At 36.9% G+C, this 72,089-nt stretch overlaps 2 pseudogenes; both read right to left on the reverse strand.

Moving 5' to 3' along the window:
* Positions 1 to 26,867: 26,867 nt before the first annotated feature.
* LOC149221359 (DEAD-box ATP-dependent RNA helicase 53-like) lies at positions 26,868 to 31,931 on the reverse strand (annotated as a pseudogene).
* A 36,687-nt stretch (positions 31,932 to 68,618) lies between these two features.
* LOC149221360 (vacuolar protein sorting-associated protein 26B pseudogene) lies at positions 68,619 to 69,158 on the reverse strand (annotated as a pseudogene).
* Between the last annotated feature and the right edge of the window lie 2,931 nt (positions 69,159 to 72,089).

Consider the following 72,089-nt stretch of genomic DNA (forward strand, 5'->3'; position numbering starts at 1 on the left):
ATAAATATTATAAACCGTAAAACAAACATAGTTAACCATGGTTTACCATGGTTGACCATGATTTATCAAGGTTGATACTGGTTTAATATTAATAACCTTAAGGATTATAAACCTAATGGAATAACATTAAACCCTAGGGTGAATATTAAACCATAGGAATATGAACCCTAAAATTAATAAACTCAAGGGATTAATATCGTAAACACCTGGTTTAATATTAAAGCCTAGGAACATTAACCCTATGATTAATATCATAAACCCAAGGAATTTATATTATAAACCTAATGGATTATAAACCCAAGGGATCTATATTAAACCCTATGATTAATATTATAAACCATATCAATAATATTATACCCTAGGAATATGAACCCTTAGATTAATAAACCTAAGGGATTGATATTATAAACCAAAGGTAATAATAAAAACAAGGAATTAATACTAAAAACCTAAAAAAACCAAAGGATTAATATTGTAAACTGAAGGTATATAAACCCTAAGATGAATATCATAAACCCTAAAACAAACATGGTTGACCATGGTTGACCATGATTGATTTTCATATTGAGACAATATTTGTCACAATGTGACATTGGACCATGGTTGACCATGATTGATTTTCATATTGAGACAATATTTGTCACAATGTGACATTGGACCATGGTTGACCATGATTGATTTTCATATTAAGAGAATATTTGTCACAATGTGAAGTTGGAGCATGGTTGACCATGGTTGACCATGATTGATCATGGTTGATTTTCATATTGACAATCTTTGTCACAATGCGACGTTTGACCACGATTGACCACAGTTGGCCATGGATGACAACGATTGTGAGAATGTGGCGTATATCAGACAATCTTCGTCACAATGTGATCATTGTTATTGACGATCTTTGACCATGATTTACTATGGATGAATTTTATATTGAGAAAAGCTTTATCACATGTGACATTGGAACGTGGTTTATAATGGTTGACGATGGATGATTTTGATATTGAGACAATTTTTGTCACAATGTGATGATCGACCATGGCTGACCATGGTTGATTTTCATATTGGTCATGTTTTACCATGATTGATTTTCATTTTGAGACAATATTTTTCACAATGTGATATTTGACCATGGTTGACTAGAGTTCACTATGATTGAATATAATTCACCATGGTTGATTTTCATAGTGAGAAAATATTTTTTATAATGTGATGTTCAACCATGGTTCACTGTGAATGATAATGGGTTTATTTTCTTATTGAGACAACCTTTGTCACAATGTGACACTCGACCATGCTTGACCATGGTTTACCATGACTATAAACCCAAGGGATTTATATTAAATCCTAGGATTAATATTATAAACCTTATGAAAAATATTATACCCTTCGAATATGGACCCTAGTAAATTAATAAAGCCAAGGGATTAATATTATACACCCAAAGGAATAATAAATGCAAGGGATTAATACTAAAAAATCAAAGGATTATAAACCCAAGAAAATAATATTAAATCTAAGGGCTTAATATTATATACCCAAGGTCTATAAACCCTAAAATAAACATGGTCGACCATTGTTGACAGTGGATGTTTTTTATATTGACACAATCTTTGTCACAATGCGACGTTTGACCATTGTTGGCCATGTTTGATTTTCATATTGAGAAAATATTTGTCAGAATGCAATGTTGGACAATGGTTGACCATGATTTATTTTCATATTGAGACAATCTTTGTCATAATTCGACATTGGACCATGGTCGACCATGGGTGACCATGCTTGACATATTGTCACGTTGGACCAAGAGACAATCTTTGTTATAATGTGACCATGATTATTGAGCATGGTTCACCATGGTTGACCATGATTGATTTGTTATGAAGTGACCCTGATTATTGACAATGGTTCAACCGTGGTTGACCACGATTGATCACAATTGATTTTCATTTTGACACAATGTTTTTCACAATGCGATGTTGGACCGTGGTTGACAATGATTGACAATGGTTGACGATCATTGACCATGGTCGATAATGGTTGAGCAGGGTTGACCATGGTCGATGATGCTTCACCATAATTTATTTTCATATTGTTGACAATCTTTGTCACAATGTGACATTGGACCATGATTGACCATGGTTGATTTTCATATTGAGACAATATTTGTCACAATATGATGTTTGAATGTATATTATAAACCCTAAAATAAACATGGTTGGCCATCATTGACCATGGTTGATTTTCATATTGACATAATCTTTGTCACAATGGGACAGTGGATCACGATTGGTTTTCATTTTGAGGCAATATTTGTCATAGTGCAACACTGTACTATGGTTGACTTTCATATTGAGAATATTTCTCACAATGCAATGTTGTACCATGGTTGACCATGGATAGCCATGGTTGTCATAATGTGACGTTAGACTCAAAGACAGTCTTTGTCACAATGTGACTATGCTTTTTGAGGCAATATTTGTCATAATGCAATGCTAGACCATGGTTGACAATTGAAATGTTGGACGATGGTTTACCATGGATATCCATGGTTGTCATAATGTGACATTAGACTAAAAGACAATCTTTGTCAAATGTGACTATGATTATTGACCATAATTGACCTGATAATATTATTTAATATTATTAATTATGTTAAAATTAATATTTATAAATATTAATGATATTAAAAATAATATTAATAATAGCATTCATATTACCTAATATTAATATTAATATTAAAAATTAATATTAATATTTTATAAATATTTAATGATATTAATGTTAATGATATTGATAAAAAAATTTATTTATTAATATTAATAAATTGAAATAACTTAAAACTAAAATAAGATTACCACATTAAATAAATAAAAATTAAAACAACTTAAATTTATATTAATGTTATAATCTATAATGAATTTTTAAATTATTATCAATATTCAAATTATTAATAATATTAAAATTAAAATTAATATTAATATTAGTAAGTCTATCTAGGGTGGGTCAAGTGGCGATGGTCATGGAATGAAGTCCATTTTGGTTCGAATCTTGTACTACCATCCACTAATGGACATGTAAAATCGAAAATGAGAGAGTCATACCAAGCTTAACAAAAAAAATATTAATATTAGTAGATAATATTAAAACTTAATGTTAATGATATTAGTACTAAAATGCATTAATTACATTTAATAATATAAAATGATAATAATAAAGAATATTGTAAATTAAAATTTACTAATATTATTCATAATATTATTTATAATAATATTTTTAATGTGATTAATAATATTAATTAAATGTTATTAATATCAATAATTAAAATTAAAATTAAGAATTATAAATATTAAAAATAATAGTCATATTCATATTGATTAATATTGTTATTAATAATGAATATTCAAATGAATATTAATTATTTATATTAAAATTAAAATTAATATAAAAATTTATTAATATTGTTGATAATATTATTTATTAATATTAATGTTAATATTATTTATAGTTATAATATTCATATTATTGAAGTTATAATGTTAATGTTATTAATATTGTTAATTCATGAGAATTTTTCGGAAAAAATCACATAGAGAGTATTTGGTCGACGCATTTCGAACCAGTGAGTGTGGTTCATCTTCACGAGAAGATGAAGAGATAGATCTTAGAGGAGGGTTAAATAAGAGCCTAGATTAACCTAATAGTCAGAAGAAAAATGACTACATTTGACTCGAGGGAAATTAATATTGAAAACCAACTAAATAGCTAAATAAGAGTAGTGAAGGGGATCACTTTAAGTTGTTTAAATAATAGATAATAATTTAATTTATTTAAATAATTATTTAATATATTAATAAACTTATTCATTCTTTATTTAATATTATATACTTTTTTTATTCGATTAGGAAGAAATGAGTAAAATAAAAATAAAAATATATCAATAACTAAATGAATAAACTAAACTAAATAAAATATAAAATAAATAAATAACATATAAAAATAAAAACAAAAAGTGAAGGTGAAAAAATGAATAAAATATATTTTTTAAATAAAAATAGAATGAAATGAAATAAAAAATATAACAAATGATTAAATCATATATATATATATAAGTAAAAATAAACAATAATACATTGAAAATTTATTTAAAAATAAATAAATAAATAAATAAATTTAATAATAATAATGAATAAAAATCAATAAATCATAACGATAATGTTAGTAGTGATAATAATAGTAATAAATGAAATTGATCATAGATACATAATATAACTAAAAAACAATAAAAATAAATAAAAAGAGGGGGAATCCTCTGTGAAAATAAAAATAAAAATGAAATAAATAAAGAAAGGGAAAAAAGCTCAGAAAAAGAGGAGAAAGATTAAGAGGAGAGGGCGAGAATCCAATAGCTATTGATTTTCCATCCATCATCCCTATTAATGTTATTAGAGGACCGCTCAATTTCAATGGCTTCCCTAAACTTGTGGTGATGAAAATGAGAAAGTTTTGCTACGACCTTAGCCTCCTCAATGCATATGTGATGCTTAGTCTTCACTGCATGTTCTGCTAAAGCCGAGGATTTGGTCCTCCCATGTTTGATATCAACAACATGTTCCTTAATCCTTTGGTTAATAGATCAACCCGTTTCTTTGATGTATGAGGTCCCACACGAACATGGGATGACATAAACACCTTTCAAATCCATTGGGTTCATCTGGTCTTTAACCGACTTTAGGGAGCTTCTAATGGCGTTGAGGGGTCTAAAGGTTGAGGGAACATTATGTTTCTTCAGGATTCTCGCAATCTTGTGTGTCGTCCCTTGGATGAAGGGGAGGTGAACTCCTGAAGTTAGATCAAATTAATATTGTTAATATCATCAATTAAATATTACTAATATTAATAATGAAAATTAAAATTAAGATTAAAATTTAATAGAAATTAATATTAATAATTAGATTTAAATGTTATTAATGTTATATATTCCTTAATATTATATTAATATCATACTTTAATACTAATAATATATTAAATATTAATTGTTTACTAAGTATTATCTTAATAAACAAACCATTATTAATCACATCTCTAGGATTCGGTCGACGTTTCTAACGAACTAATGTGGTTCATCTTCACGACAAGGTGAGAGGAACCATAGAATCGTCAAGAATAGATAATAAGGATTCATCATTGCCCAAGGTTAGCTAGATTCATCATTGTCCAAGGTTAGTTGATTAAAACTAGCGGTTGAAAACTAGCCATTGGAGACTAGTCAAACAAGTAAATAAACTTTTTGAAAATATAGATTTAATATTTCAAATTTATAAATTATTTAATATTTTTAAATTTTGAAAAGAGGTTCAATATTTTAAATTTAAAAAATATTTGACATTCTAAATTGGTTATAAAATATTTAATATTCTAAATTCGTTATAAAAAAGATGTTAGGAGTATGAATATTGTTAAGAAAATTAATAAGGGGGGTTAAGAATAAGTAATTAATAAAGTTATAAGATAAAATTAAATTAATAAGAGAGGTTAAGAAAAAGTAATTAATAGTTTTTATTATAATAAAGTTATAAGATAAACATAGTTGTTATTTAATGTTAAATAATAATCAGCTTATAATCACCAATGTAATGAATAATGAAAAGAAAGGTTAAGAGTAGGTTAATAACATTAGTTATACATTGGATTTTAGGAACAATATATCCTAACAAATACTCGTAAATTAACAAAGGGCAAAGAATAAAGTATAAATCTAAATAAAAAGGTTGCAAGGAGTTTTTTAAAACTAAAATGTTTAGATCTAAATACTATATATTGTAAAGTAAAGAGAAGAAATGTATTATGAGGTAATATTTAATTTTATCTTATAACTTTAGTAGTTACTTATTCTTAACCCTCATTAATTTTCTTAACAATATCCATACTCCTAACATCTATTTATAACTAATTTTAATTAATTAAATATTTTACAACTAATTTTAGAATATCAAATATTTTATAAATTTAAAATATTAAACCGCATTTTTTGAATTTAAAAATAGTAAATAATTTATAAATTTAAAATATTAAATCTAACTTTTCAAAGAGTTTATTTACTTGTTTGACTAGTCTCCAACCTAACCTTGGGCAATGATGCATCTTTACTATTTCTTCATGAAGATTCTATGATTTCTCTCACCTTGTCTTGAAGATGAACCACATTAGTTGGTTCTAAATGTCGGCCAAATCCTAATGATGTGATTAATGCTAAAGACTTCTATCTACTATATAGATCGCAAAAGTATGAGATCTAAAACCATTATTAAATTAGTGTTTTTAAATAATATATGAAATGTATTAATTAATATTTAAATTGATTATGTTATATTAATATTATTAACTTCGTAATTGTAAACAATAATTTTATAATATTATAAATATTAATAATATGAAAACTAATATTAATACTATAGCATTCATATTACTTAATATTAATATTAATATTAATATTAATAATTAATATTTTTTTTTTGTGTGTAAATCAGCTGATATATTAGATCACAAAAATGTTACATATAGTTACAAAAAGGGGCCTACCATTTTCAGAGGGAAAAGAGAAAATGCAGGCCTGCCAAACTAAAGACCACTTATATAAGCCTTGTAGCCGATCGCTGTATAGACAGGAAACATACTGCGTAATAACTAACACAAACTTAACCTGAGTCACACATAAACCGAAACAGAAAACGACCAACCACACAAGGTTTCCAGACAAAAAGAGAGCAACTGCTATCATAGAAGGCCACTTAAAGGCCCGCCGAATATTACGTTCATCAAACGTAGACAAAACCATAAGCAGAGGATAAACAGGAACCATTAGCAGAAGACAGCCTGTTAGGAATCCTACTGGTCGATATTGGCGACACCTAGAGAACTAGCAGCACTCGGACCAGTGCCATCATCTTCCTTCGGAACATTGCGGGGCTTGTGGCATCTGATGATGGTTGTTTTGGAATCATCTTTAGAGATTTCAATAGAGACATTTAGCCCATGGCACATGTATAGCTTGAAGAGCCAAATAAACCCTCCTAGACTCTGAGCAAGCATTTTAAGTTCTTTTGTGAGGGAGTTGATGGTAATCTCCAGCTTGTTTAGCCACACCAAATTCTTGGTAGAGGCAAGGGAGTTTTCTCAGTAAGCCTCTTTGAAAGCGGCAACTTGCATGGACATGGATTTTGCAAGCATCACTTTCATCTACCAAGCCACACTCTGCATTCTCAGGAACTAGTTAGCTCTGGTTGCTGGGGTGCCCGGGTCTGAGATCCAATCTACCTCCTCGCTGATGGATTTACTGTCCATCCCTTCACTGGCTTTGTCCACCTCAATTTCGAGGTATTCAATAATCTGTTTTCTTTTCTTGGAGACGGAAGCCTCATAATCCTTTCAGGCTCTCTTTAAAACTCTAGCAGCTTTGGAGATGCGGAGGTTGTGCTTGGCCATGGGAAGACTACAGGTGTAGACTATTGAAATGCGAATTCATATACATGAAACCATAAACACAGGGCTATGCTTTTAGGAATACCGTGAGCAGGTGAAATATTTCCCGATTGGCTCTGTATAAATAGTGGGCGAGAAAGGCACAGAGGGGTCAAGATCTCTACAGACTTCCCACGGAGGTGGGGTCGAGGAGGGGACTACTTACTTTAGATAGGCCCTGACGACCTACTATATAGAGGATAGGGAGGCCGAGTCTCGATCGATAGATCAAGGGAGACTATCTCTCTATAGTCAGCAGGGATGAAATGGTGCACAACGAATGTTACGGTTTAGAAGTGGCCGAACCATGTGAGGTATCCCAATGAACCGTGAATCGTGACCGAACAAAGAGAGGGATAAGAGGAATAGGTGCCTCTAATCCGACCAAAGGGAGGGATTGACTTTGACCAAACAAATAGAGGGAATAGTCTAGTTACACTCAGTTACCCGTACCTAGTACTGTTGTCTAATGGGTTACCCGAAGTAGAGTTGTCTAAGAAAACTGGCGAAGGAAAGATGCTGTGAGAATGGCTGCGATCATAACTGAAACTTTCATATTTTCCATGTTTCTAACAGCCTGGATCCCCAACAGGTGACTGACGACATTCCTATTATTACGGTTGAGTGTGTTTGGACTACCATGCTTATCACTTAAGAGAAGAGGCCATGCGTACCCAAAATTGTAAAAGGTATGGTCATCTTCCATATTTTCTGATGCTAGCCAAAGGACAACTGCTAGCAATGCCACCACCAGGAATTAAGGATTAGGGAATAAACATTAGGAGCAAACCACATTATTCATTGATGATCGGTACCTTGTAAGCCGTCCTCCTCTCCTGACACGCCTGTGAGGTCTTGCCTTGAGATTTGAAGGCATTTGTTCTGAAGATTAGCACATGTGACACTCTGCCAATAGGTGTCAATGTCATCATTTGAGTGGTCGATCGCATGGTTGGCTAGGCTATCCACCATTGCATTCTCACTGCACCTGATTGCCTACAGAACGACTCCATTGAGAGCAGAGAGATGTTTGGCGATGAGCGCGATGACCATGGCGAGGCGCCAGTGCTTTGTAACATTCTCATAACGCGAACCATTTTGCATTTTCCTCGCAACATTAATGGCTAAGAGTGAGTCTCCTTCCACTATTGCTGCCCCACTACCCAAGCGGATTAGGATTTGCAAACCCTGCTCCAGAGCTGCAAATTTTGCCTCGTTGTTAGTGGCTTCCCCTGGAGATTTGTTGTAGATATAAAGAATTTCCCCTTTATTGTTCGTATGACACCTCCAAGGTTGGTCGGGCTAGGGTTGCCTCAAGAGGCTCCATCAAAGTTTAATTTGTGGAACCCCAGGATAGGAGGTTGCCAGGAGAACAAGGAAGGAGCGGTGTGAGGTCTTTGCCCTGGAGAATTGAGGCTAATTACAATACTCATGCCAAATAGCTACAGAATTTGATTATCATTAGCGGAAAGCCTATTTGCCTGTTCTGCTTTACTACTAGTAAGGGCAGTTTCTCGCAGATTTTGCATGATGTTTGTTTTGATGGTATCTAGCTGCCTATATTCCCTTTGAAAAATTCTTCTATTTCTTTCTTTCCATGTGGACTAGACTATAAAATTGGGGCTTAGCCTCCATAGGATGTTTGCAGTGTTGCAGCTAGAATATTTGGTTCGCCAGTTGGCTATGCTGTCTTGTATGGACTCTCTGTTCTAGTCTATTTGTCTGAAGATCTCCTCCATCCACGCTGATAGTTTATTGGTCCATCCACAATTGTTGAGGAGATGATTCATAGACTCCTCTTCTTTTTCACAGAGGGGACATCGAGATGGACCAATGAAGCCTTTTCTGCACAGGTTCTCCCAAGTGAGGATCTTACGATGCATCAGGAGCCATAAGAAAGTCTTTATCTTCAGCTAGATGGTGGTATCCCAAACATTATTGTGCCAAATCCCTTTCTCTTCCAGATCCCTGTGTTCTAAGTAAAGTCTAGCTTCCTTTATGTTGAAGGTGCCTCCATCAAGTTTGCCCCATCTTATTTGATCTTCATCTTGAGAGTAGCGGATCTTCCTCTTATCCAGACAAGAGTGCAAGGATAAGAGAAGGTTTCCCATCACATCTATTAATAATTAATATTAAAATTTTATAAATATTTAATGATATTAATGTTAATGATATTGATCAGAAAATTATTTATTAATATTATTAATATTAATAAATTTAAATAACTTAAAAACTAAAATAAGATTACCACATTAAATAAATAAAAATTAAAACAACTTATATTTATATTATATGTTATAATCTATAATGAATTTTCAAATTACTATTAATATTCATATTATTAATAATATTCAAATTAAAATTAATATTAGTAAATAATATTAAAACTTAATATTAAAAATTTATTTATATTTAATGTTATATATGTTAATCATATTAATACTAAAATGTATTAATTACATTTAATAAAATAAAATGATAATAATAAAGAGTATTATAAATTAGATTTTACTAATATTATTCCTAATAGTAGTATTATTCATCCATATTAATGTTAATATATTTATAATAATAATTTTAATGTCATTAATAATATTAATTAAATGTTATTAATATCAATAATTAACATTAAAATTAATATTAATAATTAGATTTTAATGTTGTATATTCCTTAATATTATATTAATACCATACTTAAATATTAGAAATATATTAAATATTAATTATTTATTAGGTATTATCTTAATAAACAAACCATTATTAAATTAGTGTTTTTAAATAATATATTAATGTATTAATTAATATTTCAATTAATTATGTTATATTTATTTATTATATTAATATTATTAGCTATGTAACTGTGAATAATAATTTTATAAAATTATTACTATTTTTTATTATCAAATTTATGTCATCATTAACTTTTTATTGTTATTGATAATTGATTTAAATTTTAATGTTAAAATGAATATAAATAGTTATGGATTAAATCCAATATTAAAAACTCAATAAAACCCAGTATTATATGTTTTAATATTGAAAACATGCAATATTAAAATGATTAAAATGATTTGTAATATTGAAACAATTGTAATATTGAAAACCTGCAATATTTGTAAAGATTTGTAGTACTATTAATATTTATAACGATTTATCCTAATTATAAATTGCTGGTAAAGTTTTGTAGTATTATTAGTATTTATAATGCTTTATTAAACCTAATTATAAAAGGTTTTACAATTAAGCTAGAATAATAAATAATATGAATAGATATGAATAAATAAATGCCAGCTCTTCAGTTAATACACCAGCTGGTAATATTAATAATAGGCATTTTTAATCCCTATATATTCTAATAGGCATAAGTTCCACTTCACATGTACCAGCAAAGAGAATATGAACGGTCAACCATTGCATAAGAAGATTAGGTTTATGAGGATGATTGGGCAAGAAACCTTAATGGTATTTACTGAGGTTTGTTATTTATTCAGATTGTCATTATTTTTTCATGATTCAACAACCATACGTTTAAGAATGTAAATCGGCATACTTTCACCTATAGAGAGAATTTATAATTATTTTAAATTTAAGTTCTCTAATCACTGTACGTTGTCATAAACAAGAGGTACAACAAAAATTTAATAGAGATTTGGTAAAAAATTATTTTAAATAGGGTTTAAATACTTGATTTAGATATGCAAGGAAGTTATCATTTTTAATTTCATTCATTGATGGAGTGGAAACGACAAGAATATACCAGCATATTTAAACTTAGACCATCTTATCAATATAATTAAATAGAAAATGTATTAAAGTGGGTAATTCCAATAGGAGGGATTCCTATTGGCGTAATTAAATCATATTAGCGACAGGGAAATTTACCAACAATATAGATGAAGTAAAATATGTAATATCTACATTGGAATTTGTATTAGTGTACATAAGAACCATATGTGCCACGCCCCAAACTATTTTTTCACGCGTTGCACAACGTGCTACACTGGCTAAACACTTAAACATTTTCATTTCTATGTTATTTTCCAGACAATGCCTAACATTCACATATTCTTCCATTTTAACCTATTAGAGTGTGGAATACATTAATAACCATAAAACCACGTAGGAGATGAGATACACAATCTATGCAAGTAAGATATGTAATATTATTGTTTTTACAATTTTCCCACGAGCACAACTCGATGGAGTTTCAATAAAACTTACAAACGGAGGTTGTCGTGCAACTCCGCTGGTCCACTGACCCCACCGCTGCACTGTGCAAGCCTGCCCGAGTTACACACAACGCCGTGCTCCGTTTTTTTTCCCACTGAACACCTTAACCATGCCAGAAACACTTGCCACCAGCTCATGTCACCTTGTTGCGAGCACACCTGCCCTGACTTTCCATTCAGTTGTGGGCGCCCTTTTCCGGGGTTGCCCTACACACAGATCTGTCCACCCGATACCACCGTGTTGTTCGTTCAGCTATCATCACCACTATAACTCTATTACCTTGGCTGTGTGGCGACCTGTGGCTCGTCTGCTTGGTCCTCCCTACATGCAGTTAACTCTGTTTGCCCGACCTGCGAACTATGTTGATCGCCCTTCGCTGTTTTGTTCGTTCCACCCATCCAACGAGCTCATCCCCCACTTAGATTCTCGGGTGGTTCACCCATAACATATGAACACCTCTGCGATTGTGATGTGTGATTACTTCACTTGTTTTTGCCACCATCCCTCTTCCAGTATATACGGTGGTCTGATCTTGGGTAGGGACTTTGAATTTTGTCAAGACGACCTTCCATTCATCATTTCACCATTTTTATAACATCGACCATGGTGTAGGGTGCTCATGTGTGGGACTGCCCACCCATATAAACTCGCCAACCTCTCCAACACTTAGCCATTTTTGAAAATAACTTTCGTGTAGACGCTCTTTGACTCATTCGGTGAGCTTGTCTCATCGAGCGAGCGTGCCCTCGACTCGTCGGTTAAATGCGACCAACTCGTCTCGCCTCCATCCACCCACGCTAACTCATTCCAACTTGTCGATTAAATGTGCCCACTTAGCGGGCTCGACTCACCAACTCGTAACAACAACTTGTTGGCATTACATTCTCCCCCACCTAAAGTAATTGTCATCCTCGACAATCCGACTATCCTCCGTAGCTTCCTGTCATACTTCGCAGTCCTTTTCTTCCACCTCCACGACGAGTCCTCCGTCTCCTGGCGATCCTTCTCTAGTCCATCCTTCCATCTAATGAGAAATTCCGATCTCATGTTACTCCCAAGTCTTGTTATTCGAAGATCCAGGGTCTTCTTCGGAACAAGGTTTGGTCTGTCAACAATCATGGTTGGTCCCCTCGATAGCTCCACCCTATCTAGATGTTCTCCATCAAGTCGACACTTCTTCAACTGATTGATATGGAAAACATGATGTTTCAAATGCATGTGGCTCAGAAGTTCCAACTCATAGGAAAATTCTCCCACTCGCTTCTTAACCCAAAATGGCCCTTCATACTTCATCGTCAAAAATATCACAGTCCCCTTAGGTGACTGAAACTGATCTCTAGTAATCCTAAGAAAAACCATATCTTGCACACTGAAGTGTGCATCCTGCCTATCCTTATCTGCCCATTTCTTCATTCTGCTTGCAGCCTCTTACAAGCGCAACCATGCCAACTCTAAGGTCTCATCCCATGCCTTCATAAACTTCTTTGCATGAGGACTCCTTAAGAAACGTCTTGTCAATACGATATGAGGAGTAATTGGAAATCGTTCATTCACCAACTCAAATGGACTATACCTTGTTGTTGAACTCTTCTGCATGTTGTAGCTAAACTGAGCTATATCCAAGAGTTCAGGCCTATTCTTCTCATCAGTCATCACATAATGTCTCATGTAGTCCTCCAGTAATGCATTTATTCACTCAGTCTGCCCATCAGTTTGCGGATAGTAACTCAAACTCATTAACAACTCTATCCCAACTAGCTTAAACTATGTGGTCCAAAACCTATTTGTAAATCGCAGATCTCATTCCGACACAATTCTCAATAGCATTCCCCAATACTTCACTCTGTTCTTGAAGAAACATTCCGCAGTCCTCTTGGCTCCAGAAGGTATCTTTGTTGGAATGAAGACAACATAGTCTGAAAAAACAATCAACCATGACCATAATCCCATTGTACCCCTACACCTACGGTAACTGAGTGATGAATTCCATTGCGACACTCATCCATGGTCTCTCTGGAATCAGTAAAGGCTATAAGAATCCTCCCTACCTCTGGGTGTCTGATTTGTTCTCCTAAAAAATAATACATGTGTGCACATACTCCTCTACATCCTCCCTCATATTCTCCCAAAAGAATCCTCTCTCCAACAATGCCAAAGAAAAACACTGCCCTGGGTGGCCAGCCCATGGAGAATCATGGCACTCCTTCAAAAGGTGTCTCTTAAGTCCAGATGACTTTGGAACATACAGTCGGTTCCCAAAGAATAAGATTCCATCTCAGACAAAAACGTTTTGTGTCTTCCCCTCCTTTATCTGCTTCATAATATTTTGCACCTCAATATCAGTCTCAATACTCACCTTGAGCTTATTTTGCATCTCCTCGATCATCTGTACTTGACTCGTGATTCATGTATCTCGGTCTTCCTCCCCCTCCAATTTTGCTAACCATCCCTTCCTGCTAAGGGCATATGCAACTACATTGAGTTTAACTGATCTATACTCAATAGTCATGTCGAACTCTGCCAAGAAGTCCTACCAATGGGCTTGGTTCACTGAGAGCTTTGGTTGTGATGCAAAATAACTTGCTACAACGTTGTTAGTCTTGATAACAAAAGGCTTCCCAATCAAGTAATGTCTTCATACCTACAAACAGTGGATGATCGCAATCATCTCCTTCTCATGAATCGGATACCTCCATTCTCTATCCTACAACTTCCGACTCTCATACGCCATTGGATGCCCATCCTGCATAATAACTCCTCCTATCACAAAATCTGAAGCATCTGTGGGTACCTCGAACAGTCACTCAAGGTCAGGTAACTTCAGGAGCGGTGCCGAAACCATCCTCTCCTTCGAGCCTTCAAATGCCATCTGACATTTCTCCATCCAATTCGATTGCTTATACTTCTTCAAAAGGTCTATCAGTGAGGAGGTCACTTTGGAGTACCCCTCTACAAAATTTCGTTGGTAGTTGGTCATTCCCCAAAATACCCTCATATCATGGACATTCTTTGGTTCAACCCAATCCTCTACTGCCTTCACCGTGTTTAGCTCCATCCTTATGTACCCTTGACCCATAATGTGCCCAAGGAACAAAATCTCAGTTTGGGAAGACATACACTTCGACTTCTTCAAGAACAACTGACTTTTCTTTAGTGCCTCAAACACCAAAGCCAAGTGTTTATTATGATCCTCCATGTTATCATTGTACAGCACGATGTTGTCTAAGTATACTACTATGAACGAATCCAATTATGGACGTAGTACATCATTCATCAAAGTCAAAAACGTAGCAGGAGCATTAGAAAACCCGAATGACATGAAAAGGAATTCAAAGCTTCCATACCTTGTCACAATCACGGTCTTCCTCTCATCTCCTTTTGCTATTTTCACCTGATAGTACCCATGCCTCAAATCTAGCTTAGAAAACACTCGGGATTTCATAAGATTACCAAAGCAATCTATAGCTAATGGAAAAGGATACATGTTCTATATCGTTTGCCTGTTGAGTGCATGATAATCACAGCACATTCGTAGCTTTGTATCTTTATTTCGCTCGAATAATACTGGAGCTCCATAGGGGGGCCTTGAAGGTCTTAAGAAACCTACATCAGTTAACTCCTTTAACTTTCATTTCAATTCCTCCAACTCTAGTCTTGGCGATCGATAAGGATCTTTTTCCAGAGGTTTCTTCCCTAGCTTTAGCTCAATGCTATGGTCCACTGCATGCTTTGGTGGATGTTTCTTTGGTAGCTCACCAGGCATCAAATCTGTGTACTTGGCCAACACCTCGGAAATCTCAGCTGCAACAAGCGTCCCCACTCCATCATCGCTATCAACTTCTCTGATGACTCTAACATATGTCTCTACATCTCACTCCTGCATATCCTTCTCCAAACTCAGTGCAGAAACATGTAGCACCTTGACTTCCTTCCTTTGCTTATGAGTAGGCAAAGTACAAGTCTGTGACCCTCCAATGAGCATAATCTCATCGTAGAAGGGAACAATAACCACTCTATTTCCCTTCAAGAAATACTACCCCAATATAATGTCAAATTCGTTCGTCTCCATCACCGTGAAGTCCAACCAACCCTGCCAGTCTTTGATTCGAACTGGCACTTCGTGTGCCAATCCTACCACTTTAGCCCTTGAGGTGAATGCCTTGACCTCCACATCCGATGGCATAATCGGCAACCCAATTTACTTCACTAAACATGTAGTCATGAAGTTATGTGTGTCACCCATGTCCACCAATGCTTGGATGGTCTTGCCATGAACCACCAAGTCCAGGAACCCTAAACTATGAATCCAAGATCTCTTGTTCAAAACATCAAACTGCATACATACCTGGTCTCTACAATTAGCTCTGATACCATATGTCACACCCCTAACTCTTTTCTCACGAGTTTCACAATGTGCGGCACTGGCTAAACACTTGAATATTTTCATTTCTAAGTTATTTTCCAGACTACACCTAGCATTCACATATTTTTCCATTTTAACTTATTAATGTGTGGAATACATTAATAACCATAAAACCATGAAAGAGACAAGAAACATAACGTATGCAAGTAATGTATGTAATATTTTTGTTTTTACAATTCCCCCCAGGAGCACAGCTCGATTGAGTTTCAATCAATCTTACAAATGGAGGCTGTCATGCAGCTTGGCCAGTCCATTGACCTAATCACTGCACTGTGAAAAATTACTCAAGTTACACACAACAACATGCACTATTTTGTTGTTTCCACCGAATGCATTAACCATGCCAGGTGCACTTGCCACCAGCTCGTGTCGCCCTGTCGTGGGCACACCTTCCCTAACTCGTCATTCAGTTGTGGGCACCCTTGCCATGGGTTGCTCTACCCACAGGTTTGTCCACCTGATACCACTGTGTTGTTTGTTCAACTGTCGCCACAACTATAACTTTGTAACCCAAGCTGTGTGGCAACCTACGGCTTGTCCTCTTGGTCCACCTCACCTGTGGTTAACTCTGTTTTCCTGACCTGTGAACTATGTTGCCTGCCCTTTGCTATTTTGTTCGCTTCGCCCGTCTAGCGAGCACATCCCCCACTTCGTTGCTTGGGTAGTTTGCCCAGAACATATGAACACCTCTGTAGTTGTGAAGTGTGATGACTTTGCCTGTTTTTGCCACCATCGCTCTGCCTATATATACAATGGTCCGATATTAGGTAGGGGCTTCGACTTTTATCAAGCCAACCTTCCATCCATCGTTTCACCATTTTTATAACGTCGGCCATGGTGTGGGGTGCCCATGTGTGGGACTGCCAACGCATATAAACTCGCCAACCTCTCCAACACTTAGGAATTTTTGCAAACAAATTTCGTGTGGATGCTCCTTAGCTCCTTCAGTCAGCTCATTTCATCATGCGGGTGCACCCTCGACTCGCCAGTTAAATGTGACCAACTCATCTCACCTTCATGTGCCCACGTCGACTCGTGCCAACTCGTCAGTTAAGTGTGCCTAGTTGGCACGCCCGACTCATCAACTCATAATGATGACTCGTGGGCATTACAATATGGATAGCATAAGCATCAATAACATATTCTCTTTATCCATCACTAGTGCAATATCCTTTTATCTAATCATTCTTATAACTACTTCTTTCTTGATACCACACAAGAGGTATTTCAATGAAGTATTCTACGACGATTGTAAACAGAAGAATTTACCTCATCGTTATAGACATTTTTGGGCACTGCAACCCCAATCATATACGTCCATGAACCAAGGGCTCCTAAGTCCCTAAAAGTCTTGTTCCAACCCCTAAAAGAACAAGGTGAATTGATTACATCATCTCCCAGAAGTTCTTCATGAAAAACTATTCAGAACTGGTCAAAACTGGACCATCTCACCTGCTCCATGGTCAAAGTGCGCTCCATCCCACCTAAATGCACATGGGAGGTGCGATGCATACTAAAAAGCCCTTCTATGGGGTGCGATGGGCGAGAGTGGACAAATGGCAGAGTCAATTTGCGAGGTGGAGGATCATGGAATCTTCCAGAAACTTCTCCTGTAACACTTGCCTCTCTGCATTCGCCCAGGGATGAGTAAGAGATCATCAATCTCCAAGTGGAATCAAGAACTATCAGAGAGAGGACACTAATCAAATCTCAGAAGCTGACTCACCTCCCTCCAATCATCTATATATGGATCCCTCATCCCGGAGATCTAGAGGCTAGAATTTTGTATCTTGTAAGGAAGTGCTGCTGGTTTCTTGGTGTAACATCATAGTGTTGGGTGATCTAAGCTTTTCATGAGGTGAAGAAGGGCTTTCTTGCTGAGAGGATGACGCTGGGTCAGAACAATTGGTTGTAATCCTCTTTTCTATTCTTGATATTAATAAAGCTATTCAAGTTTTCCTCCACATTCTTGTATGATTGATGATATATGCATTTGTGTGGTCAATATATATCTGGTCCTATATTGTTTATGATAGTAGATCTCTGTTCTTGGATAGTGTTATGCTGCTTTGATTCCACAGGTGCTCTTTGAAGCTGGGTACATGAGGAAGCGAGTGGCAAAGATCTACCAAAAGGGAGAGGAATCAAGTAAGGAACCAAGCACAAGATAGAGGTTGGTCTCCTTTGTTCCCATCTTATCTACTTCTCATAAAGGAAAACAAAAGTAGTTTTAGTTTGTTTGTTTCTAAGATAGCTACCAATCTTAGTGGGACTAGCAGCTTTGCATAGACACTAGATTTCCCGATAACAAAATGGTGACTCCACTAGGGAATGAATAGATTGTTTGTTTGTCTATATTTGTTTTCTTTATAAACTTACAGACGGAGCCTGAAGTCAAGCCAGCTAGCCTTCGAACTGCATTTGCTATGCAAGTGAAAAGTAGATCAATGTTGCTTCAGTCTATCACCGGTTTTTGTTTATGAACTAAACAATCGATTTACAAACTCTCTAATTTCCCTTGTGGTGGCTCTAGTAACCTCCTTAGATATACCCCTGTGATTTATTTACTGATTATCACTTGCTAAGCCTAAATCCCTGAACTGTGCTGCAAACTATGATCAAGAACTGGATCAAAAGTCTCACACTGTACCATCGCACCCTCTCTTCAAGGATATCAGTATGCATCGCACTTCCCATGTGCTGTAGGTGGGATGCATACTGGAATCCTTGTGTAACAGGTGTGCTGATTGGAGAAGGCTAATTTTGCCTCCAGACTTTGGTTTTTCTTCACTCTTTTCAGCTCTATTCAGGAGTCTTGCTGTCTGTAGTCAATATACCTCTGTTGGAAACCCCCTTCCTTGACATTATTCCGCCTCCATTGTGCAAAGAACTGTAAATGTTTTTATGTATTGTGAGCCATTTTCAGTTCTCTTTTACAAAGAAGTAGCGTAATTGAACTGTCGTTTCTTGATTTGGAAGTGTCACAAGTGTCGTTTTCAGTCATAGAAGAGAATCCGATTATTTTTGATAGTCAATTACACTGTTACTCTTGTATTTGATTTGAATTAGTAGTTTTTCAAGTGTCGAAAGCAAGTTTTCAATTCCAAATCGCAAAGTGTTGCCATTGTCTCCATTTTGTCTTGAAAAGAAACTTGTTAGTAATGTCGCTTTGAAAAATAATTCAGATTTGCGCTTAGCTTTCTTTTTATCATTCACACATTAAGAAGGCTAAAAACAAATACATGCATGTGCATTTTCATTTAGACTGTTTGTTGGTTTGATTTAGGACAGTGCATATAGTGTGTTCTCTCTGCTCTATGTTGAAAGAATATCATCTCTCTTTCTTTAGTAGCTAGGATTTTCATTCCAAAAAGAAGATTAAACAATTTTTTATCATCTTAGATTGCATTTTAGGAATTGTATATCTACATCATGCGGTGAACCTGAAAGGCAAATTTCTTAAATAAGATCAACTGTAAAATAAATTTAATGAATCCAAAAACGCTTTGGAACCTAACGCACAACATTTATAAGTCTAGGCTAGAGACGTATTCCGGCGTCGTAAAGCCTGGTAACTGTTGTTTTCATTGCTGGTTGGGTGATTCCTCCACTTTGAGATGATAAGTGCTAGTACGGACTTGTGCTCCCACGTACCGTCGAGTATATATTGGGAGACTACAATAGGCTATATCCTTTATCCATAGGAAGCTGCGTCTGCCGCACTATCAATCACAATGCACTGAACATAGCATTCGGGAAGATTGACTGCCGTACCGTAAAAAGTATTCTGCAGTTTTGCGATTGGTTTGGTAATCCCTCTGTCTAGATTTCCAGAGTAGTCTCTTTCGTCCCTTTTCAGACTCTGTAAAGGAAAAGGTCCATCTGAGCACTTGTCACTTCAAGCTCATTAAAAATCGAAGGCGACTAAAGTCATCTTTTGTTTTTTCTCGACTCTTAAAAATTGAAAAAACAAGTTGCATCAAAGCGTCTAAAATTTATTTTAATAGGAATAACACCACCTTTCCTACGTTGGTCTTAGGTTGAGAAAGATGGAGTCCACCAACCAAGGAGTTCCCCTTGGGGGAAATCCTAGTCCTTTCTCCTCTTGGGGAGATGTTGGTGCACCTCATATGGTCACATTGTCGCTTCCAGGATTGACAATCGGCCTACCCGTTTGGCTCTTCTCGACCTCTGTCATTCAGAGAACCGTGATTCCTGAACAATCAGGTAAGCAATTAGACGATACCAAAGCTACCCCGCAACCTTCTACTTTGTCCGATTCTCCCTCTCCTCCTTACTCTTCACTTGATGGATCTGGTAAAGGCCAAAGTCAAGCAACTAAGAAGAAGAAGGAGAAGAAGAGGAAAGAGAAGAAGAAGGAGCCAAAGACGACAGGGGGCAACCAGGCATCATCTAGTGAAAATCCACACACTGCACTGTCAAAGCCTAAATCTCCACGTGTCATTTGCAAAGGAGATCACTATCATCGAGATTTTCCCTGCATCCCTCGGAACTTAAGGGACTGGTCTCCTCATTTGCACAATCCGGTGTCGACAACCTCTCATGATCATGTTGAAAGTACACCATCAACTAGTGAAAGCGAAACGTCGGGGTAGAAAAGGAAAAGTAAATTCCCTTGTAAACTGTGTGAAGGCGATCACGCCGTCCACTGTTGTCCCTTCCTAGATGAAGCTAAAAGAGTTTTGGACGACCGTCCGGTTTCACTGTTACGGCTCCCTCCTGGATATAAGAAACTCTTGCCAAGTCCATCGCTAGTTGAAAATCCGACTGACATGCCATTGTGGTCGGTCGAAGCATCTATCATTGAAGATAAACCATCTGAATTCACACTAGATGAAAGTCAAAAGGTCAAGGTGGCAGTTGACCCGGTCTTGCCTTCAGAAGGTCCATCTTCAAATGATATAGTCACCGGAGAAAACAAGAACGACACAGTTCAGATTCTCTTCGTAAACACAAACTCCGATGAACATGGGGACAGTCTACCCGTTCCTTTACTGTAGGAAGGAAGTTCGTCAGAGTCATATCCGGCCGTCTATTCGGTCCCATCTCCAAGCAACCTAGTTGTTTCCTTCCATTGGAATCTACTAGGCAGACCCCGTTTACTGGCTAGTGTACCATTTCGAATGATTGATCAAATATACAGAATGGTCATGGCTGGTACCATCATAGATGAAGGGGCTTCTGTGAGTATCCTTTCCTCAACTGCTTGGAAAGCGCTTGGTTTGCCATCACTTTTGCCTGAAATGAGAAATCTAACAAGCTTTGATAAAGGAACTAGTTGACCATTAGGGATCCTTCCCAATGTGCCGATAACATTGAGAAGGAAAACCGTTCACATGAACGTAATGGTAGTCCAAGTACCCCTAGATTATAATCTACTCCTTGGACGCGACTATATTTATTGCATGGGAGCCATTCTCTCCTCGCTCTTTAGAGTAATGTGTTTTCCACATGAAGGAAGAGTGGTCAAGCTCGTAGACCAGCTTTCATTCCCCAGCTCACACATAGAAAATAGTCAAATACCATCCCTGAATGGTATTTTCACGCAAGGAATGTCTCATCAATCCCTAGTCCGTCTACTTGATGAGTGCGAGTGATTCAGGAGGACATGACTGAAACCCAGGGGGCATGCACCCTGGTCTGTTTCGGTAGGAAAACCTTGGGTATAGGGTAGGTTTCCACGAAGGATATATGACTGGTTTATGAGATTAGACCAGAATAAGATACCTCTATCTGAAGGTAGGCCTTTCCTGATAGAACAAATGTTTTGTCTGCAAATTGAGGGGTAACCTGTAGAAGGTAGGCCTTTCTTGATAAAACAAACGTTTTGTCTGCAAATTGAGGGGTAACCTGGGAAGCTCTACTTCACTATACTTGAGGGCATGCAGTTTACCTTTTGGCATGCAAGCGAAGAGCGACCATTTATTTTTTAAATTTGTAGGTCCTCTAACCCTTTAAACTCGTAGGATTGGTCATTTTCTAACTTGCATAAAGAAAGGATGTGGGGCAAAGCTTTGAAAAAATGCCATCTTAGATGAGACATCCTTATTATATGACTGGATCGAGAAGTTTTTTTGTGGAGTTCAAGCTTGCTAAAAATTAAACATAAGCACTGAGCAAATGTTTCCCCCAGAGTTTAAGCTCATTCATTAAAAAATGAACCAATTTCCGGTAAATAACCATTGTGAATGCATTATCATCAGCCTTTGAAGCCTTGGTTGTGTTCTTATCATCACCTCCACTTTGTATTGGCCTATCATTCACCTCCATTTGATTGTTTACCCCTTTTGAGGGACAGCTGCAAAGAGTGAACCTGTTAGCCATCCTTGTGACACTGCCGTGATTGGAAAATTCCAAACCTTACCTGGAATTAGCTGCTACCCGAATTTATCACTTGTTCCTCGAAAAACGAGTCTCCTTTAAGATCTTTTCATCTGACTCGTAAAATATGAAAATATTTCTGAGTAATTGGCCTCTCCAGCTCGTTAAAGTGACTGGAAGTGCTATCCCTCCTTTAGATTTTAATCTTTTTGGACCCGAGGGATTATTACACAAAAAGATCGAGTGCTTGTTTTGTTCGGCTTGTTAAAATTACTGAAAATTCATCCCTTTTGTATTATTTTATACTTTTTCAGACTTAAGGGATTATATGAAGAAAACGGATTGTTGGAGTTTTCTTTACATCCCTTTCAAACTCTCTAAAATTGAAAAGGATCGAGTTATCTTTGTTGTTAAACTCGTTAAAACCAAATAGCGACAAACTTGTCCATACCGACAAGAACGAGTTTCACTATTGCTAGGCTCGTTAAAACATAGGGATGGGTTTGCCCGAAGGGAAAATTATAGAACAAGCATATGTTATCCTCCTCAAGCTTGACGAAAATAAAGAGGTACTGGTCAACAATGACTGGGGAAAAATTGGGAAGAAAACTTGAAGAAACTTTATTGGTAGCAAGTCGCTCTTGAACATGACACTTTCACTCTGCATCCGAGTCGGGTTGGGTTGTTCCGCTCACTAGTCATATCACCATTGGTCCATCACACCATCTACATTTGGGGTTAATGCTACCAATCCATCATGTCAGTGTCAGTGCTATGTTCAAGAGAAGTTGCTCAGAGAATTCACCTGTGTCTCATCCACTTCAATACATTCACGCTCCATTCTCTCATGACCGCCACCCTGAACCCTATATCATCAAACCATTTTCACCTCCAAAATCGTTTACTCCGTTCTGTGTCGTAGATGTGGGATTCATTAAGGCCCTCCTACGGCGGGTCACTTCTTGTCGACATCAGCTCATTATCCAAGAAGTCGACTTAGGGACAACCCTTTCAGTACTTTGAAGCTTGCATGCCTCAATGGCAAGTTTCTCACTTCCAGCGGTAGGTTTACATCAATGGCCTTCGACCAAAAGATTTTGTGTGGTGTTTGACGCCAAGTCCCTTATTCACAGCACGTGAATTATACTGTAGTACCTTGAGGGTCATCATCATTATCAGTGATTCCTCTCACACCTGTTAACAGCTCACATCATTGGCTGGTAATCAGGCAATGTCTTTCCATGTTCGACTCCAGAACATCTCTCACATGGATCGACTTGTACTTTGAGTGAATATCAAACGAGGTTGAAGACCCCGGATCTAGTTTCATCCATCCGGGCTGCAGTATATATTCAGGAAAATAAAGACATCAAATGTACATCATTGCTGCACAGATAATCATCTAATCTAAGGGATGATGGCTCTACTAGAATCATCAGTCTGCACACAGACGATTGTCTGTCTTATGTACATGAAAATGAATTTATAAAGCTGAGCATGGGAATGCCTGCCTTAGCTAGATCATGATATTATTAAGAAGATAATGTATTTTATTGTATCTTATTACAGGTCGCCTTCCAGCTCGAAAAAACTTCGGATCCTCATGATAAAGCATTTCACCCGACATCAAAAGATTAACGACCTCATGCTTTAGGGGGCTACTGTTATAGACATTTTTGGGCACTGCAACCCCAATCATATATGTCCATGAACCAAGGGCTCCTAAGTCCCTAAAAGTGTTGTTCCAACCCCTAAAAGAACAAGGTCAACTGATTACATCATCTCCTAGAAGTTCTCCATGAAAAACTACTCATAACTGGTCAAAACTGGACCATCTCACCTGCTCCATGGTCAAAGTGCGCTGCATCGCTAAATTCACATGGGAGGTGTGATGCATACTAAAAAGCCCTTCTATGGGGTGCGATGGGCGAGAGTGGACAAATGGCAGAGTCAATTTGCGAGGTGGAGGATCATGGAATCTTCTAGAAACTTCTCCTGTGACACTTGCCTCTCTGCATTCACCCAGGGATGAGTAAGAGATCATCAATCTCCAAGTGGAATCAAGAACTATCAGAGAGAGGACACTAATTAAATCTCAGAAGCTGACTCACCTCCCTCCAATCATCTATATATGGATCCCTCATCCCAGAGATCCAGAGGCTGGAATTTTGTATCTTGTAAGGAAGTGCTGCTGGTTTCTTGGTGTAACATCATAGTGTTGGGTGATCTAAGCTTTTCATGAGGTGAAGAAGGGCTTTCTTGCTGAGAGGATGATGCTGGGTCGGAACAATTGGTTGTGATCCTCTTTGCTATTCTTGATATTAATAAATCTATTCAAGTTTTTCTCCACATTCTTGTATGATTGATGATATATGCATTTGTGTGGTCAATATATATCTAGTCATATATTGTTTATGATAGTAGATCTCTTTTCTTGGATAGTGTTATGTCGCTTTCATTCCACAGGTGCTCTTTGAAGCTGGGTGGATGAGGAAGCGAGTGGCAAAGATCTACCAGAAGGGAGAGGAATCAAGCAAGGAACCAAGCGCAAGATAGAGGTTGGTCTCCTTTGTTCCCCTCTTATCTACTTCTCATAAAGGAAAATGAAAGTAGTTTTAGTTTGTTTGGTTCTAAGATAGCTACCAGTCTTAGTGGGACTAGCAGCTCTGCATAGACACTAGATTTCCCGATAACACTCAGTGTTGTGAAGAGAGGAAAACATCATGTTTCTCATTCTTTCCCTTTTGTATCATATATTATGCCAGAATTGTGGTGATGATTCTCACAAAATAAAATTACAACCAAGCTAATTCGTGAGTGTAGAAAGAAAAAGCATCGAAATATAAATTCTCTCTTCAATCATGTCAAAAAAAATATATTCCAATTTATACTTTGAAAATCCATTTTCTTGGAAAAAGAATTAGTCTAGAGGTTACAGACAAAAAGGAAATTCCTTTGGAAGACACAAAATGAAAGCATTTTCCATTATTTTCTTATATCCTTGGCCTTGGTTGTGTTTTCTCTTATTTTCTTATATATCCTTTGCCTTGGCTACATTTTCCCTTACATGATTATATATTGTTGGCCTATATCGTTGGCCTTGGTTTTGCTCGAATAAAGACTCGGCTCAATTAGATGCCCAGTGCCTTCAGTCAAAATAATGAGCAAATTTCTCACAACACACGTGCAATAGTTTGGCAGAGCCATATGTAAATAAAATTGTCAAATCTAAGCAAAACATAATGAGAAAATTTCTCCCAACACACCTGCAATAGTTGGGCATAGTCATATGTAAATAAAATTGTCAAATCTAAGCAAAAAATCCCAATCTTCTCTACATTTACAAATAAGAATGAGGTGTAATCGAGGGGTGATCGATCCATCACCAATACACTCTACAATACTAGGTGCATTGAATATGTCTAGGTCAACAATAGTTATATATTGTGTATGTTCTACATGAAGATCACAACAGCTAAGATCTCTATGATTTTCACTGAAATATGATACAAAGGATACAATTCATTTGCACTTGCTGGTAAATACAATGTGCATTTTCTTTTCAAACGACATATTCCATACACAACTACTACTACTCACTAAAAAAAACAGAGTGAATCTCCTGTAGAACCAAAAATCTCTATTTCTTGGTGGCAACACAAATGTCATATTCTAGCAATTCCGTTCATATGTTGTCATTGATTGAGACAAAGCTCACTCCCAAAGAATAAAGGTTCTCATGGTACTACATTGCAATTTCAGACAAATTGTTACTACTGTGCAATTTCAGATAAATTGTTCCCACTTTTGCATCCCTGCTACTAAACTCCCATAAATATTTTAAGTACTCATCTATTACTAAGAGTGGCCCCCATAGTCTCCAAAACTACTACTGAAACTTCTATGAGAACTAGAAGATTCCCCATAGTCACTAAAATGGTAGGATCCTGAATCACCATAGCTACCTCCTGACCTACCACCATAGCTACTTCCCGATCCACTATTGTAACTGCTTCTTGATCTGACAGAAATTGAAACCCCATAAACTTCTCTTGTTCCACCATAGCCTGAACCACCAGATCAGCCCCCTCCTAAACCACTGTAGCTTCCAAAACGGCTCCCCCCTGAACTGTCACAACTTCCAGAATGACTCCCCCTTGAACCATCATAACTCCCAAAATGGCTACCTCCTAAATCACCAAAACCACAAAGTCTATCGTCTGTTTCCTCTTTCATCTGAGCCAACTCTTTAAAACTAGAAAATATATCATTTCACTCATCTTAATTTGTCTAATATGAGTCGAAATGGATAAGGATAGCATTGCTCATCCTATCAGCATGCCCTCTTTCGCTCTTATCTATGCACAAAAATATCTGATGTTCTTGGGAGCTCATAATGAATAACCAGATCCACATTAGGAATATCAAGACCACGTACAACTACATCGGTAGCAATCAGCACATTAAAGCACCCCTCATGAAAGCCATCAAAAGTCCTCTCTTGTTGATTCTGTGAGATATCACAATGAAGAGGTTCACATGAAAGTACCCAACCCAGTGCCACTGAAAAACTATCCGCATCTGACTTTGTTTGAGTGAAAAAAATACATTTTCCCCCTTTGTCATATTCATTTATCAATGGGTTGAGAATCGAGCATTTCCCATAGGTTGATGCAACAATAGAATAAAGTGAGATTTCCTCTGCCAATTTCTGAGATGATTGACCAACAAGGTCGATGTAGCAATAAAATAAAGTTAGATTTCTTCTGCAAACTTCTGAGATGATTCACCAACAAGATCGATAACAATTGGATCATTTAAATATTTCCTTGAAAGCCTTTGAACCCAGATAGGCATTGTAGCCAAAAAAATCATACTCTCACACTTTTTTGGCAGTCTTTCCATAATCACCTCAACATTCATTGAAGCCCAAATTTAGAATCTGGTCAGCCTCATCCAAAATAATAAACTATAATTCTGACAAGACTAATGCACCACGATTGATTAAATCAATAATGCAACCAGGTGTTCGAACAACAACATCTAAAGCCCTTCTAAGAACATTGATTTGGCTCATTATAGGTACACCCCATAGTTACCAAGTTCGAATTCAAATACGGAAAAAATTCATGAATATACATTTTACACTATTATTGGTAATATTTTTTCTTAAATTTTGAATAATCTAAATCAACAATTGTGAATTATATTATAGAAGTTGAAAATAAAATTAGACATTGAAATTAGTAGAAACAATTCCTCTTCAATGGAAGTGAATGAGATATTGAAATTAGTCGAAACAACTCCTCTTCAATGGAGGCGAATAAGATACAATGGGGAGAAAAAACTCTTTAACATTAAAGAAAAGAAACCCTTAAAATTGTAGTAAATAATGTTGTAGTTTTTAATGATAAATATTTAGACAATTTCCTAATTACTAACTAAATAAAATATAGATAAAAAATCATTAAATTAGAACTCTCAAGAATCATCAAATTAGAACTATGTTTCTGTTTTGCTAATTCTTTAAAAAATTTAGAAACCATATAATATATTTTCCTTACAAATTTCTTAAAAGAAAGAAACTAAATTACAACCCATTTATTATGAATAAATAATTCCAATTTCATTACTTACTGGTCAATGTAAAAGATGAAAGCAATTAAAATTTAAAAAGAATAGACAAAAAAATATTTTCTTGTGAAAATAAGAGATTAAAAAATAGAGAAAAGATTATTTCATTGTGAAAATAAAAATTTAATATGACAACTATTTATTTAGTTTTTATGCTTACTTTTACAAAAAAAAATTATTTTTAATATGAAAATAAAAAAAACATTAAACAAACAATATAAAAATTAATGACAAGTTACTAAAATATGAAATAACTTTGATAAAAGTAAAACTATTAATTTTTTAATCATTAATCAGACTTGTATTGCAGAACAAACTGTTATCCCTTCTATCTTCAGTATTATCTAACTGGATCCCTCAACCACTAGGGAGAATTAAGATTCAACAGTTCAATATTCTTAAACATCTATATAAACGGAGAATTGCATTCAATCGTTCAATATCTACAACTGAATGATGAAACTAATGCACAAAAAATGGAGTATGACTTCTTAAAAACATAAATCAAATAAAATTTAAAAAATAAATTTGGGAGACTATGATGTGGTGGAACTAAAATTCAGCATATTAATGGCTGAATTAGACCGAATTGCCGAATTTTCGAATTCTTTGGCTCGATTCGGCCGAGTTTGGTAACTATTGTACACCCCCATAACAGCGAAAAGTATCTAGACTTGAGCAAATTCCTAGAATTCCTTATCAACTTTGTGTACAAGTTCTCGTGTTGGAGCCAAGATGGGTGCCAAGGGATATGATCCACGCCCATTCTAACGGTTGTGCTGAATGATTTTCTCCAATATTGGGATTCCAAAAGCAAGATTTTTTCTAGTTCCCATCATGGCACGACCAATCATGTCATGACTTTGCATTGCTGGTTCCAACACTACTTTCTGAATGGGGAACAATCTAGTAATACCATGCCTGTCGAGAGAATTAATAATTTCTTCATCAATTCAGAGCTTGGCAACATCAAGCCCTTCGTCCTCATCATATTCTGTCCAAACTCTCTAGATCTGATGATGCCCAAGACACATGCCTCTCATTCTCTGCGACTGTGTATTTCGCGTCTTCCGCCAACAACTGGGAACCCGCACTGCAGTCGAATGCTCTGACTAGAGACCGGAAGTATCTTACATGGCTGATATCGTTGTTGATGATTTTTGCTCTCCTGATGTCATACTCAATGGCAGATTATAGGCTTTTGAGGATTGAAACCCTTCGAGTGAATCGCAGAGAGATGGTCGACAAATGGTTTATTGGAACATGATTCTTTAGAGGAAACTAACAGGAGGAGAATTGAAGCCCTGTTGGTTATCCTTGATTAACAGATTTCAATATGTGAAAAGTCGCAGTGGCTTTGGCTGCCATCAAACGCAGCTATCTACCTACCATGCCATTCCATTATTGAACTATCAGAGAACAAAATCGCACTTAGAACATATCTCTTTCATTACTAAACACTGCAATTTATAGAAGTTTTCAGCCACAGAGGAGCAATAACTACACCGAATGACTTTATTATTTACTAACACTAGCTTATTGCCAAATAGTGATCAGTGCCATCTGAACAATGAGTGGCATCATTCATGATTAATACCTGACACCTCCCCTTAATCACAATCTACATGTTAACTTGCCTATTGGTCTAAGTCTCAGCTAGGCTTACAACATAATTTGGATTTTCTACAACACACAACTTACTTCTACACATTTCAAATTTAGCCTTTCCAAGAGGCTTGGTGAATATGTCAACCACATTTTCATTTGTATTACAATATGATAAGTCAATTTCTTTTGATTGCAATTTTTCTCTTACAAAATGATGTTGTGTGTCAATCTGTTTTGTCCTTGCATGATATATAGGATTGTTTGCCAATTTGATAGTGCTTTGACTATCACATCTGATTACTGTAGGTGCTTGTTGTGTTTCTCCAACATCTTCAATTATCCTTCTAAGCCATATTGCTTCACAGGTAGCACTGTATAATGCTTTATACTCAGCTTTAGTGGATGACAAGGAAATAGTTGGTTGTTTCTTACTGCTCCATGATATTGGTCCTGAACCAATATTGAACACATATCCAGTAGTAGATTTCCTATCATCTAGATTTCCAGCCTAGTCAGAATAAGAATAGCCTGCCAACTCAACATCAAATTCATTAGTATACACAATACCAAAATTAAGTGTTCCTTTCAGATATCGAAGGACTTTCTTTGCTGCTTTCGAATGGCTTTCACAAGGCTTATCCATGACTTGACTAAGTATGCTGATAGAATATGCTATATCTGGCCTGATAGTGGTGAGATAATTCAGACTTCCCACCAGTTGATGATACAAAGTTCCATTCACCTCTTTGGTTCCATCATGACTGCACAATTTGAAATTTTGTTCTAAAGGAGTAGATGTTGCCTTGCATTCAATCATATTGAACCTTTTAAGAATTTCCCTTGTATATTTGCTTTGTGTGATTAGTGTCTTACCAGATTCCCTCCAAACATCAAGACCTATACAATACTGCAATTCACCAAGATCCTTCATCTCAAATACATGTGACAAATGAATTTTAATTTCTTCAATCAACTTGCATGCATTTCTTGTTATGATAAGATCATCGACATATACAAATATTAAAGCAACATTCCCACCTTCATCTTCCTTGATGTTCAATTTTGGATCATTTTTGCTTCTCATAAAACCTTTCTCATAAAAGAAATAATAAATTTTCACATAACAAGATCTTGGTGCTTGTTTCAAACCATATAAACCTTTCTTTAACTTGCAAACCAGATGCTCCTGTCCCTATTTTACAAACTCTTCAAGTTGAACCAAATAAACTTCTTCTTTTAACTCACCATTCAGAAATGAAGATTTGACATCTAACTGATGCATTTTCCAATTATATTTTGTAGCTAATGCAATCATGATTCTAATTTTGTTCAACTTAGCTACAGGTGCAAAAGTATATTCATAATCAATTCCCTCCTCCTTTTGCACTCAATCTAGTTTTATGCTTATCAATACTTCCATCAACATTAAACTTGGATTTATAAAGCCATTTTCATCCTATGGGAACTTTGTTTTTAGGCAATTCTATTAATTCCCATGTGTCATTCTTCATTATAGAGTTATATTCTATTGGACACCTAATCCTTAATGGGTTAGTGTGGAAGCCGAATAGACCAAAGCAGTCCAAGAGACCTTGGGATGTGAAACCCAACGGTCAGATATTGTACTATAAATGTAAATCATTTGTTATAAAAATGGTACTTGCATGTTTTATCTTTCATATCTCTCTTGCTGTCCATGTGTGTTTAACATGGTATCAGAGCAGGCGTATTCCTGCCCTGCATAATTATTTTTGAGCCATTTGTTTTATGGCCTTTCTGTGCAGTTTATTTCTGCCATATTCCTTTATACAAGCCTGCGCCCTCTATCAAGAGACCAGCTGCAAACGCTGTCTCACTGCGTCAGTGTCATAGACGTTTTATAACTGCGCTCTCTGTACCTGCGCTCTTTGCCTGACATAGTACCTGCGCTCTCTGCCTCACTGCCCATGAACGTTCCTGAAAGAAGCGTTGTTCTGTCCAGCGCTGTCCATGCTGTCCTGAACTGATGGAAGGCAGAAGAACGCCTCTGTCGTTCTGCCACACCTGCGTTGCCCTGAATTCGCTCAGAATCCAAAACCGTTCCATATTCCTGTGCCTCTAGGCTCTGTCCATTAACGCATCTGTCCACTGAGCGCTGTCCGGCGGATACTCGGCCTTCTTGCAGAGAGGTATTCATTTTTCAAATTTTTTTCTTCATTGAAGGACGCTCTCCAAGCGATTCAAACTGAATGTGTATTCAAACTGAATGAGTATTAACGCTGTACACATACAGCACTCTGCGTTTTATTTTGCTGGCAAACTCTGTTAGTTCTGCCCCTCAGGCACTTTTAAGTTTTCCGGGATTGCGCTCTTCTTTTGGCCATATGTATGTTTCTTCTAGTCTGGATAAACAATATGCTGTTAAGTACATGAACCTGAACATGACGTGAATGTATCCTTTCCGCCCAACGACCAGTTGTTCATCTAATAGAGACGAGACCTTGCAGGCCAATCGAATTGTCAGATGCAGACTGATTTGATTTGACATTTATGCTTCTATGCATGGCTGTGAGAGTAGTACAAATTTATAATCATATAAACAAAATCTCGTTTTATGGAATGCAGAGAAGAAAAGTTGAGAGCAGTATTTATATTTTGAAAATAAGAGGACCGAAGTCGGCATTTGTCACGATCCTCGGAGTTGTGGAAATAATTGTAATTGTAAAATCTGCCTGAGTTTTTTAAAACCACAAATGAAGAATGAGATTTCATGTCATTGCCATTAATGATTAAAATAAGTTTAATCTGAGACCGTGAGAGGATCTAAGCCCGTCAGTCGGGCGCGGAGTAGGCGGAGTATTGGGTAGTTTAAGCCATGTAAGGCAGCAGGCCTTTTCTTGGCAACTTTCTTGATGAATATGGAGGAATGAAGTTTAGGAATGAGCGAGTATATAGCGGTGTCGAGCAACGGAAGAAATTTGACGCTGCAGATCGGATTTTCAAAGGGGGTGATGAATTGCAGCACAGCCCAATTGCAGCGGCGGCTGCCTGCCTGAGAACTTGATGGCTAGAGGCTCAAACTAAGGTAACGCAATTCATTTTCTGAAGAAATTTATTGCTCAAAATCCTTAAAGCGGCTGTGATTTTGCTCCAATGTGAAAATTATATTGATATCGAGAATTTAATGGTGGAAACTGTGTATTTTGAGTTGTTTGTGGCAAAGGGGATCATTTCGAGCCTTTTAACAGTGTGCGATGGCGATTTGAAGAAAAAGAAAACTAGTGATTTTGAGCTATTTGATGGTGAAAACTAAATATTTCGACTCCATTGATTCACAATCCAATTCTGCTGGTGCATTGAATAATATCCATTCAGTGCTTTATATATGTGTTTGCGTTGTTTGGTTCATATAACACTGTTATGACCTTCCAGATTCATATTGACGCATTGGCATTGCAAGTAATGTTGTTGTGACTCTTGCAAGGGTGGCAAATGTATTCCCGTATATCTCGTGTGGCAAACGTGCATGTTCCATGGTATGTTGAATGCAAAGTTGAATAGTTGAACGCAATATGCTGGTTATATGGTGTGAATACCTGCATTGAATGATCAAACCTACTCTTTTAATCTATGTGCACTGGTCGTTGAGTACGTATGTTAGTTTGGCATAAGCGTTGGTTGGAGAAATATTGGTGGACATGCAGGCATAGTTTTTCTCAGAATTTGTTATCTTGGATTCGAATTCTCTCTGAGCATGAATACGTAGCGTCCATAACGCATTGAACCGTTGGCTCCCAGTGTTGTTCGAAGAATGATGGCTTAATTCATTTGATACACAAACCCTTATCTTCGATGTATTGATATTAAGCTGGTCTCCAAGATCTGTCATAAAAAGGGTCTATTGGTTTGTATAGATTGTACTTTTGCAACGCCTGTTAACCATAAAGCGTTAGCACTCGACGCAGATATTGTATTGCATTCGGCAACTAAATATATTGCAGGTCATAATGATGTTCTTGCAGGCAGTTTGAGTGGTTCAAACAAGGTTATTGGCACAGTACGTGCTTTGCACAATGTCTTGGGAGGTGTATTAAGTCCAAATGTAGCGTACTTGTTTCTTCATGGCATAAAGACCCTGCATCTTCGTGTACAGCAACAAAATTCAACAACTTTAAGGATTGCCCGCACTTTAGAGGCACATCCAAAGGTTTCTCATGTCCATTGGTATTTTGAAGATTTCCATCCTCATCCATTCCATCAAAGAACCGAGACATTTCTATTAATTTGGTCTGAGCTGTTAAAAGGGCACCCTCATCAATTGGAGGATTAATTGGAACGACAAAGTTCAATGTTCATAAGCATTGGGGGCTATCTATATTCTTTAAAGTTGCGGTTATTTGGCATTGTGTGAGATATTTGTGCAACATTGTCATTAAATGGAGCAAATTGATGATGCATTATAGTTATTAAATAGTCTAATCTTTTCCACTGTTGATGGGACAGTCAAAATCAGTAAGGATTTTCTCTCAGAAATTCAGACATGTCTACAAAATGCACAGGAAAATATTGATTTTTTGCAGCTTGAATCACATCTACAGCAACAAGAGCTACATCAAAATAGACATCATTCTGAACCTGTTTTTGTTCATAACATTGATACAACCACCCATCAGCATCAAGTCAATAATGTTACTGTCCATTCAAATAAAGCAGCAGTTGTACATGCAGATGCAGAAACTCAGTCTGCACTTCCCAAGTCCATCATCAGACCTTGGGAACAGCTTGTCCACAATAAGCACAGAACTGGTCTTGGATATGACAAGGACTTGTCCTTTCATATTCCAGACTACTCAAATCCCATTCACTTTCAGAGTGCTGGATTCATTCATGACAGTTCACCTCCAGCTGTTCCAAATTCTGCCCCTCTTCCACAACAACAACAACAACAACAGATCGTGAAATGCCAACACTGTGACTGAGTTGGCCATTTGAAAGATCACTGTTTTGATATTCATCCATGTAAGCACTGTCATAAAACCAGTCATTCTTCACACAAATGCTTCAGAAACAAACGTCCTGCAAGAACAAAGATTCATCTTGGATGGATCGCTTCTTGGCAATGGGCATCAACAGCCAAGAAGATATTCCAAACACATGTCAGAACTTGTTCCAGAATATTGAACAGTCTTGTAGTTGAGTTTCCTCCATCATCTCACCTTGTATCTGACAGGGTGGGAAATGATAGTCATCTACAAGCTTCAAAGCCACATCAAGCGAGCCTGAGCCACAACCTGCCATACCAGATTCAGAGTTGTAGCTAGAAGAAAAGATGCCCCTGAACATGCCTTCAGTTGGCAATCTCGGACACTTCCTCTAGCAGAAGACTTCAGCTTCTTGCCAGTTTTGGAAGAATTCCAGGAAAAAAATTGAGAACACTTCCTCTAGCAGAAGACACCAGCTTCTTGCCAGTTTTGGAGGAGTTCCAGGAATTGCATTAAGCATTCCAGAGTTGTTGGTCATCCTTAAACCATCACAGGTTGAGACTTCCCTTTTCAGGTTGAAGTTTTAACTTTTATGTGGGGTGAGACCTCCCTTTATTGGTTGAAGGTTTCCCTCTTCAAAACAATAGGAGCACTTCCTCTAGCAGAAGACTTCAGCTTCTTGCCAGTTTTGGAAGAGTTTCGGGAACTGCACTAAGCATTCCAGTGTTGGTGGTCATCCTTAAACCACCGCCCTTTATACCAACATTTCATAGAGCACATTCAGCCTAGTGCTGCCATGAATTTTTTGCACATTTTTTATTACAGCTCTCTTCCTGGACTCATACACAACCCTTCGGATTAAGGGGGGGAATGTTGGACACCTAATCCTTAATGGGTTAGTGTGGAAGCCGAATAGACCAAAGCAATCCAAGAGACCTTGGGATGTGAAACCCAACGGTCAGATATTGTACTATAAATGTAAATCATTTGTTAATAAAAATGGTACTTGCATGTTTTATCCTTCATATCTCTCTTGCTGTCCATGTGTGTTTAACATATTCTTCATTCATTCCATCTCTCCACTGTTCATATTCTTTAGCTTGCTCATAGCTTGAAGGTTCTACAACATTCATAACAAGAGGCATTAATGCATAATCTTTATACCTTACAAGTACTTGACTTTGATGTGACGACCTTCTTGGAGTTTTACTGCTTTCATCTTTCTTTCTACTTTGCAGAGTCTCCTCTCCTTTTCTCAGAGAATCATGACTACTTGATGCTCCTTGCTCTTGAACCTGTACCTATTCCTGTGCTTGTTCTTGTTCTTTTTCAACACTTGTATCTAATTTTACATAATCATCTATATCATGCCATACACCAGTATTATTCAATTTATCACCTTCATTTGCATTCTCATGAAACACCACATCCCTACTTGCAAGAAGTCTATGAGTACTGGGATCAAACAACTTGTATGCTTTCTGATAATCACAATAACCAATAAATATGCACTTAATGGACTTTGCATCAAGTTTTCTTCTTTCATCTTTTGAAGTATGAGCAAATTCCTTGCAACCAAAAACTCCTAAATGACTCACTTTTGGTTTGTACCCATAAAATGCTTCAAAAGGTGTTTTAAGCTCTAAACTTTTGGCTAGACTCCTATTTTTCAAATAAACAACAGTATTAAGAGCTTTAGCCCAAAAACCATTAGAAATATTTTTACCTTGAAGCATGCTACATGCACATTCAACTAGTGTTCTGTTTTTCCTCTCAGCAACTCCATTTTCTTGAGGTGTATGTAGCACTATAAATTATTGCAAAATCTCATTTCTTTTACAATATTGATTAAACTCTCTTGATTTGTATTCTCCCCCTAATCAGATCTCAATATTTTGATGTAATTACCAGTTTGTTTTTCCACCATACTCTTAAACTCTTTAAAGTACTCAAAAACATCACTCTTCTTTCTTATGAAATAAACCCATGTATACCTAGATCTATCATCCACACAAATAAGAAAATACCATGCTCCACCAATAGATCTAGTTTGCATAGGTCCACATACATCAATATGAATTAATTCAAATATTTCACTTTTCTTTTTTTCTTTATGTATAGGAAATTCCTCTCTATGTTGCTTGCCAAATACACATGCTTCACATTCAACATGATCATTCTCCAAGATAGGAAGACCTTCAACCATTGTGTTCTTTTGAAATAGCATTAAATCTTGGTAATTTAGATGTCCATACCTCTGATGCCATAACTCTATTGTTGATATTTGGTGCAGGGCTACCACCCGTACATATACCCACAGTATGCATTTTACACAATAATGCATCTACACCTGTCCCGGGATATTTAACTCAATGAAGGAGTCGAATCTACAAACTATAAATGGTCAAGTGACCCTCTTATAAGTTCCTTTGCATAGGAACTTCAATCACCCCACCTGAAACCTCTATCAGGCTTATATTATGAACCCTTGAGAAGCATAGTTCACACACACACAGATATATATATATATATATATATATATATATATATATATATATATATATATATATATATATATATATATATATCTATATATAGATATATATATATATATATATATATAACCTTACTATATGCTTTGGTTACACATATATTAACCCAAAACACTATCGGTTCGATTAACATATGCTTGGCACTAAAAGGCCTATGCCATATAACTATCGAGAATTATAATATATGGGAATACAAAGGAAATTTCCCTCTAAACCTCATACTCTAGATTTCAAAAACTATAGATCCGCGACTATGATTTTCGTTGGGTCCACAACTTATTGCTCCACAACGCTTCCCTTAAGATTTCCCCGTTTCCTGATCTTCGAACCTCCGATCGCTAATATATCGCTATCGGTGATATCGCGATATTCCCAACCGCTGATTGTTGGTGCTTCCGAACGATGATATACGATTTAATCGTGGCCGTTGATCTGGCCACGATCCAACGGTCCACAATTAATTGTTGTTCGCTCTCAGCAAACCTCTAAGGCTCATTCTGATAATTTGAAAAGGTTATCCACTGATGCAACACGATCTTAGCCATTGATATAACTAATCCAACGGCTACTGAGTGTCAATACATCGCTTCTCTACAATTCCTTTACTTAGAGAATTTATGTTGTTTCTTCCATTCTTCGGTGATTTGGTTCTTCTAAAGGTTTTGTTCCTTCACTGCTTTGTTGTGCCACTCTGATGTTCCAATTGGATTCAAAGATCCCTTTCAATTCCGCTGACTCCTGCAACTCTTCGAATGCTTATTCTTCATTTGGATTTGAAATACATTGTGATTCCCATGAATCAGTTTGTCCCTCTGCGTCCTTTAGAATTCTGCCTACAACTTATATCAAAGCCTACGAATTCAGAAGTAATTCATACATAAATTACTTCTTAAGCATACTGACATAGATAGGAATTAAATCAAAACATATATTAATGTAAAAGCATATTACATTCGAGACTCCTCGGTCTCACTCACACACACAGGCTTGATTCTCAACACTAGTGGAATCTCCCTTTGCCTGTAGGCTTACATATGATTTTTTATATGGAAATTGGGATTGGATTACTATGAAGGACATGATCTCATCATTTCCTTAAATCACTCAATTAAATCCCTAAAGCTCTACATGCATGCATAGATATGTGGCCAACTTTATCCACTCTAGATTTTCTTTTGTTTTAAAAACAAAAAAGTCTCTTTATCAATGGTCCACTTCTATTCTAATTAAATCACACTAAAAAGCCTAAATATTGCATTAACTTGAGACTTAGGAAAACTATTTCCTAAAATGAATGACCCCACTATGTCTATTATTTAAAATGATTCTCCTTGGGTTGAATGCTCCTACATCAGACTCCCAAAGTAGAAAATATTCACGATCTCCTCATCATATGTCTTCTGGTCTTGGTCTTCCTGGATCCCACACTTTGTTTTGTAATTGTCCAGATGCTTTATTCCTTTGCTGCTACTGCACTTCTGCTATCTTTTGCTCCACTTTCTTCTTCCTATGAATCAGGTTCAACATCTGATTGATCTTGCTTGTTGTTGTTACCATTTTCCTCCATTTGAATCGCTTCATCATCTACTGCCATATTTCTTCAATTTCTACGTCCAACATATCTTTGGGTTGGTCCATCTTCTACTTCCTACTTTTGTCTTCTTCTCTTTGTTTCAAGTTACTGTTGTTGTCTTCTATGCTGACTTTTCTTTTACTTGCTTCATTCTTTGGTTTACTTGCTCTTGCTTTACTTGCTGCCATTTTTTTCGCCTCCTTTTCATCCTTACCCTCTTTCATGATTGAATCATGACTGTTCAACATTTCTTCTAGCAATTTAACATCTTTGTTCCATGGATTGAATTCTTCCATGAAGTCTTCTTCTTTCATCTTTACTTGGCTATTCACTTGTGCCAAATCTCCTCCAACACTTGCAACAAAACCTGCACACTCAAAACACTTGTTAAAATTAAAAGCATAAGGATGTTGTGCCTTATTTCCCTTTGGCAACAATTCAGTTTGTTGCACTGTTTTTCCCCCTTTGTCAGCACATCAGTATGCTGGTTTGAACTCTCAAAAGAATTCTTGAGATTGTCCATTAGTCTCTCTTCCACACCATCTGTCCTAATGATGTCTTCCTGCCCTTGTCCATTGTAGTGAACTCCTTCTTTTGCAGTGTCAATCTGCTGAACTTCCATATCCATCTTCTTTTTCTTATGATTGTCATTCATGACAATGTTTTTGTCTTTCCTTTTTAGCAGTCTCTCTTGAATACCTATTCTCTTTTTTTCCAATTCCCTTCTTTGAGAATCTAATTTTCTATATAACTCATTAACTTCAATTGGAGTAGATTTTGGAAATTTTACACAATTCTCCATACCTTCCTTTGTTATGGATAGATCATCAGATGTCCTTTCTCGTTTTGCTAAGTCTTTCCCATAGACTTCTTCTTCCTTAACATCTTTCAGTAGATGTTCTTCTTCTTCACTGACTGTCTCAATAGCTCCCATGGCTATTTCAACTGTGTCTATCATCCTAGTGGATTGATGATCCTTTACTATGTTTTCAGTTAACATAGTCTCTTCTTCTTCAGTACATTTTGCCTTGCTGTCCCTCTGTAACTCTTCTCCCAGAGTTATTCTTGTCTCATCATCTTCAAACCATCTCTGTCTTTCCCTAATGACATTCATTGGATCACTTCTTTGGGACAACATTTCTTCAGTCTTCATTGAAATAAGATTGTCATCTTCCTCCTCTAAGACAGTTTTTTCATTCTGCTGCCTACTCTCAGTCTTGATCTGAACAGATTTCAGATTTTGTTCCTTCTCTCTGACAAACTCTAAAGTTTGTTCATCCTCCTGTGATGTATCTGCAATCATCCACAAACTATCAGTTTTAAAAATATAAGACTCTATGGTCCCACTTGATGTTTCAGCCATCATGTCTCCTTGCTGTTCCAAATCATTCATATGATTCAGAAATTCTTCACTCTCCTCAAGCCCTTCACTTGGTTGCTTGATATCTTCCTCCAACTGCATATGAGACTTATCTCTCTCATCTTCTTCCAGAACAGAATTTAGATTCTGCTTGTCTTCTTCCTTCTTGATGACAATATCAGCAAATTGTCCTTCATCTGCAAACATACACAAATTGTCAGATTTAAAATCATCAGACCTTTTGGTCTCACTTGAAGTTTCAGTCTTCAAGTCTTCATCTTCACCTTCCCCCAGAAATTCTCCTTGTTCTAGCTCACAAATGGATTCTTTCATTTCTAACTCAACTTCCTTGAGTTTTCCTTCAGCTACTTTACTTTCTTTTGTTGTAGCCTTCTCTGCAACTTATGCCACTTTACTGGCTTCTTACCCAAGACCCAACCTAGTCTCTAGCTTTCCTAAAGAATTCTCCTTAATGCATTGAGTTGTTCTTGCAATCTCTTTGTCAATTTCTTCTTGACTCATCCCCTGTCCATTTGCCTTGGCATCCTTCTTCTCATATCTTCTACTGTGGCTTCTCTCTAAACCTCTACTACAACTACCAGTAGTCATCTTCTTCTCTTCTTTCATCATGAGCTCTTTTGCAACAAGCCTCTGCAACAGGTAGTCCTCCTGGCGGCAATTTTACCTCACTAAGCTCTCCTCACTTAGTCTTTTGGTAAGCACAGGTTCTCTGTCTAGAACCTCTTCTTCAGCAACACCTTTGCTTCTTCTAGGCTTCTGTAATCTCTCACTTTCTCTTCAGAACACTTCAGTTATCCTCTCTATCCAATCTCTTGTTGGATTCTTCAGGTTCATTGCCACTTCTCCTTCAGAGTATTCTCCTTACTCTACCTTTAAGAACTCACCTGGTTCTTCTCTCACAGCTTCTCTTGTTGTCACCTGTGCATTAGCATAAAAACACACATTCTTAATTTAAAACAAAACATACCTTCAAGATCTTAGCATGATCTTGCTTCATCCATTCTTCTGCACTTGAATGGATTGTCCTCTGGTTGGTTTCCAAGTCCTCTTTCCTTCAAAACTTCCATTAAGCAATCTTGCTTTCTCTTTCCTCTAAGGAATCCTCTGTTCTTGCTTACTCCAAGCCTCTGCTGGAACTGCTACAATCTCCAACTATAGTCTTTATCATTCAGCACATTACCATTTCTTGTATGCAAATTCCTTTTCACAGAAATCTTCCCTGCTTTATTTCTTCTCTGATAGTAATTCTGCTTTGACCTCAATTCTGCTCTAATACAAACTTCTGCTTTGATACCACTAATGGTGCAGGGCTACCACCCGCACTTATACCCAGAGTATGCATTTTACACAATAATGCATCTACACCTATCCAAGGATATTTAACTCAACGAAGGAGTCAAATATACAGACCATAAATGGTCAATTGACCCTCTTATAAGTTCCTTTGCATAGGAACTTCAATCACCCTGCCTGAAACCTCTAACGAGTTTATATTATGAACCCTTCAGAACCACAGTTCACATATATATATATAAATATATATATATATATATATAGATGTATGTATGTATGTATATGTATATATATAACCTTACTATATGCTTTGGTTACACATATATTAACCCAAAACACTATCGGTGCTTTCCACTTTATATCCTATTAAAAAGGGAAATACTCCGAAACACATTTTCAGCTTTCATTACGATTCAACACATATTTCGAGGTTGAAACCTCTATTGCAATCACTATCAGCATTCGGGACTTCCACAGTCTTAACACATATGCACCATCCCTTCTTCGACTTTGACCTCCACTATTTGGTCGATTAACATATGTTTGGCATTAAAAGGCCTATGCCATATAACTATTGGGAATTATAATATATGGGAATACAAAGGAAATTTCCTTCCAAACCGCATACTCCAGATTTCAAAAACTATAGATCCACGACTATGATTTTTTTCGGGTCCACAACTTATCACTCCACAATGCTTCCCCTACGACTTCCCTAATTCCCAATCTCTGAACCTCCAATCACTGATATATCGCTATCAGCGATATCGCGATATTCCCAACTGCTGACCCTTGGCGCTTCTGATCGTCGATATGCGATTTAATCGTGACTGTTGATCTAGCCACAATCCAACAATCCATGATTAATCACTGTTTGCTCTTAGCAAACCTCCCTCATTCCGATAATTTGAAAAGGTTCTCCGCCTATGCGACATGATCTCAGTCGTTGATCTAACTAATCCAATGGCTGATGAGCATCAATACTTTGCTTCTCTTCAATTCCTTTTACTTAGAAAATTTACGTTGTTTCTTCCATTCTTCGGTGATTTGGTTCTTCTGAAGGTTCTGTTCCTTCACTGTTTTTCTGCACCACTCTGATGTTCCAATTGGATTTGATGATCCCTTTCGATTCCGTTGAATCGTGCAACTCTTCCACTGCTTATTCTTCACTTGGATTTGAAATTCATTGTGATTCCCATGAATCACTCTGTCCCTCTGCATCCTCTAGAATTATACCTGCAACCTATAGCAGAGCCTATGAATTTGTAAGTAATTCATGCATAAATTACTTCTTAACCATACTGACACAGACAAGAATTAACTCAGAATATATATTAATGTAAAAGCATATTACATTCGAGACTCCTCGGTCTCGCACACACACACAGACCTAATTCTCAACACCAGTGGCCTCTCCCTTTGCCCGTAGGCTGACATATGTTTTTTTATATGGAAATTGGCATTGGATTACTATGAAGGACCTGATCTCATCCTTTCCTTCAATCACTCAAATAAAGCCCTAAAACACTACATGCATGCATACTTATGTGTCTGACTTTATCCACTCTAGCTTTTCCTCTGTTTTAAAAACAGAAAAGTCTCTTTATCAATGGTCCACTTCTATTCTAATTAAATCATACTAAAGAGCCTAAATATTGCATCGACTTGAGACTTAGGAAAACTATTTCCTAAAATGCATGACCCTCCTATGTCTATTATTTACAATGATTTTCCTTGGGTTGAATGCTACTGCATCAATATTGTTGTAGATGCCAACGCTTGATGAATTTTCCTGGTCACATCCAACTTATACAAGCCTCCAACTCTGATACCCGTGGCAATAACCTTATATTGAGCTTGAATGTCTTTCACTACGCACTGTGATTTAACAAATTCCACCTTTAAATCTTGGTCAGCAATAGTAGAAATAGAAATTAAATTCTTTTTGATACCAGTAACATACATCACATTATGGATCTGTCTCTCCTGTCCATTAGGCAAATTCACACCTATTACTCCATAACCTTGAACTTTAAGTGATATGTTATCTCCTAGATAAACATATGTTCCATCAATGTTTCCATAATATTCATCAAACCACTCCTTATTACAAGACATATGGAGTGATGCACCAGAATCAATGAACCAAGCATGCACATCGCCATTTTCCACAGATAATGCAGCATCAAAAAGAAATAATTTAAGATTTTTAAATCCATCACTGATTGACGTGTCTTTGTCCACAAAATTTCCATCATGCCTTCAATTTCTTTGCCTAGACTCATTATATTTCTTTTTATAGCAATCTTTAGAATGATGCCCAAGTTTGCCACAATAATAACAATCATCATTTCTCTTTTCATGGATTGGAAATTTAGAGTGTGGCATACCTTTTTGTTTTGATTGAAACTTTCCTCCTTTGTTCTTGTCCCATGGCTTGCCCGTGTATTGACATTTGTCCTTTGCTACAGTGAGCATTGGCCCTTCTATGGAATTACCAGCACCGAGCGTGAAAATTGTGGCAGTAATTCACAGTGCCTTTCATATTTTTTGCCACGGTGCCTTCCTTGTTTTACTTTAAAAGTTTGACATTATTATTAAAACAAAAATTGTTGTTGGAAGGCAACTCAATGTTTGAGTTTGTTTTTATTTATGGAGATATAAGGTTTTTTAAAATATTCACTTTTGTTTTAAGTGGTGAAAAGAATTTTAAGTAGTGAAAAGAATGAGCGGTGAGAAAAAATTAAAAAAAAAGGGTGTGTTTGTTTTTTAATGTGAATATTATCATAAGGAGTGATAAGGTTTTCTAGTATTTTTTTTATTTAAAGTGGTGAAATGTGTTTTAAAAAAAAAGTGTTGGTGGAAATTTTTATAGTGAAAAGGAGTTAGTAAAGATTTTTATGGTGCATGTGTGGTGAAAGTTTCTGGGATTTGGTGAATTTGGGTACATTTGGATTTAGATTTGGTGGCATTTTGGTGATTGGAGAAATTTTTTTTTTCCATCATGTCAAATTTGTTGGCTGATACTTATTTGAATGAATCCACCAAACTTGATGGAGGAAATTATGTGAATTGGAAATTCAAGTTGCTGACTATTTTAGAAGGTTATAATTTGTGGTCCATTGTGAGTGGGGATGAACCCAAACCCACTGTTGTAGCTTCTATTCTAGATTGGAAGAGAAGGGAGATGAAAGCAAAGGTGTTGATGCTTATGTCCGTAAAGGACAACATTATTCCTCACATTAGACATTGCAAGACATCAAAGAAACATGGTATATGTCAAAGTTTGAAATGGTAAGTTAGGAGATATTGGTGAAAAAGTGTCTAGTACTCACTTAGTCACCATCACATTAAATGGCTTAGTGCAAGATTATCAAATTTTTGTTTCAAGTCTTTCAGCTAGAGGGAAGCCCCCTACATTTGATGAATTGAGAGGAATTCTTCTACAAGAGGACGAAGAGCACTATTTCAATTTCTTACTCTTCATAATGAGGGAGCACACAGCAAAACAAACAATGCTCTTTACAGGCTATGCCCACGCTTCAACACAAAGCTCAGCCCCACTCAAACAGGCTCTCAGCTCAGCCCCACTCCAACAAGCTCGCAACTACTCAGCTTTCACAACAACATCAGGCTCCACCACACAAGGCCTCTCCCACAACTCAGCTCACCTGAGCTCCGATACCATATCAGAGAACAGAATCACACTCAGAACATATCTCTTTCATTACTAAACACTGCAATTTATAGACGTTTTCAGCCACAGAAGAGCAATAACTGCGCAGAATGACTTTATTATCTATTAACACTAACTTAATGTGAAAGAGTGATCAGCACTGTTTGAACAATGAGCAGCATCGTTCGTGATTAAACCTCACAGGAAAGTCCATTCTTTTTCCAAATATAGATACATGAAAGCACTAACACTTCAAGATAAAGAGAGGGTCCTATTTCATAGCCACCGTGAAAGAGAAGAGATATTTGTATTTTTCACTCAGTTGGTTCGGTAGTTAAGCGTAAATGAAAGAGATAATAGATTTAATGAACTAAAACATTTCAATTGTTTAACATTTTATTAAGCGGCGACGTTCGTGATTAAACCTCACAAGAACGTCCATTCTTTTTCCACATCCAGATACATGAAAGCACTAACACTTTAAGATAAAGAGAGGGTCCTATTTCATAGCCACGATGAAAGAGAAGAGATATTTGTATCCTTCACTCAGTTACGTAGGTAGTTAAGCGTAAATGGAGCAGAGAATAGATTTAATGAACTAAAACATTTCATTCGTTTAACATTTTATTATTTAATGGTATAGATGGATACACAATGGCAACTGGGAAAGTTGTTTTAAAAAAACACCTTATCCCTTAGTTATTAATTATTATAATAATTTACGCAAAACATAAAAATATTCTCATTAGCTTCCCACCATAATTAATTTACGCTTTCTTACACACGTTCTATTAATACTCATGATAAAATTGACACTTTCTTACGCACATTGTAAATATTGTAATCTTTTCATTGGGTAAAATTTTCGTTGTTTAGCTTTATGGCTGGAATTAAAAGTTGATGAACAAAACTGATAAAAGGGTATTAATATAAAACCATGTAGAATCCGACGCCAATTCATCAATCCAGAAGACATGGCTATGGAAGTCCACGACAAAAGGTCGAGAGGATTGTACGCGTTATTACTACCTTTCTTAGGCCACGGTCACTTCAATGCATTCCTTCAACTCTCAAGAATGTTGACGACTAGAGGCGTGATTGTTATCTACCTTACGCACCCTTCAAAAGTCCAATTTCTCCGCCGCCGTGCTGAGGGACGGGATGACCTGCCCCTCTATTTTCAGGATTTATCGATACCGATTCTCCTCTCCCACCAGGCCGCTAGAATCTCAAAAAAATCTCCAGCGATATGGTGCCCATCATATCTGATCTTGTACACAAAACGGAGAAGCCCTTGCAGGCTCTAATGGAGGATCTTACCAGCCGCGAGTACTACGAATCCAGGGGCCTGCCGCCTACCGACCGCCTCGTCCTCATCTACGATCTCTTCATGGGCTGGTCCGCGCAAGTGCCGGCTGAGTTTGGGGTCTGGTAATTCACGTTCAGCGCACACACGTGTCTCTGCAGGGAGGCGATGATTTGCGACGTAGAGTCAACGCGGTCGTTGCCGGAGATCGCCGATGCCGTCGACAGCACGGCCTTACTGGGTGTCTCGTCGACCTTGCGGGTATTGGGGATGAATAACGAGAACGGCAAGCGACTCGGCGGATCCACTGCGACCACTGGCGCCATGAGGCAGCTCACGCAGGTGTGGTTACATATAAATAATTTGACAAGACACGCGGACATATGCTATCGGTGTAAAAGTGGGGACAAATTTCAAATGGACATGATAAAGCTAGACAATATTTAGTCTGATCAATTTCAAAAGAGAAACACATTTGGTATAATTAGTAAGCATGTGATAATATTGTTTTCATTCGATTTGGAGTGTCCATCGATAGAAGTATAGAAATTTACGTCAAACCAAGATTGTTTTCATTTGATTTGGAGTTTCCACCGATAGAAGTACTGAAATTTCCGGCGAACCAAGATTAGAAATGTGGGAATTTCCACTTATTCACCATTATAAATGTTTATTAGAATATTAATTGAAATCCTATATCACTTTTAATGTTACCAAGTTTATTAGAAGATTAATTGAAATCGAATATCACTTTTCAAGTTACCAAATGAATTGGCTATTTATGTATGTACTCTATGTTTATTTTACAAAGCCCATGGTGAACATATCTTAATGGTGACGCAAGAGGTTATCGAATTGAATTGAGGAGCTACAAACACCGTGATTCCATCCGACTTAAGCACTAAATTTTAAAGCCTAGCAGCTTTAGATCTGATATCGACGAGAACCGTTGATCAAGAGGAAGTTGTGCCCTGGGATCTATCACACTCACATCTTAATATTAAAAACCGTCCTCGAATCAGAAGTTGTAAGTGAAATGTCCACCAAGGAGAAATTTCAGCCCACACATTGGGCACATGTTTTAATTAAAAATCCTACATTTCCTAGTTCCGGAATCGTTGAGCAACCAGATTGAGGAACATGTGAATGACCAGATTGGCTGCAAGATCCTTTGGGTGCAGAATGAATCTTAAAAATCCTTTGTTTCTTATCAGCAAGATGCAAACAATGTAGCTAGTACCTTCATACAAATTAAATGACTTTTAAATATTGACAGCCATCAATTTATCATTTGTGAGATGATTTTTTGGAGGCATGGTTTGTATGGTGTTCTGTCGATTTTGAGATTATTTTTTTGAGCATGGTTTGTATGGTATTGTGTCAGCATAAGTTCTTTAAAGGTGGTGATTCTATTAATTTGTTGGGTATATGGCTTGCTAAGAATAAAATCATTTTCAATCATCGTTTTATGCTAGTTTTGATCAAAATGGCAATGTTTGTATTAATAAAATAAAACCATTGGTCAGCTCTACGAAAGAGAGTTTGAACCAGGAGAGTTTGTGCAGAATGCTCTACATTGATTATGTACATTACACATTAAATAGAAAACATGGTTTTAGGGAAATTAGAACAACATCCTAAGAAATAGAAACTAATTCCTATTTTGAGGTTACGTGAACCAACTCTACCTATTCTAGGATATTCTCCACTCTACCTATTCTAGGATATTCTCCATTATCTTCAACACTCCCTCTCAATGGAGAATGGGTTCACAAATATGCCTAACATCTCCTTAAACATTTGAAACTTAACTTTTCCAAGAGGCTTAATGAAAATGTCCACAACATTATCACATGTATTACAATATTCCAAAAGGATTTCTTTAGATTGTACTTTCTCTGTGACAAAGTGGAATTGTGTATCAATATGTTTAGTATTTTTGTAAAACACCAGATTATTGGCCAGCTTGATTGAACTCTGATTTTCACATTTGATTGTTGTTGCAACTGTCTGTTCTTCCCCAACATCTTGGAGAAGTCTCCGCAACCAAACCGCCTCACACGCTGCTGCACACATGGCTTGATACTCTGCTTCCGCTGAGGACAAGGAGACTGTGTTCTGCTTCTTGCTTCTCCATGTGATCACCCTGGATCCAAGACTGAATGCATAACCTATTATAGATTTGTGATCATCTACATTTCATGCCCAATCTAAATTTGAAAATCCTACCAATCTAACATCAGAAGAGTCAATGTAGATAATTCCATATTCTACAGTACCTTGTAAATATCTCAAAACATTCTTCGCTACATTCCAATGGCTTTCAGGTGGCTTAGACATAAATTGGCTTAGCACACTAACTGCATAAGCCAAATCAGGTCTAGTGGTGGTTAGGTAGATTAAACTCTCAACCAACTGTCTATAAAGCATTGCATCCACAGCTTTTGAGCCATTCTCACACTACAATTTGATGTTCTACTGTAATGGTACCGGTGTCGGCTTACACTGATCCATTTTAAACTTTTATAACAGGCCTTTGACATACTTTGCCTGGGACATAAATGTTTGACCTAAATCTCTCCAGATTTCAAGACCTAAATAGTATCCGAGTTCATCAAGGTGCTTCATCTCAAACATCTGTGACATTTGTTGCTTGATTTCATCAATTAAATATATAACATCACTAGTGATTATCAAATCATCTACATATAATGAAATCAACACTACGCACCATTGTTCATCTTTCATGGTGTAAATATTAGGGTCATTCTTACTTCTATTATAGCCATCTTGTAGAAAAAATGAATTAATTTTCTCATACCAAGACCTGGGAGCTTGTTTTAGTCCATAAAGTGCTTTCTTCAACTTATAGACTAAATTTTCTTTTCCTTTCTAGACAAACGCTTCCGGTTGATCTGGATAAACCTCTTCTTTTAGTTCTCCATTCAAAAATGTAGACATTACATCTAGTTGGTGAATCATCTAATGTTTCTTAGTAGCTAAAGTGATTAACATTTTGATAGTGTTCAATTTAGCTATAGGGGAGAAGGTTTCTTCTTATTTTATCCCTTCTTTTTGTGAGTACCCCTTTGCTACCAACCTAGCTTTTAGTTTTTCTATGGTTCCATCTACATTAATCTTTGGTTTATATAAGCATTTGCAACCTATGGTTTGTTTTCCTCTAGGAAGTTCAACTAATTCTCAAGTGTTATTTCTAATTATTGAATCATATTCATGTTCCATGGCTGTTTTCCATTCACCACATTCATTGTAATGGTTACAAGATCTGTATCATCAATTGTATGACCAATGTCTATTAGTTTGTTCTTCAGATCCTTGATCCTTGCTACAAATGAAGCAATTGTTTCATTCTCCTCCATCTTCAGGGACAAGATCTTACTCTTGAGGAACATAAGATGATTTGAATTCATGATCTCATACAATTCCTTCAGAATTCCCCAGATCTTATTAGCTAACTTACCTTCTCTGATGTGCGGTATAATGTAGTCTTTCGCTAACATTTTTAACATTTTCCTTGCTCTACTTTCTCCTTTCTCCCAATCTAGGATCGATGCTGATCCAGCCGCAGGCTTCAGCTCATCCCCATTCACAATCATCCAAGAACTTTGCGCTTCTAGTAGAGTTTTCATCTTGAACTTCCAATTTGCATAATTGGAACCATCAAACTTGTTATGCTCGTCCATGCATGCTTCAAATATATTGTTATTCATCTTGGTGATTTCGAAAAAAAATATTCGACAAGTAAAAGATGTTAAATCTACCCCAGATCTGTGACAGAGACAGATCACTGTTCTTCAATGTTGTTTGATCTCGTAGCACAGTCGCAGATCATTGTGGCTTCCTTCTCAGCCTCCAGACAACCTTCTATTGTCAGCTATAGCCTTGCTCTTGGCTTCCTCATGCAGCTTCTTTGATAGCTATAGCCTTGTTCTTGGCTTCTCCTCGTAGCCACAGCCTTGTTGTTGTCTTCCACGATTGTTGTAGATATGCCTGTCTTTTCTACGATGTCATCGCAGCTGTACATGTCTTTCTTGCAACGAAAAAGTTAAAAATATGCACGAAGGAGCTACAGTGCACTCGTCGTAGAGGTACACTCACAACCAATGACAATTTCACATTCGTTGCAGTTATCTTTCTCACAACTGTGATGATACCAGTTCAAAGAACCACCCACTAGCTAGTGTACAGGTTCCTCAGCCCTAACGCTATGATACCATGATGAAATGGGCAATGTTTATATTAATAAAATAAAACGCATTGGTCAGCTCTATGAAAGAGAGTCTAAACCAGGAGAGTTTGGCTCTGTAGAATACTCTACATTTTTTATGCATATTACACATTAAATAGAAAACATGGTTTTAGGGAAGATAGAACAACATCCGAAGAAATAGAAACTAATTCCTATCCTGCGGTTACGTGAACTAACTCTACCTATTATAGGATATTCTCCATTCTCTTCAACAAGTTTAATTTATTGCTATATTTTTTTTCTCGATCATTGTAACATGACTATTACACAAGCCCAAATGGACAAGCCTAGGCCATGGGATTTATTTTGATGGGGTAGATGAAGGTGAACGAAGACTTGGTTGGGGAGGTGTGATATTGTTTTTGGCAAAACTCATTTCTTCCATATCAAAATGGGACTAGGTGAAAGTTCAAACAACTTCGCAAAAATTAATGGCATTGAAGCACCTCCTTATTTTTACCTTTCAAAAATGTATTATTTCTTTTCATGTTTTTGGAGAATCGAACTTAATTGTCAATTGGGTCATTGGAGCAATAAAATGATGCCACAACTTTATTGTCAATAATATTTTTCGTTTAAAAAATTTATTTAACACGTTCACAATTTCACATGTCTATATGGAAGTCAACACCTAGCACTACTACATAAGGGGGGGGTTTAAGACAATATTTGAGACAATTTTTGGGTAAATTGTCTTAACTTGAGAAAAAAAAGCTTGTGTATTGTCTTAAATATTGTCTTTAAGCGGGTATCTCAAAAATTATTGACTTAAAGTTTGTTGTATTAAAAATTATTGTCTTAAAAAATTGTCTCTAAAGACAACATATAACACAAGCATTATTGTCTCTTAGGAGACAATTTCATTTTTTTCTCTCTAGAGATGACACTTGGATTAGAGATAATATGTCTTTAATACTATCTATCGTCTCTCAAGAGACAATAAAATTTTGAAAGATCGCTTTTGTCTCTCTAGAGTCAATATAAAACAATGAATCCAAAAATATCTCACCCTTGAAATAAATTGATATAAAAAAAACTTAATTAAAAATAAACTACAAAAGCGTTGATTAATTCATATTAGCGCATAGTCGAATCGAATCACCAACCTCCTTCTTGTAAGGTGGGCGCTCTTCCATTGAGCTAGCACACTTTAAATAATTACGTGAAGAGTTATGTCTTTTCTATCTTGATTTATTAAAATATAATTCCAATCTTAATTTCATTTGAAATTTCAAGTTTCCTACTAATTTCATAAATTTCCAGCATGTTTGGGATACAATTCTCTGTTGTGGCCCATTCATAAGAGAGTTCTTGAGAAGCACCATTTATAAATAATTCAATGCTTCCATAGCTTAAGACTCTTGTTTACAAATATTCTGTCATTGGGTATTGTGACAAACAAAAAAGTGAAGGCAAAGATGAAAATTTTTAACAACTCCCCACTTCCATAAAAATGTTGTTCCACCTAAATTTGAGCACTGTTTAAAACTGATATTCTATAAAAAAGTTGTTCCACCTAAATTTGAGGACTGTTTAAAACTGATATTCTAGCTTTGAAAGAGAACATGCTAATTTGCTTGCAAATAATATATTGCAAACTACTTCAAAATATGAAGGCAAAGATTGCATGTATAAACTTTATGCCAATACCATGCTAAATTTGTCAAAATCATATAATGATGTCTAAGACAAGTCAATTATGAGTTTTGAAATCATATCCTTCAGAATTTATTATCACATTCCTCTGTTGTCAAATAAATTTTCACTTCCTATCCTCTGCAATCAGGAATAGTTTTAGTTATGACACAATGTTCATCTCCTAGACTTAATCCTATCATAGCATGTATCCATATATTTTTTTGCTTCACATCTATTCTTGAAGATCGACATACACAACAAAATGCATAGGCACGAAGTAGTTTACCTTGACCAAAACTGGATGCAAGACTTATCTTTGTGCACTTGCATGCGATCGCCATAAAACTTGCACTCAACAGTAATTTCTTTCCCTTTCATCTAAAACATGGGACAAAATGATCAGAATGCCTAAAAATCCAATATATAGTGGAACAAAGTTAAAATGGAGAATTTATACATTATAAGTTTTTATAAACACAGTTTGTATTTGGGCAATAGAAAACAAACATTCTTTACATAAACGATGCATACAAAAGGCCTTATTTCCAAGGGGAAGGTAGAAATATCCATAGTAAGATTACTATCAGGAGTGACCACTGAAGGCATATTGCGCTTTGATGCCAACCTTCAAGTTATGCCTTTCCAAAAAATGGGAAAAGATTAATTATCTTTGTAGAAGAAGGTGGGATGCTCTTTCTAGTAGAAGTCTTCAATTAGCAACTTCACATGACAACTTGTACAATGTGATTCCATTCTGAATGTGGATCACAAGGTGAGGATAAGAAGATAACATTGCTAATCCACATAGATGTTAATATCTACCCTATGTAGTTCCCTATACAGATAAACATACGCTTGAATTTGAGAGCAAATTTACATCCACGTAATCTTCTTAGTTAAGGACTAGTTTCAAGGATGCTAGGATTTTCCACATTTGAAGTTTCATATACTAGCTGGTCTTGAACATGCTAATAAATCCAGTATTGGCATCCCCTCATTGAATTTGTAATGCACAACCATAGATGTAACAACATATTGTATGTGTATTCGATATCTATGCCTTGGGAGATGGCATCTGCTTTTGGTCCCAAAGGCATGCCCCCTAAGACTTCTGGCAAATCACAACTTACTGCTAAGTTGCTAACTATTTTCATCAAAAGAAGAATGTTTTTCCTTTCCAATTTATGTTATATCACTCTAACTGACTACACAATAAAACTACTAGTAAACATTATACACGTACAACAGAATTGGTAAATATTATTCTGTATCTCTACATGCAAATTACAGAGACAAAACAATCCAGATGTCATAACAGTATTAACAGATATAATCACACTAGCTATAAAAAAAAAATAGGAAATAGTAGCATTATACAACAAAAAATAGCTACAATATTGGCTAAATTAAGCAATAAAGGTTTATGTCTTACAAATTCCCAAGTAGTGTCAATAGAATTCATTCACTTGGAGTGCTAACACTTGACTGACTTGCCTACCACAAGATCCTGATGAAGCTTTGACAAGACAATATATTAACTCAAGCACAAAATATAATAATATTGCAATTAATATGATAACGAACAACATGTCTTGTTTAAAACAGAAGCAAAACCTTTAAATGGAGCCAGAGAAAGCAAAAATAATGAAAATGGTTAACATCCACCAGAACTTAAATGACTGAATGAAAGACATATTTATTGGTTTTGATGGGTCAAAAGAAGTGTTGATAGGTATCATTCATATCAAATATCAATGGAAGATCCAAAACAAACCTGGCATAGATATCGAACAAAATGACTGTGTAGATGTAAGCAGACATTTTTTAAATCTACACAAGCAACCATCATGTCCCAAGCATCAAGGTGAATCTCATCAAGAATAGAATTTTCTCCCAACCCAATCCCAAGATTTGCAAATATGGATTTTGAATAAGAGATTGGTTGGAAAAGAAGATATTAATACAAACCAAAGACCATGACCTGATGAAATAAACACCATCTCTACCTCCTAATTCATAAAGAGTAAAATGCAGTTAACTGTTACATAAGCCAGGTCTGTTCTAGAGAGACTGGGGATGGAGGATTGGGTAGCCCTTCTACATCTGCGTGACTAAGGATCTTTCATCTTTGTGGTATGCCTAGACACCCCACTAACATTTCCCCTCACTTGGACAAACAATGGATGGCCAAGGATCCTATGGCCTGCTGGTTGACAAGGTACCAGTCCACCTAAAAATAACATTCTTATAAGCACAAAGTTTGGAGATAGATTCTACTACTACAAGGGTCAGTTGTCAAGAGATTGGGGATGGATTTTTCTTGTGCTTTGTGTCGAAAGGATGAAATGAAAGTTGCAAAAATATTTATTTTAGACGTGGTATCAAGATGATTTTGATTTCTTCAGCCCTACCCTGCTTTCATGGAAAGGTCCTGTTATGAATGAGACTTGGATTTTTTAGAACAACTGCAAATCACTATGGCATCTAACACAATTGATTGTTATTTCCTTTATGTCGAAGCATCATTGTAAATTTATTATTTAGAACCCGTCTTCTCTTAGCCTAGCAGATTTTAGAAGCTTTAAACAGGAGTTGCCTCTGCTTATGAGAGTCAAAATCTATCCATGTCATGATGTTGAGTCTCTCTCTTGGTGTGCAAGCTCATATGCTTTCCTGTTTTGGCAATTTTTATGGTAGTATTTTTATAAAATCAACATCTATCACATTTCATGTGAAAAGGAACTAAGAATGAGGTTGTTATCCCTCCAAAGTCCTTTTGTATTGCTTAATATGGAATAATGGGGAATTTGGAGCTATAACTACAAATTTTGTATGGCACATGTTATGGTTTTCTGATTCATGAGTTGCATGTTATAATGTGAAAACTGGATGGGTTGTTCATTCATTAGAAGGCTCACTACCTAATCCTATTTGGTTATAATCTTATGTTATAATTTTCCTTCATCATTCTATGGTTTCACATTATCTTTTTTCTACATTTTCATAATGTCGATGGTGCATCTTACAGAAGGGCCCTCACGTACTCTCATTAACCTAAGGGATCTAGTTGTACTAGTCACGATATATCAGTGTATGGCTTGACTACAACTCCTCCATATAAATGAAAACCCTCTTTGTTTGTATTACTTGACTTCATAACCCTTGGTTTAGCCTCTGCTAGGGAAGCATCTTTAGGATGGATAGATGACAATAAAGAAAGACCACCCTCCAAGCATTTCCCTGCTTCCTACTATAATTCCAGAGGGTAAGGACGGGTAGTGAGAGGGTCAAGGAGAGACAAGCAGCTTGGGATATCATTGACAGAGTAGAAAGAATGCATCATCGAGTACCCTATGTCTTTTCTATCTTGGTTTATTAAAATATAATTCCAATCTTAATTTCATTTGAAATTTCAAGTTTCCTACTAATTTCATAAACTTCTAGCATGTTTGGGATATCATTCTCTGTTGCTTCATTCTGTAATTCTACAGGGTAAGGAGGTGTCGTGATAGGGTCAATGAGGGACAGGCAGCTCAGGATATGGTAGTCAGGGAAAAAAGACTGCATCACCAAGTAATTCCTACTAATTTCATAAATTTCTAGTATGTTTGGGATACAGTTCTTTGTTGTGGCCCATTCATAAGAGAGTTCTTGAGAAGCACCATTATAAATAATTCAATGCTTCGATAGTTTAAGACTCTTGTTTACAAATATTCTATCATTGGGTATTGTGACAAAAAAAAAAGTGAAGGCAAAGACGATATTTTTTAACAACTCCCTACTTCATAAAAACGTTATTCCACCTAAATTTGAGGACTATTTAAAACTAATATTCTAGCTTTGAAACAGAACATGCTAATTTGTTTGCAAACAATATATCACAAATTACTTCAAAATATCAAGGCAAAGATTGCATGTATAAACTTTATGCCAGTACCATGCTAAATTTGTCAAAATCATATAATGATGTCTAAGACAAGTCAATTATGAGTTCTGAAATCATATCCTTTAGAATTTATTATCGCATTCCTTTGCTGTCAAATAAATTTGCACTTCCTATCCTCTGCAATCAGGAATAGTTTTAGTTATGACACAATGTTCATCTGCTAGACTTAATCCTATCATAGCATGTATCCATATATTTTGTTGCATCACATATGTTCTTGAAGATCAGCATACACAATAAAATGCATAGGCAGGAAGTAGTTTACCTTGACCAGAACTAGATGCAAGACTTATCTTTGTGCACTTGCATGTGATTGCCATCAAACTTGCACTCAGCAGTAATTTCTTTTGCATTCATCTAAAACATGGGACAAAATGATAAGAATGCCTAAAAATCCAATATATAGTGGAACAAAGTAAAAATGGAGATTTTGTACATTTTAAGTTCTTATAAACACAGCTTGTATTTGGGCAATAGAAAAAAAAACATTCTTTACATAAATAATGCATATACGAGGCCTTATTTCCAAGAGGAAGGTAGAAATCTCCATAGTAAGATTACCATCGGGTGTGACCACTAAAGGCATATTACACTTTGATACCAAATTTCAAATTATGCCTTTCCAAAAAATGGGCAAAAGATTAATTATCTTTGTAGAAGAAGATCAGATCTTCTTTCAGTAGAAGTCTTCAATTAGCAACTTCACATTAGTAAGATAACATTGCTAATACACATAGAAATCAATAGCTACCCTATGTAGTTCCCTATACAGATAAGCATACACTTGAATTTGAGAGAAAATTTACATCCACATAATCTGGTTAGTTAAGAACTAGTTACAAGGATGTTAGGATTGTCCACATTTGAAGTTTCATAGAATAGTTGGTGTTGTGCATGCTAGTCAATCCAGTATTGGCATCCCCTCATTGAATTTGTAATGCACAACCATAGATGTAACAACACATTATTTGTGTATTTGATATCTATGCCTTGGGAGATGGCACATGTTTTAGGTCCCAATGGCATGCCCCTTAAGACTTCTGGCAAATCATAGCTTACTGATAAGTTGCTAACTGTTTTCATCAAAAGAAGAATGCTTTTCCTTTCCAATTTATGTTATATCACTCTAACTGACTACACAATAAAACTACTAGTAAACATTATACACGTACAATAGAATTGGTAAATATTATTCTGTATCTCTACATGCAAATTGCAAAGACAAAACAATCCAGATGTCATAACAATATTAACATATATAATCACACTAGCTGTAAACAAAAAATAGGAAATAGTAGCATTATACAACAAAAAATAGCTACAATATTGGCTAAATTAAGCAATAAAGGTTTATGTCTTACAAATTCCCAAGTAGTGTCAATAGAATTCATTCGCTTAGAGTGCTCACACTTGACTGGCTTGCCTACCCCAAGATCCTAATGAAGCTTTGAGAAGACAATATATTAATTCGATTACAAAATATAATAATATTGTAATTGATATGATAACAAACAACATGTCTTTCTTAAAACACAAGCAAAACCTTTAAAAGGAGCCATAGAAAGCAAAAATAATGAAAATGGTTAACATCCACCAGAACGTAAATGACTGAATGAAAGACATATTTATTGGTTTTGATGGGTCAAAAGAAGTGTTGATAGGTATCATTCATATCAAATATCAATGGAAGATCCAAAACGAACTTTGTGCATAGATCAAATAGAATGACTATGTAGACGTAAGCAGACATTTTTTAAATCTACCCAAGCAGCCATCATGTCCCAAGCATCAAGGTGAATCTCATCAATAATAGAATTTCCTCTCAACCTAATTGTGAGATCTGCAAATATGGATTTTGAATAATAGATTGGTTGGAAAAGAATATATTAATACAAACCAAAGACCATGACCTGATGAAATAAACACCATCACTGCCACCTAATTTGTAAAGAGTAAAATGCAGTGAATTGTTCCATAAGGTAGGTCTATTCTAGAGAGACTGGGGATGGAGGATTGGGTAGCCATTCTACCTTTGTGTGACTAAGGATATCTCATCTTTGTGGTATGCCTAGACACCCCATTGACATTGCCCCTCACTTGGATAAATAATGGATGGCCAAGGATTTTATGGATTGCTGGTTGAAAAGGTCCCAATCCACCTGAAAATAACATTCTTATAAGAACAAAGTTTGGAGATAGATTCTACTCCTACAAGGGTTGGTTGTCAAGAGATTGGAGATGGATTTTTCTTGTGCTTTGTGTCGTAAGGATGAAATGGAAGCTGCAAAAATATTTAGTTTGGACATGGTATGAAGCTGATTTTGATTTCTTCGGCCCAATCCTGCTTTTGTGGAAATTTCCTCTTATGGGTGAGACTTGGATTGTTCATAACAACTACAAATATCTATGGAATCTAAAACAGTTGATTGTTATTTCCTTTCTTCGAAGCATCATTGTAAAGTTATTATTTAGGACCCCTCTTCTTTTAGCCTAGGGGATTTTAGAAGCTTTAAACAGGAGTTGGATCTGCTTATGAGAGTCAAACTCTATCCATGTCATGATGTTGAGTCTCTCTCTTGGTGTGCAAGTGATGGGAATAAGACCACAAGCAATAGAACCCAGTTCAAGGAGGTCACCAACCTGTCTAGTAGTCAACCATGAGTTAGATGCTTAATTTTTGCGCATTTGTGCCTCAGACTAGTCGAACTGGGCGTACTTGAGATAAAAGAAAACACTTGCGTCAGTAATATGATTGAAAAATGAAACTGACTAACGATGAAGAAATACAAACCCTGTCCTAAGGGAGAAATCATGGGCAAAAGGGGTTACCTGTAAAATCCATGTGAACATAGTGCCACCCATAAATCCTACATGATGAATCAAAGAGAAAAGGGTCTGAATGGTAATTAAAACAATTAGATGCCAGAAATGGATTTTCATAACTACCCGGGTAGTACTCACCTGAGTCTGGGAAAGCGCCTAACCAAGGAGAGATGGAATAGCGAGGAAGTCTATGTATTCCTCTGTCAATAGAAGGAAAAATAAATAATTAGCCAGAAGCGGATGTTAAACATTGCAGGGAAGAAAACATTAGAGTTCATGGATATAATGAATAAACAAACACAGAGTAAATGTATTACCTACTTCGCCTAGGGTGGTAGCCTAGCAGAGCCGTCACAGGGATTATCTGCACTCTGTTATACACCAAGGGTAGATGGAGGCCGGGTAGCTATCCATAGGGGTCCAACATCGTGACAAAAGTTGAACCCTCCTCTCCACTTTTGCATTGTAGATTGCAGCAAGAAGCTGAACCCTCCTCTCCACTTCTGCATTATAGATTGCAGCAAGAATGACAACCTCAACACAGAAGATAGGAAAACAAGGGTAGGGTTTGTTCAGGACAATCTGAACCGTAGATCGAGCATAGTGCATCCAGGTGATGAGAGGCTTCTCGACCAACTAAACGCTTGGGTTGTGTGCCCACCAGACAGGTGTACAATGTACAGGTTGGCAGAAATAAATGAAAAATAGTTGGTATGGAGGTAGTACGCATCCCGCTGGGTTCGTGGTACAAGTTAAATAGATACAACAACTATGTATTAAAGAGAGAGTAGTAGATGTCACTATCATTATAACTAAGGTATGGGTGAGATACGGAGGGTATTTAGGGTAGTATACATGTCATTATTTAACAAGAGGGGTTGCGTGGAAGCTAGTCCCTGCCCTATGCTATTGTTGGTTCAAGTTGTATCTGGCACAAGTAGCATAGCAAGCAAAAACAATACTAGCTAGCTAGCTTTTATACTTGCAAGTTTTTGCTCATTGTGCCATGCCAATTAAACCAATGGAAGCACCACTAACAGCAGAGTAAGCAGCAAGGGTTATAGTACCTATTGCAAGACCCATTCCAGAGGCTATGAAAGAGACAGTTTCTCAAGATAGAGAGTCTCTACAGTTCTCACCATGGTCCAAGCTGATAGCAGGAGCATGCTGGTTGTAGTTCTGGTGAAGCTCTGTGCTATGAACCATGAACCTAGTACTTTGAACATTGAACTACCTATTTTTTTTCATGAACCAACCATCTTACATGAGAAACTCCTTTATTAAACCAGAGGGATTTTATAAGACTAACAAAAATGAGGAACTAGGTTATAAGAACATTTGTATGCCCAGGTCTTAGAGAGGTATACCCAACTTTTTAGCACCCACTAACAACAGAGTAATTACAGTGCCCCAAAAATATCCAGGATACCTTCAGTGAGTTCAAGATAATGAGTGAAATCATAGAAAGGGAGGCCATTGGAATCTCGAAACCCTTGAGTTTCCTGTCCATGGTACTTGCCTGCTCAACAGAGAAAGTTTGCAGCTGTGTGAGGCAGCAGTATGTCATAATTGTACTCACGAAAATGGGTAACAGTCTTAGCACTGATTTTGTTTCCTCTACCTGCGTGACTGTGCAAAGTTTCCATTGACTTCTGTAGTTGAGATCCTTCAATCCAGTGTTGTTGTCAAGGATAGTTGCCTTGTCCAAAAACCTGAACCAGCACGACAAACCTTATACGCATTAGGTATAGATTTTGTAAAACAAAATTACGCTACAATTCATACAACATTCACAAATAATTATTTTCCTGCTACATTTCTGATAACCAGCTGTGCAATTTCAAATTTATCTCCCCTCTTAAGCTAAAAATTGATGTAACTGATCATTAATTTTTTTTTTGTTATATGCAAAGGTTTTATAAAAAAAATTGCATTGTTATATGCCAAGGTTTTATAACAATTGTGATTACGTTTAAAAAAGTATTTTTATCAGGGCAGATTTGGGAATATCTAGGAATCCCATGGATAGCAGTTAGGTTGAAAAATTGATCCACTATGAGAGCTAGTTCCCTCTATAAGCTTCTCTTAATGCTGAAGTTGTGGATGCTTTTAGGAAGGTAGGTTGGCTTGATTTCTTTGATAAGTTGGAAGGATATGATGATGCAGTAGCACTAGAGTTTTCCCAGAATTCTTAACATCCCCAAGAGAAAGACTCTAAAAACCATGAATTCTACATGACTTTCAGGGGATTCAGGATCTTTGTAAATGAAGAATTTCTCAGTGAAGTTACTGGAATTCCTAGGGGGCAGCCTTGGGATAAGGATGATAGAGTACTCAACCTTAGAGCCAAGACCAACTTTTTCAGATCCTATGATAAGTATGAAGAAAACAGAAATGGGGTGAAAAGGGAGTCTCTTCCATATGAATGGGGAGAGATAGCATATCATTTCATTAAATATTGAACCTGTGAGGGAAGGCTAAGCATTGTATATGCTTACTATTTTCGAATTCTACATAAAATTTGAAACCTGAGCCATCAAAAACCACAACAAAGGATAAGTATCCCCCATTTCCTACTGCATTCCCAGTAATAAATGTGTGTTAGAATTCAAAAGGGGAAATTGGATGCTATAGCACATCACTACCTAGTTAAGTTGATCATTTGTCATGAGTTACAGAAAAAACTCCCTCATCTGTCATGGGACCAATTTGTCTCTTCAGGGACAGGGCATTATAAAATCTAAGAAACAAAACACCCCACAACACCTCCTTCAGTGAGAGTAGAGGGTCATAAAAGTGGGAAGAAGTCTGGTCAGAAAGAGTCCAAAAGGACAAGGGCAGCAGTTTCAGATGAATAAATTTCTCATACATTAATCCATCTATCCACTCCAGGCTTTACACCCCCAAGATCCAAGAATCCCAGGGCTTTAGTTTTGGTAGTTCAAATGCTCAGGAAAAGAAAAACAATTCTTCAAGCAACACAGAAAATGTCAACCTGATGACCAAACAAATTCAGTTCATACATTACCTGTTCATAAATTCAAATCGACCATTAGATTGAAGTACGATAAGAACTCAACAAATCATATCAATTAGACCATGTTAAATAAGGACCACATCCAAATGTAGATTAAAAAAGAAAGTGAAATTTGGGAAATTCTGGAACAAACTAGCTTGAAAATTGGCCATGTGAAAATAAAATGATAGAACACAACTAGAATCTGAAAACTTTGAACTATTGTTTATTGGGAGTGAAAAATCATGTGCTTAATTGCATTATGAACAGAAAGTATGATAAGAACTCAGTACCAAATCATATCAAGTGAAAAATCTTGTGCTTAATTGCACTATGAACAGAAAGTATGATAAGAACTCAATACCAAATCATATCAATTAGACCATGTTAGATAAGGACCAGTTCCAGATGCAGATTAAGGAAGAAAGTGAAATAGGATCAATTCTGGAACCAGCTACCTCGAAAATTGACCAAACTGAAAATAGAATAATGGTACAAGATTTGAAATTGAAGAATTTGAGATATTGTTTATTTGGAGTGCAGAGTTTTGTGCTTAGTTGCACTATGAAGAGAAAGCAAGCAAGGAGTTCCCTTTTGTACAAGAGATGTTGCTCTGTCTCTGGTTGTAGACTTTGTACAGAAATTTCGGTTCTATTTCAGCCTGGTCTCTGAAGTGGAAATAGCCACACTATATTTTCCATTCTATCACCTAACACTAAATATTAATTAACTCTTAACCATAAGTAAGGATCCCTTTCAATGCAGCATCCTAACTCTCTAGGTTGTGGCAGAACCTCCATAACAGAAAAACTGCCAAAACGGTAATAATGGAAAACATAAAAGTTGGTGCAAACAAGAAATAACAAACAACAGAACCTCTCATAGAAGCACTCATATTTGGCACTTTAAACATACAATTTAGCAATGCATGTCTACTTCTCTATATAGAAAATGTCAAGAATACTACAAGAATAGAGTGGCCATGTGGGAAAGACAAGTCTGTTAGCTTTTGAAGAATCTAAGCAACAATGAAGTTGATTAGGTTAGCTCACCAACACAATCTGTGGGGTGCAACGTGATTGAAAGATCAAACATACAAGCTACCTGCCAATCTGTCCAAAAATGCCCTCTTTCAAATGGTGCTATCTAGATCCTTTCAATGAGATGCCTTACAGAACTGTTCCACACAACAAATTACTCACTTTGTGTTGGATATGTGTTGAATAGTGAATAATGTCCATGGTTTGTTGATGGGGATGCACACTATGACATCTGTACCCAATGCAAATCGGATATTTGGCCTCCTCTACCACTATCATGGTTTGCATACAGGCATTTTGAAAATCATCAATGCTATGTCACATTTTTGAGCTCACACATATTTTTAGATACAATTAAGTTATAGTACATTGGTTGAGCAACGAAGAGAGGCAATGAATACTCTTACTAGAGGCATGAAGGGTACCTTATAACTCAAGTGTTTGGTGAATTACTTATGTCACTAGGATTGAGGACATTTCGTGTGGTGCCAAGTCCGCTGCTACCCCATCTCCCAAACCAGTCTAGGGTGTGGGCAAACAATTAGTGTGCATTTGAGCTCTGAGTGTTCGAAATTATGCATTAATTAATAATAATAATAAAATTTCTCACTTCATATTTAGTGCCCCCGTGTGAGACAAAGCCGACTAAAACCTCCTTTTTGTTAACCATGCTTCATCATTAGATAGGAAGATTTACCAATGGTCTGCTTTTGTCAAACTCCACCACCCATAAAATGTCAACTTCTAGAAAAGGGCCAATGTTACTTCACACAAACTCCATGATAGGGGTAACTGTCCCACCAAAATAGCCCAGAACATACACCTAGCCTCAAGCAATTCGTCGATACTCAGGGAAAAACTTTGTGTGTTACATGTAACTGCCTGGTTGCAATCATCATTATGTGAAACCTCAAAGTTCAACTCACTAATCCCAAAAGGTGCTTGAAGCCTGAAGGGTTGTCTCAAGGGATGACACCCGATGGATCCCACCAACCTGACAATGGTTCAAAACCCTTGGCTACAAATTTTAACCTTCCTTGTCATAAAAGCGAATGCAAACCCAGCGGAAATTTTGGATTCGGAGAGAACCCCAAAAATAAAACCAAATTAACAGACAATTTGTACTCCATTTGTATAAACCATACTACTTACTTGCACCTATTATAAAATATCCCAAATTCCATGTTCAGTGTATCACAGATCTAAAACCTAACCCAACTTAGGGGTATTTCCCGCACAAGGAAAATTTAGCTCAAATAACAGCAACAACCCCCCTTACAAGCAAGACAACCAGATATTGTTCAAGGATAGATTTCACACTTTTTTCATCAGAACTGTGAGAGAAATATGGGATGTTATTGCTTACCAGAAAGAAGAGACGAGGCCAGTTCTATCCCCACAAGTACTCCTTATGGCATTTAAAGCACATCGAATCATGAACAAAAATCGACAAATGAATTTACTGAGAAAACTGATCCTCGTACCAGATCAACCATAGCTTTATTAAAATCCTCTGCAATCAGAGGCTTATTCTCTTCGGACTCCATGATTCACACGAAAAAAACGTTCGACACTCCTAGCTTAGATGCTTGACTGATCGCTGCGTTTATCCACCACCTGATTGATTGAGATCAGAATATTGCTCTGCACCTAAATTACATTTGAAGAGATCCAATGTATGCGAAACTTATAATTAAAAAAAAATTAATAAATAAAGTAAAATTAAATTAAAATTAGACTGTGGTGAGGCTGATCATCCATGCATGCATCCCAAGTGTCACAGGAATTGATTCACAAGTTACTCTCTAGCTGGACACTTCGACACACCAGAATAGTAGTGTCAGGTTGGGTTTGTTGTGCAAGTCTGTGCGCTCTACCTCTGGGTAATAGTTTTGGCACTGGCACACTGAAATGATGTCTCTCCTCCAACTCGCACTGGGTAAGCCTGGGACACGTAATACGGAAGATCGAGGCAATAGCTATGTAAGACGTAAGATGGAGGCCCAGTGGAATCCCCTTACCTTATATATGATAAGAGTGACCTTTGAACTTAACGATGGGTAATCTCCTGGCTATAACAACCCACCTAAGCAGGACTAACGAGTTTTCGTAGGCCTAGAAGGTAGGCCTGGCTTCAATGCCTAACTTTCTTTAACTGCTTGTATAAATATGCCCTTAACTACCCTGCCTGAATTCTGCTAACTGTTATTAACTACTTTGCCCTAATTCTGCAAACTGCCTTGCCTTGGTTGCTCAATTAACTACTCTGTACTCGACGAGGAGATCTAGTTGATCCTACTAGCTTTTGCCCTGTTTCAGGCATCACGATATTACGTACATAAGAGGACCACTCTGCTCTTTTGACTTGATCAAGACTTACAGGTAAGTAAAGCAGATTTTAGAGAACCAAGAAACCAATCACTCATTGCTTTAACTAGATTCTATAGATAGCGCTGGTAGCATTTGGCCAAAAAATGGTGATTAGGTTAGTCTGATACTTTGCAGATGTACTTCATATTTTGTAGATGTACTTCGTATTGAGTATGAGTAGCTAGTTGATGCATTTAGTAAGAATTATTTATTAGCAATCCTAGGCCAATTCGAGAGGGATTTTGACCTGATCCTATATTTTTTCATTTGTTCCCATCGAGCCTCAGCCCTGACTTTGTCTTTTGGTAAAATAGCCAAGCTACTACACAGGGAATGCCTTGTTAGATTTTTCAAGGGGAGTTATTATAAAATATTATAGTATGAACTCTAAAATATTATCAGTTTTCTTTTTGTCGCAGAGATGAACAAGAAAGCATTATGAAATTCTCAAAACTATGGTACCAATTACCTACGTACTGCCATTGTTTTGAGATGTTTATGTTAAATTCTTGTCCAATGAATGAATGGATTACCTGTGAAATCAATTGGTCGGGTGACGACATGATGAAGGAAAAGGTTTTGGCTGTACTCTACTCCAAATTGAAGACTTCAATTTCAATATGACGTTGCCAGAAGCTCAAAATAGAGCACTAGAAATTGAAGCCCATATCCCCAGGCGAGGGAATTTCAGCTACTTGCAAATTTCAGCTGCTTGCAAGAGGACCAAGTTGGGATGACTCTACCTAACCAACTCTGATGATTCCTCCTCTTCTGCTACTGCTGCTTCTGCCTAACCAACCTTGTTGATTCCTCCTCTTCCCTCCACTTCTGCTACTACTGGTTCTACCTAATGTTGTGTGTTGTGTTTCCAGACTAGACGAGGTTTCCACCTACCTCACCTCACCAGAGCTACTTTAGAAACTAAACATTGAAACATTGCTCGCTGTACAAGTAGTATGTACATGCATATGGCTTGTATTTCTGGCTGACAAGTAGTACATGCAGATTGCGGATGGCTTGACAAGTAGTACATGCAAATCGCAGATGGCTCATGTTGTGCAACCGCCATGTGGTGTAGCTAGCGACGTGCTATGTCCTGCTGCTTATATGTTGGTATATACAAGCATGTTCCTAAGTTGAGCTAACATTTAATGCCCTCGACTAATGCCAACATTATTTTAGGTAGTATTTACGAGTTTGAAAATATCAAACAAACAAAAAATTATAACCTATTATTTTAGCTTCAAATTAGCTTCGGGCCTCGGGAAGAGGCCAAATAACATGATAAATCAATATGTGTCTACAAAATTTGTTTATAGTTGATAAGTGAGGACTAACAAACAACTAAAATAATACTAAACTCCTCATTTCCGATTACTATAGTTCAATGCCTAGATGATAGGGACTAATTGCATCCTCTATATAGCACTATTTAGACCCTAGCCTCCTAGTTAAGGCAGATCATACCTAGCGATTTATTCAATTATGGCATGGATAAATAACAAGGTGTAGACTTAGGAGTGATGAAATAGTGTGGGGATGAAAGTAATCTTAAAATCCTAGATTATACAGGTGTTTAAGTGATCTGAATGGAAAATGGCATCAACCCATGGTATTCATCCACCCTTGTTATTCATCCACCCATGGAATTTACCCATGGTATTGTAAATGGCATCCACCCATGGTATTTATCCACCCATGGTATTTTCCCACGGTATTGTGACATCCACCCATGGTATTTCCCCATGGTATTGTGACATCCACCCATGGTATTCATTCTGTTATCACAAAATCAGGAGCTGAAGGCTGCCAATCAGCAAGATTCTGTGTAACTATTTCAAACCAGGCTTTAGACTAAGGCTTAGCCTCCTTAGTAAGAGAGGGCTCTCTCACAGACTATGAATATTGACTAACGACAAGGAAAGATGGCTAACTCTTACAAGACACATGAAAAATGTACTGGCTGGACAGAATTGCTTCCCATTGGGCTTATGGAGTCACTAATATCTCAGTAAACAATAACACTATCCTTTCATAGAAATCAGGGCACTTTACATCTAATGTTCAAACATAACTTACATGAAACACAGTTTGCCTAGGCATACAGGAAGTCAGAGCATGATTCATGAGTTCTGAGTCATTATGCATTAACCAAACTGTAAAAGAACATTAAAGAGAATAAACCATCATACATTTGAACAATAAGATCTATTGTGAATCCTGAGAAGAAACAACAGTCATTTGCATTACTGAAATCTGCTATACATAAACCAAAACAGTCTTCTCCAAAAATATCCAACCCTTTGTCTATCTCTGTTTCAGCTATTTATAAAGTGTTTATTCTATCTCACTCGAGCTTCCTCCTCCAGCATGAGGGGAGCTTGATGACTACCTATGATGACACCTACTAACTTTTAACTAACTAATAATTACAGCTGGTTACTAATTGACAGCGCTGGAATCATAAAACAATTAAAATTCTAATTCCACTAAATCTTCTAGACTTCTAAATTAAATAGGACTCAAACTCCATAACAGCCTTGATCTTCAATCCCCTTCATTCTCTGACATCTGGAATCTGGCTGAGATAGCTGTGATGAACCTTTAATGCTCCATGTTTGACTTTAATGACACATCTTCTCGGTTACCCTGAAACATAGGTCCCTGTTTGTCGGTCCTTGATGTGCTGTTCCATTTTGGTCATCCATCACTTCGAATATGCAGCAGAACGTCTTCTAGCCCTTTAATAATCTAAGGTGTGGAACACTGCCATGTTTCTGATGTGCTGTAGGCTATATTGACGGACAGGTGTCTCTCTTTCAAAATTCCTGCTCATATTATCAAAATAGCTGCTCTGCGTTTAAAATCACCACCTACAGCAGTTTCGTAGCGCGCTATGAAACTGCTGAGTTATGTTTGTTAATGCATATGACAATCTAGAATCTTGTAGGGCTTGATGCACAAAATGCTCTCCTTGTATCCATTCAGGATTACTGGTTGATTCTTGTTCCTGAGTTGCTATTTGCTGATTGTCATGAAATATTCAAACTCAATATGTAGGCAATCCTCAATCCCGACCTCCATCTTGATGTTGTTGTTAACTGTTGGAAGTGGTGTATAATTCCATACCCAGAAGTCTTGGTACTCGACAATGTTACTGACATAGTTACGACTGATAGCAACCTTCAAAATGTACCTTAGCCTCCCATTTACACCATTGTATGACTCATATGGCATCTCAACTATGGAGAACTCGAATGGATAGGTCTTACGATCATGAAGCTCACCAGGTACATCTAGCTCCTGAACAAGGGAAATAAAATCATAGAAGTTACCCTTGTCGAAATACAACTCTATTTGGCCTAGAAGCTCAATTTTTACACCAGCAACAGGTTCTATCGAAACCTCTCCAACAACATTGTCTTGGCTTCGAAAAAGAGGCACCAAGGCAGTTTGCCCATTTTCTTTCTTTACAGTAACCTGCTTATGAGTTTTCCCATCAGAAAAGGTGATAGATATTATACAGGGTAGCTTAAACACTCCAATGAGATAGTTCATATTTGCAACTGGTCAATGCTTTTATGTGATCTCCAAAACCCAAAATCTGCAATGATTGGTCAATCCACCCGCAGTTTTCACTTCAAAACACTTGCAAAACTTCCCGAACTTGGCAGACCTCTTAATTCTATCCGCCTCATATGAAAATTTCGTTACAGGGTCAGGGGCTTCAATCCACTCGTCCAGCATCTTTCAAAGCATTTCCCAAATTGTTGTAAGCCTCCACAAATGTCGAATCCAGCATTATAGCTTGTCTGTAATGCATTATCGCCAAATTCATTTGGCCTTGTTCATAGTAAACCCTTGCTAAATTCCCATAAGCAAGTGCATAGTCCGGCCTAAGTTGAATGGCACGTTGATAGCACATAATTGCATCTTGAGGTCTGCCCATTACCTTCAGCAGATTTCCAAGGTTGCTGTACGTATCAGCAAGACGAGGGCTAAGATGAAAAGCTTGACGATGGCATTCTGCCGCTTCGGTCAATCTTCCTTTGCGCATATATGCACTGACTAGATTAGACCACGCATCATAAAAATTTTGCCTTAACTCAGTAGCAATCAGATAGAATTGAACTGCAAGATCGATGTTTCCTTTCTCCTTCCTCTTAGCAAACATTTGAATTCCAGGGATACGCCCAAATCTAGGCCAGAGATAACTGTTTATGAATGTCACTCCACTGTTGCTGCAACTGAAGAATTTGTATCCATGTCGCAACAACAGTGCCTTCTGTCCCTCGGACACACATGATGAAGGAGGCACGAGTTTTCTCAGGGAGGGCCTATAGAAAACCATCTAAGCTAAAGCTTCGGCATCGACACATTTACAGTTTTTTTTTTAAATTTATCTGACTCAGTTCCCTGCAATCTTCCATGATATTCTTATGCCCGGACTCTGCTATTCTCGAGCACCCTTCCAAATCAATACCTAAAAGGTGCCGAAGATAAATCGATGAAGCTGCTCCTGACCTTCCAACGAAACAAAAGGCTCTTCACCTTTTTTGCAATGGGAGGCACCGGCTTAAAACCCGCTTCCATTTGTTTTTATTTAATGCAAACTCATCTTTAACGACATCAGTCAATATAACTCCAGCCCTTGTGCCACATCATCAGCAGATACAACTACGACCATAACACTTTTCTGTTTCACAGCTTCCAATGCAGCAGCAGATTCATGGAACTCCTTCGATCTGATTGACAAGATTTCTTTGACGGTGGTTCTTGGTAACAAGTTACGCGAGCTCTGCTCTTTTCACAGGAACACCTGGATGCTGATGAAGTTTAAAAAACATGTATCTTATCATTTCAGCAACAAGCTTATCTCGTTCTTCAGTGGAGATATCAGCTTGCGAAAGGCTCTCTTGATCAAAATCTCCCCTCACCATTATAGCAGTCTTTCAGTCTTGGTGATTTTGAGCTTTCTGTAAACGGAGAAACGCAATAAAATCTTGATTGGGCCAATTGTAGAGTTGACTAGTTGAGCTCCTGAGACAGAAAACGCCCAAGCGAAGAATTTGTTTCTTTGAAAATATGCTACTCTGTATTTCCTCAAGTAAACCTGCAACTGTCAACCAGTATTCTTCTACTTGTTTTTCAAGGTTTCGTAGAAACTCCAAATTCTAAAAATGCGCTCGCACTTATGCCCTGTCTTTTACTATTGATAACCCTCCCATGAAAGTAGTTCTGAAAAGAAGTTGCAGAAGGCTCATTTGATAATGTACTATCCAAAAAGGCCATCTTTCTTCCATATGCATCTTTTAATAAAGGGATCTGTAGACAAAAACAGGGGAGAAGCACAAGGTGAGGCTTGGAAAAGGTTGGTTCTAAAATGCCCTGAAGGCAGTTCAAAACATATGTATACTTTCCCCAGAGCTCCGGTCTGCTCTCCATAAGAGACAAATTCAATATCCTATGGATACACCAGATACCAAAACTAACAAGTAGGCTTGCTACCCAAACACAACCCTCTCCACAATGAGGAACTGACGGGACAAGGACTGATGCTGATTCTGTGCATCACTGTTGTATAACTAGCTGAGACCACCCATTTTTTCACCAACCCATCCTGCAATGTTTAACTTTGCATTCATTCGTTGATGAAGTTATGAAGATCCTTATGCATTAATCCTATCACCAGACAACACTACTTCTATCTTTATCTACAAATGAGCTTAATGCCTGCAGCAGATTTGAGTGCAAAAGTTTAAACATTGCAGAAACCACCACTTCCTTGAAATCACTGTCACTGCTCCCATCTGCATTTCTGGAGGGAAACAGAACTCTGTACAATAGGCATGCTAGGATTTGGCCTCCACTGACAACTCGAATAAATCCCCAATTTCGTAGCACGCTACGAAACCACCTAAACATGTAGTGCTGCGAAACTGCTAAAGGATTTATGCGCTGCGAAAACACTTTGTCCTTAAGCTAGTCTGAGCAATTTTTGGAAACAGAATTTTCAGTGATAACAGTGGCTCCACTTGGGATAGTGTGCCCTTGTGGTACACTAAGAACTCGCAGGTCCAGTGCCTTATAAAATTTATTTGACAACCATCTTCTTTAATTTCTTTGGGCCTTCACCTCGGGCTTTAGCTGGATGATCACTGTAGGAGAAAGAAAACTACATCTACTGAAAAAAATGCTCCGTCAACCTTGAGCTTATTTGCAATTTCCTACCTACCTACCTTAACAATTTCAACTTCTTTCTGCTCAATCAATATGAAATTTCCAATGTAGCCAATCCTCTATTTTATCTGACATTTGAGTCCTTTGGCTGTGCTTGAAACAAAAATAAACCAGATACTGAAGTAACCAAGGCAGCATGAGGTGTAACTGTTCTTCAACATGAAAATATAACTGGAATCCTGAACAGTAAATCTTTTCCATGTATTCAGCTATAGGGTCAAAAAACACATGGTTAGTTTGCTGATTCTC

This window comes from Pinus tabuliformis, chromosome Q (assembly GCF_031772625.1).
Source record: "Pinus tabuliformis cultivar Carrire ecotype Pingquan chromosome Q, CPIR1, whole genome shotgun sequence".
NCBI classification, from domain to species: Eukaryota; Viridiplantae; Streptophyta; class Pinopsida; order Pinales; family Pinaceae; genus Pinus; species Pinus tabuliformis.